This window comes from Enoplosus armatus, chromosome 23 (genome assembly GCF_043641665.1).
Source record: "Enoplosus armatus isolate fEnoArm2 chromosome 23, fEnoArm2.hap1, whole genome shotgun sequence".
Lineage (NCBI taxonomy): Eukaryota > Metazoa > Chordata > Actinopteri > Centrarchiformes > Enoplosidae > Enoplosus > Enoplosus armatus.
The window spans coordinates 14,287,932-14,358,090 of record NC_092202.1 but is presented as its reverse complement, the minus strand read 5'-3'; the positions used below and the strand labels follow the sequence as shown (position 1 = coordinate 14,358,090).

Sequence of the window (70,159 nt, the reverse complement as noted above, 5' to 3'; positions counted from 1 at the left end):
CAAAACGAGGCTACAGTGACCCCCAGTGGCCGTACGCCGGTACACACTTGGAAGTACTTGTGCTTTATTTTCCATTTAAGCCAACATTATATTTCTACTTCATGACGTTAACAAAAGGAACGCGCCGCATTCGTCTGATAGTTATGGTCGCCGGGCACCAGGGGTTTAAAGTGACTGAGGTGATATTACTGGAGGCAACCTTTCAGGCTGGAGGACATGGGAATGTGTGTAAAAGACTAGAGCTGAAACAATTAGTCAAATTTTTTTTTTTTTAATCATTTTTCAAACCCAAAACATCTTCTTAAAACCTTTATTTGTATTTAACAAAGTAAGCCAAACTTCTCGATGCGTCAGTGTTTAACGCTGTCTTGACAAAAGCAGCTGAAGAACAAGAACTTTCCCGAGATAAGAAAGTCTGAAATTGACTAAATTCGGATATATATATATATATATATCTATGAGAAACTATCTCATCAAAAAATAAAGTTTCGACACTTGAGATTCTGGCTCTGGAGCATACTACTCAAAGCATTACATTACACCTTTCTGCGCAACAGTTTGAGTGGCACCATAAAAGGGTTGAGTGGGGGGCACAGTCCCATCACGTCCGCTTCCTCCGATTGGCTGGATGCGTTATTGCTCCCTGGCGACTGTCTCTCGGCCTCGCCTGGCAGCCGTCGGTTCCCTCCACCGTCCGCGTCAGGGGTCCCGGCAGCGCCCTGCCCGCCGCCCGGTGCCTCCGTCCGAGCAGCGAATCCATCCTTCAGGTCTTTAAACATTTCCCTGGCAACCTTGGAGTCAGCGGGGGACGAGAGACATTGGTACGCCTGGGGACACAGGGGGGAGGGGAGGAGGGTTGTCAGGTTGATGCATACCTAATGCTGCAAAGACATGATTTTAGCACCGGCTTTCCGGAAACCGAATGCTTCTTCTTCATTTTACGTGCCATAAGTTCTTGTGTTTTTAAAGGCTTCCGAATCCTCAAACTGTGTGATTATTTCCAGGGTCCACATGACAATATCTGATCCGATCGTCAATGTGGTCTTTTGGACTTTTGGACCCCACTGTATAAACGCTGCATTTTCAGAGGAGGTACGAGAGAGTTTTTTTGAATTTGATGCACAAAACGAGTAACACAGGTCGACCATAAGGGGGCACTGCTGCAAAGGAGATTTGGATCATATGCACATTCATATATATATATATATATATATATATTATACCCACGTGTTTGTCATATCATGCTGCATGTCCTGGCACTATACGCAAATTGGCAAAATCCACTTACCATATGACTTTCTGCTCTCCTGTTGCACAGTGAAATTTTTGTTTTTAAAAACACTATCTCAGCAATGGAGTCTCCAAATTCTGCATATTGAGGGTTAGGGCATGAACCGCACATTCCCTGAGGGAAGTTCTGTCCTGATTTGAACACATTCACCGGGCAGCTAAACCTCTCAGCTCATGAAATCACGGCCCTCATTCCAAAAGGGAAAAAAAAATTGAACATCGTTTTTAATCTCCGTTCTCGGTCTACTGCAGCTACTGTGACTGGTGTGCAGCCAGCTGTACCTGGACCAGGTGTTTGTGCAGCTTGTTGCAGTCCAGCAAGGGAAGCTCCTCTGGGAGAGACATCAACAGGTCCAACACGATAGCGCTCTCTGCAGGACACAAGACAATACGCAGAGAACGGATTCATTTCAGCGCCGTGGCAAGGAAATGTCTCATGGAGCTTTAAGTTGCTTGGACACGTGGACAGGAACAAATACATCAGGGACTCAGCAACATGTCAGAGGCCGATACATTATTGTCCGATAAATATGTAACGTAAAGTATGTGTTTTATTAGAAAAATGAACTTGTCCATCTAAAAACAGCCTCTATTGTCCTCTTTATCAATAATCAATTAATTATATGGGTTACCATATCGGTGTGGGACATAACAACGACAATTATTGGTATCGTTATCGGCCCTGAAATTCCATATTGGCGCAAATCAAATCAAATAAACAGATGGCAGCTGGGATTGTACCGTAGAGGACCAAAAGTCCTTGAATACATTTTCAGAAGTGTTTTTTTAGGGAACGGAGTCACTGATGGGATGTTGTATGTTGAATGTGACTGATGTTAACATACAAATACCCTTTAAGAGGACCCCAGGCTGTGAATATGTGACTCACCCATGGGGGTGAGATGACACTCCTCGGTCGGCTTGTGGATGACACTCAGGTAGCGGTAGATCCTCTCAAAGTCCACTACGCACTTGACACCCAACATCCTGGGACTGTCTTTTGTGGCGTATTTGCTGGTGCGACCGAACCTGGCGTGAAATGCCGCGGCGGGGGTGGAGAGAGGCGGTGTGGAGTGGGTGGAGGAGCTGCTGGAGGTGGCTGAACTGTGGGACGCAGAGGCGGGTGGCGCAGTGGTGGGGACAACAGACACACTTGTGGCAGAGGAGGAGGAGAGGGGCGTGTGAGGACTGGATGAAGTGGACTCTGAAGTAGAGGTGGTGGTGGTGGTGGTGTGTTGCTCTGATGGCTGCTGGGTAGTCTGGATTACAGAGCTGCCAACACTCTGGGTCTTTACCACTACTGCAGAGATAGAACTGGGTGTGACTTGTCCTGTAACCGGGGTCACAGTCTGTGGGGATGTGGAAGGCGCGACGAGTGTTTCTGCTGCACCTGGCTGGCAGGAGGGGGCAGCGGGTGAGGTTCCAGCTGTGGTAGAAAGCTGTTGCTGGGGTGGAGGGATTGTGCTGTTTGGCACTCTAACCACTTGGGATGGTGCAGAGAGTCTTTTGGTTGGGCCCATGGCTGGTGCTGGAGTCTTGAGTACCAGGGGAGGATGGGCTGTGTTGGTGCCACCTAAGGGGGATAAATCTTACATTGTTATAGCTGTAACACTCTTTATTTTATCACAGTTATATGGAGGAAAGTAGAAATACATCTGAGCATGGATCAGAGCCCATGTTTGAAGTGACTAGACTCAAAACAACTACAGAGAGACTCAAAACAACTACAAACAAACATATAACGACCACAAAGAGACAGGAAATGCCATAGAGCATCAAAACAACTACAAAGAGACTCAAAACAACTACAAAGAGATATAATATTACCAGAAAGATACAAAACAACTACAAAGAGACTCAAAACAACTACAAACAAACGTATAACGACCACAAAGAGACAGGAAATGACATAGAGCATCAAAACAACTACAAAGAGACTCAAAACAACTACAAAGAGATATAATATTACCAGAAAGATACAAAACAACGACAAAGAGACTCAAAACAACTACAAACAAACGTATAACGACCACAAAGAGACAGGAAACGACATAGAGCATCAAAACAACTACAAAGAGATATAAAATTACCAGAAAGATACAAAACAACTACCAAAGAGATATCATATTACCAGAAAGATACAAAACAACTACAAAGAGACATAAAATGAGAGATGCAAAAAGACGTTTCTACCCAGGGCCTTGCCCAAACAACTAGCGCACCCTTTTAGCCCCAAATTTGTGATTTGTAATATTGGGTTATATAGATAAAATGAACTTGACATGACTAGCGGTGGTCATTATATCAGTTGGAGATGACGTGGACTCCTCATATCTGATGTTTAATGACCACCACATTTTTGTACATTTAATAACACAGAGGAACCGGAGGTCCATACCTTGGACTGGCAAATGAGGCATCGGCCTCAAAGGGACGGTGCGACCAACGGGCCTATCTTCGTCTGCGGGTGGTCTGTGGAGCTGGGGAGGGTCACAGTTCATCAGGGTGCGAGGCTCTGTGGACGCCACTATCAGCATCTGAGAAAGGAGGATGGTGGGGGGGGGGGGTGGAATCAAAGATTCGAGGACGTTGTATCACTCCTCTTCCATAATGTACTAGAACAAAAATCAGGAACATCATAAGAACAGTTACCTGAGAGAAAGCCGCGGACATGGGTTCCTCGAGGGTTCCAGCTACAGCAGAGGCCATGTGCGTCCACACCTCAATGGGCTTCCGAGCCTTCCTCTCCTCCCACCTCTTCGTCTTCAGCTTGAGGCTGGCACATGCGATCACTTTGTTCTTCAGGGATTCCACCACGGAGTGGATCTACGGAAGAGAGAGACGATGACACATAGATACATGAAGCTCCCCAAAGCAGCGTTGTGACATCACAACCTTACAGGAAGTCCCGACGGCTCGTTTAAAAGGCGCAGTATCAGAATTCTGGGGGGGGTTTTGATCCTTTCACAGTATTTCTACAGCACCCAGGCCTGCTTTATAATCCAACAGGAGCTGGACATCTCACTTCCTACAATATGTGTACCTTTAATGTCTATATCCCTCTAAACCTATGAGAGCCGACCACTGTACCTCTGAAACGGACCGAGTCGGCACGTATTTTCTGAGGAAAGCATAGTCGATGTCTCCGTGGCCTCCAGTGCTCCTGCCGAGTCTCTTCAGGGCACCCAGGAGCTTCCTCTGCTCCCCCCGCTGCCACTTGCAGGCCAGTTTGTCTGAACTCTGCGGTTCAGGTGCCAGGTTGCGATCCGGCACCGTTCGTTTACGAGGCGGCGGCTTCATCGCGACTCGCGCTGCTGACACAAACCAAGGTGACCGAACGACAGACCCCCCCCCCCCCCCTCCTCAGAGAGCTGCGCCTGCTGCTCAAGTGAATTTAAAACGCGGAGGAGACCATGCTCGCCTGCACTCCGCTGCAACGTTAACAACAACAACAACAACTGAACGACTTCTGGTGCAATATTTTCAGAATAAAAGCGCTATCTCGCAAATTCTTACTGATTCAACTACGTTTTTTTTTTACGGGGCTGAAGCATTTACTTAATTTCTCCACCCAATGAAATGTTTAAATAGGGGGTTCCTGGCTTGTGAACTTTTATGTAGTTTTATGTAAAGTTTAAAGGGTTTACTGCAACAAAAAACTTTAATTCTTTTTTTGTACTTTCATTGAAAGACCGAATAAGGAAATGGAACGTAATGGCATATTTAATGGCCCTTTTTTTTGACTTTGAGTCGCTTATTCCTTTTATTAAATATGTAGACAAGAAAGTGTACTGGCCATCGAAGTTATACTTTATCACTTTAATTTGAAGGCTACGTCTCTAACTGCTTCCGGGTTGCCGAATAGCGATTGAAATGACCTGCGCCTCGATCCGATATTCCTCGGTTGGCCGGGCGGATCTCCTAAAATGCTTACACACGTGGTTGTGGCTGGTTAACGATACGGAAGCTCACTAACTGGTGAAAAAGTAATGGCAGCGGTGGGATTCGAACCCACGCCTCCGAAGAGACTGGAGCCTTAATCCAGCGCCTTAGACCGCTCGGCCACGCTACCGTTGTGTACGTCGTGACGTACAATTGACTTAGAATAATACGTATTGCTCCATGTCACTATCTGTTTTTTTTTAAATTTCTTGTCAATTTAGCACTGTGTTGTTGTGGATGTTTGTAGGGGGGGTCTGGCTGTCAGGTGTCATGCCACCTGAGACAACTAACCCTTTTCTACAGAGGGACCTTGACAACCCATAACCTTTCAACACTCATTTATGAGGGGACAACACACACTGATCTACACGTGAATGTGTCAGATTTGGCCAAAAAGGCAAATTCCCACAGAGCTGCTGTATAATCAAACAAGACATGGACATCTCACTTTCCACAACATGGGACCTTTAATTTTCATTTTGAGATCCGATCACAATGTTGGGCAGAATGGAAAGCAACAACAACGCCAATTAACAGCAGGCGTAAATGCAAGTCACATGATCAGAAGTCATTATCCTGATAACATACACAGATACCGACCAGGTGGAGATGGGGTATAATCTGTATATACATTGGCGTGTGTGTGTGTGTGTGTGTGAGAGGGGTGTGTATATATGTAAGCATTGATGTTAATTGTTGCCAGCAGCTACTTTCTGTTTTTTATTAGTATATAAATGTGTTGCGATCGAATGCGTTCGATCAGCTGGTGTGCGTCCATGCGTGCATATGTCTAACGTGTGCACTTTTGTGCGAGTGTGTTTGGGTGCTCTGCAGTTGCTGCATGATGATGTTGGTGGATGAGTCACCCAGTCTTCACGTGACACCATGAATCACCGCACCTCTCAGCGCGGGAGCTGCAGCCATCAAACCGCTCCGTTCCTCCCTCATCTCACCCCCTTGCTCTCCCCCTCCCTCCCTCCCTCCCTCCCTCGGGCCCTGCCTGCCTGCCTGTGCCTAGCCATGTGTTACCCCCCCTCCTCACCCTGTCATCTGGCACGGCTCCCCCTCTCTTTTATTTTCACCCGCACAGCCTTTCATTCCAGTCGATTCTCTTTCTAACACACCTCCACATAGGTTCAGTGCTTCCCAGACCTTGACGGAGACGTGGGCCTGTGGTTGCTGGTCTGTGTGGGTGTCAAAGCACATCCCTGCAGCCCATAATCAGCGTCTCTCCTAATGACTCCTCTAACCTGCAATCACCCCGCTGAGCAGCCCGACGTTATGGAGGCCCGCCAGACCCTTTGCCGTAATCAGATGGACCCTACATTAGATGTATTCATTGTGATGTATTTATCAGAGGGAATGTATTCTGTTCAAATCGGCTCAGCGCTCCCACTGGTGGCCACAAGGCGGCATTTTGCCGTAACGCACCTTCGCGGCTACGAGGCGGCTGTCCAGCGGCCTCGGGCGTCTCGCGAGAATTTCTCTCCGTCCAACAATGAAGCATTTTTCTTATGAAAAATAATTGCCTTTATTCGTTTCTCCACGTGTAGCAAAAGTAGTCATTGACATGCGCATATTTACATCCAGCAAAACGCATGTTTATTGCGATGGTTACAACAAGGTACATCTAGAAAGTGCATGGACAACACTCGCCGCACACATGACTCAAACGATGATTTTTCTTTTTTTTTAAGGTACACTGACGTCATTGTTTCTGTCATCTTGGATTTTTTTTTTTTTTTTTTTAAATACTTTTTTAAATTGATTGCTTGTACGTCAAATTTTTTTTTTTTTGATGCAAGTATACATAAACGTGCAGACACTGTACCCTCACCCCTGGTCTGTCGCTATATATCTCAGCCCCCCCCCCCCCCCCCTTTCTTAATCTGTAGCTCTTAATCTCATAAAAACAACAAATCATTAAAAATGTACAAAATGCCTCCATTGACTTCCCTTCTTTTTTTTTTTTCTTCTTTCTTTTATTTGACTAACGGCCTCATGTTGACATTTTTTTTTCTTTTTTCCCATTATGAGATCGTCGCTGCCATGATTCCGGTTTTTGGCTTGGCAACAAAGACTCTGATGTTTGCTCATCCCTTAGCAACAGACGGCCACAAAGGTCAACAACAACAACAAAACAACAGGCCAGCCAAAGAGCAACATCTGCTCTCGCTCCCAGTGGCGTATTTGAAAAAGAGGGAAAAAGGGAGAAAAGGATGTGTTTATTGATTACTGATTATCAGTAGCCATTTAAGTAAAGAAAGGAAATCTCAGCAGTACAATCCTTTTTTTTTTGTACAATCATTTCTATAGCATCCAATCTGAGCAGCGTTTTGAAAATTAAGCTCAGGTTCACCCTGAATACGAGCAAACCGTTCTCATCTCCAGTGGAGAAGTCGCAGGAGTCATCGATCTCATCGATAATATCAAATGGGACAAAAGAACAGAAAAAAAAAAAAAAAGATGGGGAGGGACGTCACAGCGACATGTAAGGCAGTTACAGTAGCTTGGGAACAACTTCCCACCTACAAATGTATACAATGCATGATCGATGGTCGCGCAACATTTAGATTAAAAACCTTCGAAACAGACGTCGACTTGATAATGTAGACGTGAAAAACAAACGCCCGAGGGGGACTTTGGGACTCAGGGGCACTTTGGGGGTGCTTTTAACGCAACCAAGGAGGGTATCTTTAACGGATAATGTCGGTGATCTTCTATGTCGCTCATGTACGTAATCTCATGTGCAGAGCCAAACTAACCACGAACGCATCCATCTAACAAGGATTGTGCGTGTAACCGAAGCCTGGTGCATTTTCTTCCGGTGACATGTCCCTTCATTAGCGTGAACACACACACACACACACACACACACACACACACACACTGTAGTTTGTCTTGACTCAATCCCACATACAGCGTCCTGCTGCCCCAAATACTCACCAGAGCACTAAATGTGGCTTAACATAACACCACTTATACCTTGGAGGAAACACTGTCTGTTATCCCCATTGGTACAATTTATCGCGCTGAGATTAGACAGGGAGGCATTTACACCCTCAGCAGGAAAACAATGGGCTTGGAGCTGAGCGCTTTACGGACAGGTCAGGGTTGGTCAGAAAGTGCCGAGAGACGGACTAACACATTTGATTTGGTCTCCTCGTGGGATCAGTTGACTGTAAGAACAAAAAACTATAGAATAACACCGGCCTCGTCCTTTAAAATGCGTATGTTTAGTAAACGGCACGTCTGCATCCTCCTCTGAAGGCGTCAACCCGCGAAATAATGCCATATAGAGTTTGGCCAGGCTTTGGCACCATAGCAACAAGGTAATTGAAGTTATGCAAAAGGATGAGTCATCCGAGCCATTACAGCGGCTCCCGCAGCCATTTTATGAGATATGCTTTTTCGGTGCATTCACTTTCACCGTGAGACATGCGCATGTACTGTACTAATGCAAATGATGCTGCTCTGCATGTTTCTGCATAAAAAATAAAAAAAATAAATAAAAAAAAAAGCATTCTTTTGAAAAGTGTAGCAAATGGCTTTGGCGTGAGGCCAGTCCCAGGTTATGCATGGTCTTGATGTCATCTCTAGGAGACGACGGATGTGTCAGCTGATGCACACGCGTGGCCAACTATGCGGACGCCCCGTGGTCCCGGGTGGTTTCTCTGGGTTTTGGACTAGGCCCCTTTGTTCCAATGAGAGGAAACCTTAAACCTCCAGCACACATTGTTTGGTGTGTGTAGTTCGGGAATCACGTGTTCAACTGTTACGTATGGCTGGACTGTTTGGCGTCCCCGCACGTTTGGCCACGTGGTGCATGTCATTTACTGAAAGATGTTCATGGAATATTTTTTTTTCAAATTTTCCCTGCCTGAGATAGTTGCACAAATGTTCTTTTTGTGTTTAGACAATAAAATCCCACCAATCACTGCCTACGATTCATCCGACTCACTCTTTTTGAATATATATATATATATATATATATATATATAATTTTTTTTTTTTACAGGTACAGGTCACAACATATTCAAGCGTCCTCCTTTGTTGGCATCGTAAAAAAATGTCCACATGGAGAATGTTGCCATGCCGGGATGTTTGGATGAAGAGTTCGAGCACGATGCAGATCTTTGCGGCGTCATGCTTTTTCCAACAGGCCACACCGTCCTCCTGTTTCCCCTCCTTTCGCAGAGGAGGGGTGTCGATGTGTGTGTCTTTCCTTTTTTGCTTTCCTACCAAAAGTTCCATTTCATCCAGATTACCACCGGAAAGAAAAAAAAAAAAAAAAGGTCCTCTGTAATGTCCTTGTCCAAATCACAACCAATCAAAATAGGAGAAAGAAACTTGTTGCGTATGTAAAACAAAACCAAATACCACCGAAAGGGAATCATAAAGAAATACACTCTTTTCTGCCCATCTCTCCTCTTTTCCATTTCGCCCTAATCTCGCTCTTCCCTCATCCCCTTTTTAGTCTAACGCTTGCGGCCTCTTCAGGAGTATCTGCTGTATGTATTTCTCCAGATCGTCACGGCTGCTCGTGTTTGGCTGCTTTCCGGCCACGTAATAATCTTCATTTCTCGCCACTGCGGGTGCCGAGGCCGAGTAGTAAAACCGCTGCCTCTGTTGAGGGGGGATCACAGGCATCCGGGGGGAGGAATGCGGTTTGGGGATGGGTACCGGCTGAAAGGTCCAGGGGTACAGCGGGAGGGGGTAGCTGGTGTGGTAAGGCTTCTGCTGAAGGCCCGCGGGGGGTTTTCTCATCCAGGGTTGGACCCAGTTGTGGTAACGGCGTTTGGGAGGTAAAGTGTAGGCGGGGTTTCCCATGAAGTTATCGAGGGCGAGACCGGGTTTGGGGACGAAGTAACGGGGTTTGGGTCTGGGGGGAGGAGGCAAATAAATGGGGTAGTAGTCTGGGTAGGGCTTCCTCTGGTAGTAGGGCGGGTACGTGTAGGGGTAAAAAGGGTACGTTGTCCAAAAAGACTTGCGGGGTTTGAGTTCCTGTTTGACTGACAGAGGCTTCTGAGGTTTGGGCCACAGATTTTGATTCGCTAGCAGAGGCTTCCCAGGTTTTCTCCAGAAATCCTGCGATTTTGTCGGCGACTTCTCCTGGAACCACGTTTTGAGGAGATCGACAGCTGGAGAGGGCTGTTTAGAGACGGGGAGGGTGTTCAGTTGATCAGTTGAAATCTGCGACGCCGGCAAGCCATTGGCGGACGACGACGACGACGACGAAGACGAAGACGACAGCGGGGCCGGGGGCCGCTGCCAACGATATGTCACCTCGGACGGCACGTCTTTCTTCTTCTTCTTCTCCACATCGCTGATGATGTCCACCACGTCGTCGGCCGGGAGGTGGAGCTTGCTGGAGATCTCGATCAGCTTGTCGATGGTCTGGGGATCGATGTCGTCCTCCTCCGTCGCTTCCTGTTCCTCATCTGACCTCTTGTCCTCCGCGGCATTGGACAGCGACGAGCCGTACTTCTTGTTCCCGTTGTTCTGCTTGACCATGTAGCGCAGCAGCATGTCCGAGGCAATGTCGGCCAACTTCTCCTCCTCCATCTTGGCCCTCTGCGCCTCGGCCGCCTGCCTCCTCATCTCTTCCTGCTCTGCCTTAGCCCGAGCCTCCTCCTCCTCGGGGCTCAGCACCTCCTCCTCGTCCTCCTCTGGTTCATCGCCTTCCATCACCTCCTGCTCTGCTGAAAGCTGGGACTGCGCTGCGTTACTGCCAGCGTAATTACCGTCCTCAAAATCATCCATAAAATTGCCTCCCCTGAATACCGGGAAGTTCATGGCTTTCTGCGTCTCCTCCTGCCATTTCAGTTTCTTCTTAGACGCAGCGAGGTCGCCGCCTTTGTTGACTGGTACGATGTCGTTGTAGCTGCCGTAGCCTCTGCTCTCTCTCTGGTTTTGCTCTGAATCGCCCTCCCTTTTAGTGGCTGTGTTCAAACGGGGAAACTCCTTCATCATGGTCTCGAGGTTCTTCAGCTCCTCGGGGCTGAGCTGCTCCTCCTCCTCCTCGTTGCTGCCTTGCTCAGGGTTGTTCGGCCCCTGCTGGGGTTGCCTGCTCTCCCCTCCTCCACCTGGGGTGGCGGGCTGCTGCTCTGTTTGGACCTGGACCGTCTGGCTTGTGGTACGGCTGGTCACCTTCTCCGTCATCCTTTCCTCCTCCTCCTGAGCTTTCTTCCTCTCCTCTTCCGCCTCCCTTTCCTGCTCCTTCCCCTGCGCCGCCATCAGCAGCTCCAGCTCCTCTCGTCCATTTCTGACCCGGTCTGCTCCCTCCATCGTTCTCACTTCTCTGTACGCCTCTTCTTTTTTAACCTCCCCCATCTCCCTCCCTCTCTCCTGTGAGCGATTCAGTGCCTCCAGTAAGACCGCCGCAAGCGTCTTGGGATCCACGTCTTTGAAGAGCTCCTCTTCCTCCTCGGCCTCTTCTTCTTTCTGTGTTGACCGTTTCTCCTCGTCCTTTCTGTGCCCGTCTCCCGACACCGCCAGTCCAGGAGGAGTATCTCTGTCTGGGTTATTGACTTCTCCAGGGGTGTTGATTGGGTTGGGGGCGGAAAGATGGAGGAAGGAAGCCCCTGTTAGGAGGACCAGGAGGGTAAGGGCACTTGAGGCATTGCGGTACCCAATCATGGCCACTCAGAAGAGGGCCCGCTGTGAGCGGCGATGGGGGATCAAAAATGGCTGGAGGAGAGAGAAAAACACAGGAACACATTTCAGTTTCAACGACTCTCTGACTTATTGCCTTGAAGCACAAAATCACAGTATCATAGAAATGTCGACCTTGTTAGACGAATCTGCACCTCAAGACGCTCCTGCTCTAACCACAATCTCCTCTTAACCTTAACCATGCGTTTGAGGTGCCTAACATCGACCATAGCTTGTCACAATAACATCTACATATATATAAATATATATATATATATATTTTTTTCTTACAATAAGGTCTTGAATCGAAGTATAGTGCAGATATCACACATTATTATTATTATTATGTATGTGTCAAATTCTTTCATTTTAGGAGGATGGTGCTTCACACTGATTTTAGTTGTTAGGGTTAGGTGTAGCTCAGCCTGACATAAAGGAGGGGTAGTGTCTCACGCCTCGTCCTGCATTTAGCACATCTGGCACACCGCAACGTTTGCTTTTTGGAAATGCTCGCGCGTGATAAATTGTCATTATTTAGGCATTATGTGATTTTCAGATACTTTCAGCTGCGTGGAAAAAAAACAAAAACAACTTGTATTGTATTAACCTGTCAGATGTCATATATCACATGTATTATGTAATATCATCCGCCATTTAGGGTTCAGTGTCTTGCTCAAGGACACTTCAACATGTGGGGGTGGGGGTGGGGGGGGGGGGGGTCCTACTTTCTCTACATCACTGTCAGAGCAGAGCAGGAGCCCGCACCACTGCAACACAGGAACGCCAGAGCTCTTGATGCTCCTGGCAGGGGGGGAGGAGGGGGGGGGGGGGGGGGGGGGGGGGCGCTGTCCTTGGTGCTGAAATCTTCAACACGGCGTCCTGAGGTGCAACAGGTGCAGTGACGTTGACTGGTGAGTCTCAAAACGTCACGGCAGCCAAATAATGACCGGACATTTCACCCCCCCCCCCCCCCCCTCCAGTCATCACGGGCGTGAAAGGTGCGCCGTGTTGGGTCCAGGTCGCTCACTACTACAGCGTCATAAAAACGTGCTTTTGTCAAGAGAAGTAACACGAAACTCTACCCCCCCCCCCCCACCCCCCCCACCCAGTGCAGAGATGCTTCAAGGAAATCTTTGAAACGAGTCCATTTGTTGATGGAAGACCCAACAACACCGGACCCAAATGGCCGGTTGAGCCGGGCACGTTCTGCAGTGAAGGCACAAGTGGGGGTGGGGGGGGTGGGGGGGGTGATGCATGAGGTGTAAACACGCAGCGCAAGGATTAACAGGATCTACCGTGATCTGATCTCACCTTCCATATAGAAACTAAACAAATCAGCCCCCCCCCGCAGACGGCTACACTACAAAGCAGACTCATAATCCGCATCTGCGGGGCCAGAAACACAGCAACCTCCAGACTTCTGCCAACACGAGCAACCTCCCTGCAGCCTACACACTAAACTGTAAACCCCCCCCCACCACCACCACCACCAACACCAACACCACCACCAACAAACATGGACGTCAGTGTTATGCAGACATTTTAGACACGACAAAAGGGCTGCCACTGTCACGGTGTCTCCAGTGTCATCACCTTGTCCCCGCGCACGTCACCGCACCTTAACGCACGTGAAGGAGGAGTGGGGTGGGGGGGGGGGGGGGCAGCTTCATTTGAGTTCTTTCTGTCTTTCTCTCTCTCTCTCTTTTTTTTTTATTTTTATTAAACTCTGGTTATTTTTGGGCAAAGAGAGTCATGGTGATGATGATGATGATGATGATGGCTGGAATGACGACAATTGTGGTGATGAGGATGAGGATGATGGGGAGGAGGAAGAAGTGGACGAGGAGGACAATACGGCCACCTCTGTGTTGACCATAAACAAAGAAATATGGCCAGTCCAAGTGACAATAAACCCCCCCCCCCCCCCCCCCGTCTTAAGCATCTGTTGCCTGCTGAACTGATATGGCCATTAAAAGTGCCAAAGCTCATGTGTCTGAGGGGAAATTAAATGTCAAACCCCCTCCAACCCGGCAAACACAAGAAGTGTTGCACATTTCTGAAACAGTTTTGCACACTGGAAAAAAACGGGTATATAATAATAATAATAATAATATAATAATATATATAATATAATAATAATAAGAATAATTTCCTCAGTGTTAATCATCAGCCAGCCACAGCAGTTTTGTTTCCCTCGGAATAAAAAGGCATGCTAAAGTAAAGTGAAATAAGTTGACACTTACTTGCAGCTCTGGAGTAGCGGGGGTGTGTGTGTGTGTGTGTGTGTGTGTGTGTGGTGGGGGCGGGGGTGGGTGGGGGGGGGGGATTCCAGCTTCTCCTCCTCGTCACGTCACACTCAAAGCTGCCAGAAATCCTGCTGGACATGCACGGACCCCGCTGCACTGCACTGTGCGTTGTTGTTGTTGTTGTTGTTGTTGTTGCCTGACGTTAAGTGTCACCGTTGTTTGTCTGTTTGTTTGTTTGTTTGTTTGCTTGCTTGTTTGCTGAGCTTGCTGCCTCCTCCTGCGCTCCTCTCCCGCCGGGATTCCTCTGCTTGGCTTTTTAACTCTGTTTTCAGGACCAAGAACAGCGGCTGCGGCTCTCTTATACCGCCCCCCCCCTCTGCCCACGTGACTCATGCGTCAAGCGGTCCCCATTGACGTCACCAGACTGGGTTTCATTCATAAGATTTCTCTGCACCCCCGCCCTGAAAATTGATTAGAAACCACGGCCACTCTCGTTCCTTTCTTCTGTAAAGCACAAATACTCTCACATGATGACATGGCTTCTAATTGTGACAAAAAAAAAAACACATATGTGACTTCAACATGTAATGATGAGCATTCAAGTCCGGATTCAATTGAACATGTTTTGGAGGAATCAGATATAAAAGGTATAAAATCTCAGAATAATTCATTGCTCTTCAGTTATGTTGGGCTGGTGGCCTTAATTATGAATTAAAAACACCCAGTGACCCTCCCATGTAGCAGAGGAGAGGTGTTACACGTATGTGAGGGGGGGGTCCCGTCAAAAGTGGCCCACCTCACGCGTCGCAAAGCCCGCTTTGAACATGCAGTTTGCACACTGAGGCGGGCTCCAGGTAACCGCTGCGTTATGATGAGTTACATGGAAGACTTCCGAGTCAAGTTCTTGGAAGTGCTCAGAAAAGGATGTGGAGTGGTTGCCCATTTGAACCTTGACCCCATCACACACACACACACACACACACACACACACACACACACACACACACACACACACACACACACACACACACACACACACACACTACAACAAAGTTCAAATTTGAATTGGAATACCTTTGTCGACACATACATCTGTTGCTGGAGGAGAGCCGAGCTGCAGCTGCAGCAGCAGCACCACCTGCTGGCCGTTACTGTCACTCTCGAGTCAAAGCGCAGTGAGTCATCCCAGTGAGTTGAGTGCTTGCTGCACTGCCGCATGCTGGGTGTCAGTGCTGGGTGTCTGCCCACTCACTGCACGCAGCTTCAGAGTCCAAGAAACAATGGAGGCTGTGCGCTTTGTGTTGAAGGAGTTTTTGAAACAAATGTTTGAATTCTCATGACTTTGGATTATATACCCATGTTTCACCAATAGGAAGAGTAAATCCCACGTTCTCACACACACACACGCACTGACAGTCACAAAACGCCAGGGACACACCGTTTTGTTCCGTTTAAAATGCTTTATTTCTTTATAAAATGACATTCACACATTGAGTCCCTTTAGCCTGCAGAACACTGCACAGATTCTCTGAGCTGCTGCTTTCCTACAGCTCTCTCGGCCACGCGCCTGCCTTCTGCCTTTTCTCCTCCCTCGAAGGAACCAAACACATTTTCAAACGAAAGATTTAAAAAAAAAAAAAAAAAAAAAATCCCCATTCTCTTTTACATGAATTCGCCCGTGAACAAGACAATCACCACACTTGATTGATTGAGTGACTGCATTGGATGAGCTGATTGACCGAAGGCTAAAGTTCAAGCTGGGTGAAAACGCAATAAAATCTCACCCGATGGAGAAGGAAACGATTCAAACAATGTCCCTGTGTGAAGGAAAAAAAGGGCCGGGGAGGGGGGGGGGGGGGGGGGGGGGCAGAGGAGGTCAGGGTTAATGAGTGCATGCAAGCAAAACCAGGAGGCTATGTTTTAAGTTCTGTAACTTCCTGAAACAGGTGTGTGGAGGTATGAAGGTTACCTCCGTCATTGCACAACAAAGTGACACACACACACACACACGCGCACGCACACACACACACACACACACACACACACACACACACACACACACACACACACACACACACACACACACACACACACACACAGAGAGGCGGCAATCCGGCGTCTTTGCGGATCGTACCTGAACATATCTTCAGCCCGCGCGGCGCACCGTTCCATCTCTTAACCACTGTAGGAAACATTCAGATCGCACAGTGAGCCCTTACTCCGAGGGCGTGCACTGACATTCAGAGTTCACCGAGTTGAGCCGACTCTGCGGCGTCATGCCCCCCCCCCCTCCTTTAGACAGTCTCAGGCTGAAATGTCTTGCAGTCTGGACCCCGCCAATGACCTGTATGTTTTCTTAGTTTCCCCAGGAAGTACACACTCGCTTAAAAGGGCATTGGAGGGTGTGGTACCTTCTTCAAGAACATCGCGTCGCAGTAACAGTCCAACATTCACTCAGAGGTTCTGTATGTGCACAAATGAGAAAAGTCCATTCATTTCTAACGGGTGACACGTTTTAGAAGCAACAACTATCACACTTCCGTTCCCATGAACACCTGCTCTGCCAATGCATACAGACGGTGGGTCAAATCCCCCCCCAGATCCCATCCCCAGATCCCCTTCAACTGTTATTCTGGAGACTGCAGAAACGTTTGGATTTCTGTTCAGTGCTTCCTGGACTGGTGTTTCTAAACTGGGCGAGTTCACGCACTTCTTCGCCTGTGTGCTTTGTCGTTCCCGGGAGGTTTTAAGAAGTACGTCACAACAGGGTGCAGATCAGGAGAAAATGATCCCTGGACGACCAAAAGATCCTCCATCGCAAAAACCTCCCGGGTAACTGACCAGGGGACTGAACATGGCAACAGTTGAGAAGGTTCCTGTACTGCTCAAGTTCAAATCTCTTCTGTTGTGGTTTGCTGACCTTCACATCCTGGCATACTGCCCCCCCCCCCCTCCCCCCTCTGGTCATGGGTATAACTGCATATCTTGCCTCTTGCCTCAACTATCTTCATTTTAATGTTGTCACACGGTCGGACTCCATCTTTGGGTCCGACCTCGACCCTCTCCGTCTTGGTTCTTGGGTGTCAGGATTGCCTAGACCCACCAGCAGCCGGCCCAAACCCCCGACTGTCTTTGCTTGGACGCCTAACTCCGACCAGGTTCACCTTGGACAACCTTTCTTTTTTTGGGGGGGGGGGGGATTTCCCATGGCTGCTCCCTCCTGGGCCCCCACACGTCGGGAGCCAGTGACATGTGCTAGCCCATGCGCAGCCTTTGGCTCACTACTCAACCTACCATGCCACTGAAAATGACATAACGTAACCCTCTGAATGTAACCCCTTCTAAAGACGCGCACAACCATGCTGGGCAGCCATCGTCTACGCACGTACAAGCACATCACCAGCACGATGAACAGCATTACTGCGGCAGTAATTATTCAAACATTTGTTTTTTGCAGGCGGAGACACAGATCACAGTTCAGTCAGTCAGTCAGAACAGAAACCCGTCAGCCAAGCTGCTCACACAGTGCGCCAGCCTGAGGCGTACTCTCAACAACAATTTCCACCTCATCTTCGCTACGGTTGCCCTGAAGCAACTTTTTGAGCAAGACGGCAAGGCCCCGGATAGATGGAAAAACTACAACCCCCCCACCCACATCTACTACCATCCACCATTTTCCAACAACCACATCCCCGTCTTCCTCGGGATCGAGGAATGTGACGAGAGCGCGAAAAACAAATGAAAATGAATTCAAGAGTCAAGGATTCCTGAGAGGACACGGTACAAATGATATCCCTGTCTAGTGAAAAACATGCACACATGCCGAGGGGTTCCATAGGATCGGGGAGATGTAACAAAACAAAAACATCCGACCGCTTCAGCCGCGTGAAATGCAAAGCAATTCATTCACATCACTAGGATGATGAGGCAGGATGAGAGAACATGGATAAGACTGCTAGTAGACGCCTGCAGGGGAACAATGTGAGTAGTTAAACTCTGGCGTTGATGGGGAGCTCTGTCATGCCATCAGGAAGCAAGCTACGTAGCTGATCAGGCCACATCAGTTTCAGGAGTTGGAACCTCCCAGCTAACCTTCATTCACGTCAGATCAATAGTTTCAGTTTGTTAACTTAATTACAAAGTTACTCAATTCTGGATGAGGACTGCTCGGAACAAATAGATAATTTTAAGAAAAGGGGGAAAAAAAAAAGAAGCAAAAAGTAGACTACACTTGTCATTTTAATTTGGGTTTTTGATTCGTTTTAACTTTTGTTACAAATGTTGGACGGATACTAAGGGATACAGAGTCCATTCTGGATTCAGATTTAAAGGAAACGCTATCAAACACCGACCCCCGCGTGTGCTCATATAAACACAAGAGGCTCTGTGGGGCCACGCGTACATTTGCCAGAAACCTTAATTTACACCGGACCCGCTCAATGACCCTAAGCCATTTGTCCGATTACAGTCAGCTGATAGAAAAAAAAAACACCCACATCTTTCCGCTTCATTAAGGAAACCTACCCATCTGAGGGAACAAACCAAACCCTGACCTAAAGCCTGAGGTATGGACCCACGGTTAGCTCTCGCGCCCCCCCCCCCCTTACAGAATACATTCAAAAGTGAAAAAAACTGTTTTAAGAAATGCACTTCGCTTCAACTAAATGACAAGTTTAACCAACTTGAACGACGCGGACCGCCACTTACGGGAAGAGCACGCCTTCCATTGCTTGATGGCATTTCGCGCACAGATCAAATTCAAGCTCACCAACATCGGTAACGAGCACACATTCGAAAAACAATAAATGATAAAAACACTCTATAAAACATGTATTAAGACCGTAAGACATTGCCTGTCTAAAATTCAGTTTCGTATCAGTTTGTAGTACCAGCAGAGCGACGTCAGCTCCAACACTAAACTCTAAAAAGGTTTGCTTCCTGCTGGCTGGAGGAAAACATATACAGGTGGGACGTGTTTCTCAGTTGCACCTTGTTAAATTGCACAAGACTCGGCGTTTCCGTCCCGTCCCGGTGGCATCAGTCCACTTGTACGGTACACATGAATGGCTCGCATGTAAAACAACCTCTTTCAAACTGTCTTTGGTTCATTATTCACAATCCACGACGGCGTTTTGTTTTTGTTTTTTCTAGGCAAGATGGGTCACAGACAGAGGAATTCTTAAAGCATGAAGCGTAGTTCAAATAATTGCAATAATACACTGACAGAGGCGTTTTTGACAGCATCCCAGGATTAAGTAGCATGGGAACTTCTAGAGAGCGGAGTCGGAAAACAAAGGAAATCTGCTGTCTTACGTCCTCTGTATTATGCCTGGGTTATGGCTGCTGAGGTCTAGGCACACAACGCCTCAACGCGGCCGCCATATTATCTAAATCCTAGCCGGAAGTGAGAGTGAAGGCTGTGAATATGCACTGAGCTACTTTCCTGCTTAATGTTTAACCGGTAGTACCCAACAGTGGCTGTGTGCTCGCGCAGCTTTTACGGCAATAAACGCTAGAGCAGCAAGGGTGGATTAATCCGCCGCTGAAAATAGTCCCCAACAAATGCACCATTTCCTCCTGTTTGGGTAACGCTTGATAAAAACTGAAGTGGCCAGCTGTTTTAGGAAATAACTGAGCCTGTTTTGTTTGTTTAAATGGAAACTACATATTTGTGGGCTGTTTAAATATTCATGTTTTCAGTGGGCAGATAGCCACAGAAAGTATTCAGAGACGGACTAGCACATTGTTAAGTTTTGTTTTTTTTCATGAGAATTGTTGAAAACACAATAAAAAAAAAATAAAAATAACATCAGACTTGTAATTTGAGTGATTTTTTCTTCTTTCTGTCTAATTATCCAAATCCCTGACCGAGACTCAGTCTACATTCAGTACCTGACAAACCCTCACGGCAAGGTGTGACTGCTCAACCAGCTCTTTGCATCGAAGCATCAGTCAAGCTGCGGCGCTAACGTCAGTATCCACCGTCGGTTCTTATCTTAACGCTCAAGATAATCAAAGCTGGACTCTATCTCACCCCTTTAGAAATCAGAACACACAACCCCCCTCCCACTCCCACCCCCACTTGTAGCCACACACAAACTTAAATATATCCCATTTCCTCTAACCCACGCTCACACACACACACACACACACACACACACACGCACGCACGCACGCACAGCTAAAGGGCCTGTCAATGCAAGAGTCTTCCGTTCTTCACTGAGTCTCTTGCCCAGTCAAACACTGTACATCAGTCCCCAGAGCCACAGATACACAGAACCAACACCGTCCGAGCATGTCCAAATCCCAGATTCTGTCCCGCCCCTCTCATCCAGCCCTCTGCCTTAGTATCTACAGTCTCTCGTAGTGCCGCCGTGTACTACGCCAAGCCCATCTCCTCCAGCACACTCCTGGGCGACTCGTCCTCCTGTAAAAAGGGAAACGACAGAGATGTTAGAGTGGAGGTCCCAGTTACGCTTACAAAACTATTACTACCTTTTTCCAGTCACATTATTAACTGATAGATATGGAAACAGGACAGAAGCCCTAACCCCTCCTTGTGGAGGTGGTGGTTGAGACCCTTAAGGCCCAGATTACCTCCTGCAGCAGGTCAGCTTGTTCAATGGCTTTGAGGACACTCTTCTTGGATGTGTCCTGGATCTCTCCTCCCATCAGGAACTCGTCTAGAATGAAGTAGGCCTTCTCGAAGTTGAAGATGATGTCCAGCTCACACACCTGCACAAAACAGACGCCAAGTCACCAATGCTTTCTACAGCAGGTCGGGGAGGGGGGGCGGGCATATCAGGATCAGATCTATGACTTACACTGCCGAAGTACTTATCCAGCAGCTCTACGAAGCGGTGGATGACCTCCAGCGTGATCAGCTCATTGTCCTGTTCCTCGATTGCACAACAGAAATACAAGCTGGCGTACCTGCATGAATCCACACAGAAAAAAACACACACAGACACATCGATATAAGGACATCTGACATAATCGAGAGGTGTAAACAAGACTAAAGCCACCGTGTCAACGTGACACCAAAGTTAAAAAAAAAACGTAAAGATGCAGTTCCTTTAATTGCCACTAGATGCCGCCTCCAAGGAAACACCAGCAAATGGATTTTACTGTTGGGACGCTGCTGGGTGACTGTTACGCCGGGAGCTGTTCCCTCCCCAGCTAACCATTACTATATTACCCAGACGGCATCTCTTTTGTTGACACTGTCTGCAGAGGAGCATGTTTACTGAGCCTACAGCTCTACCTACTAAATCATCTGAGTTACCGCTAGCATAGCCTTCATGTTGAGCAGTAGTTTGTTATCAATCTGCTGAACACTTAATCGATTAATCGTTTGGTCTATAAAAAGAGGGAAAAATCACAATATCCTAAAGCCAAAAGTGACTTGTGTCTTGTTTTGTCTGATCAAGACAACAGTCCAAAACCCAATAATGTTCAATGCACTACAATGTAAGACAAAACAAATGCAGCATGCGCTCCGGGCCTTTTTTGCTTAAAAAATAACAATGAATTAATGATCAAAATATATTTCGATAAAATATATAATAGGTTCATTTTCTGTTGACTGGTTAATGGACTCATCATTGCAGCTATTCTCTCACAGTGGATGCCAGAGTCCACATTTGCCATATATAAAATCCAGCCAGGCACAAAGAAATTAAATTCAATAAGCAAACAGACGTTTGTGATGAACAGCAGAGCTTCTATTACAAGTGCAGTGTTCCCTCGATCCGTCTCCACGGCAGGAAATCCCTCTGAGCTCACTTCATCACCCGCCCACCTGCCCACACACACACACACAGGCTAATTTGGTTCTCCTTTGTTTTGTTTTTTTGTTTTTTTTTTCCACCTCTGCATTCTGCTCACAGTAATGAGCCACACACTGATCTGCGAGAGTGTGTGTGTGTGTGTGTGTGTGTGTGTGTGTGTGCGCGTGTGTGCGCGCACGCGTGCAGTTAGATTAATGAGAGCAGAATGCTGGGTCTCACCCTTTCCACCCACGTAGCGCTCTGTCTTTTTTGTGCGGGCGCTTTGAGTTGAAAATCTCTGAACTTTTCAGAAAGGCAAAGGGGGGGGGGGTTTGTTGTTAGCTGTGTAGTAAACCCCTTGACATAGCGTTAAGATATTGTTGTCATAGAAACAAAACCGACGCATTAAAACTGAGCGGCCTTTGAGATGAAAGTTTTCCCTAAACACCCTAAACGTTTGGCGACCCAAGACATCAGTTGTAAGGCCCTGAAGTCAAGTCTCATTTTGCAACGCACACAGGACGCAGGACAGCAGCACGCCGGGCTGGTCTCGCCTCGTAACCGTAACGCAGGGCCGCTCCCGTGCCGTGTGCAGGTGACGCTGGCGCCGCCTGCTCCGCCCCAAAAACCCACAACCTAATTGTCAAATATAATTTGTTGGTTCGGCCTGTTTGAGTATCCATCCTATGCCTACCCGCTGAATAACACACCTTGAGCACAGTGGTTGAACTTGTTACGTGTTAACGTATACCAGCTAGCCAATCAGAGAGTGTTTTCTGTTTGCATTAGGGTAAAACAAATGATGGTGTCAGACAGTCCCACTGATATACACATATACATACATATAACTATTAAATAATTCAATCAACAATCGAATTGAACGCTATTGCCTAAAACATGTTCCCATGGTTACAGTAGCTGCCACTGACATTTTTCCACCTTTACACAGAACCAATAGGACTGCCAGGTCAGGTCTAGGTCTGCACTATTATTACTAAAGTCCAGCATTTGCTATGATCTTCTCCCTTTTTTTATTTTTGCAGTTGGTCTACACCCAACACACATGCAGGTGTCATGGATGGACATTAGTCAGTCGACAGAAAATGAACCGCCAACTATTTTCACAATCGATTACTCGTTCCTCAAACTTTTCAAGCTAAAGCGCCAAACATTTACTGATTGTCACGTCTACAATAAGAGGGTCCGTTACTTCTAGCAAACAAACAATTTGAATATGTCACCTTGGAAATGTACAATGGGCATTTTCCCTTATTTCATAGACAAAACGATTAATCGAGAAAACAACTGGCGCTTTAATTAGTAATGAAAACAATTAGCTGCAGCCCTGAATATACAAGCTATTAGCCAATATCATCCTCTCTTCCTGCTGCCACAGCAGTGCAAAATCTCTTTGAGTTTTATCGCATGTATTTTGGTACAAGTACAAACGCAAAATACATGCAGTTAGAAAAAGCTATTTTTGTTTCACGGTTCTTTTGTCACCCGTGACTAAATATAGACTCTTAGAAGAGATGCCATGTTGTATTTCCAACACACGAGGTTACAAGGAACACTTGAATGCAACAGCACACTCGGATATACGGAATGAGCGCACGGCACCGATACCGATATGACACTTGCTCCTGTAAGCTCACTTGTGACGTGTGTCCTAATGAATTACACGGGCCGCGGGTTGTTTGGTTAAATTACCGGTAGGCTGTGTTAGTTATTAACTGTTGAATTATTTGGGACTCAAACAAGTTTGCTTTCTGTTAGGCTTAGTGGTGATTACAACCATTCAATAATCGATAAATATGTTGTGTATTTTATGGATATTTATTTATTTAGATATATTGAAAGGAATATGCACCGATATTTGAATAAAAAAGGACCTCTTGGCTGTTGTCTGGTTAATGCGCTCTCTGCCAGTGATGAAAAGAAAGTGAAAATGGTGTAAAGCCATAGACACTTCCGGCCCGGCAGAAAATAGTGCGACGTTGTGATCTAGCGTTTTTTACCTTTTATAGACAATCTTGAGGTCCCGCCATTCTAGGAAGCTGCACATCTTTGGTTTGCGGGCGAGCACGATCTGCATCAGCTCCCTGACCATCTTCTTCTTGTCGCGCTCGGCCGTGGCTGTGTACCACTTCTGCAGTCGCAGCTTCCCCTGCCGGCTGAAGAGCAGCATGAAACGCATCTACACACGTGCAGGGACGGACACAATCCAAAACAAGGGAGCGAACAGAGACAGGAGAGCATTAATTACTGGCTTGAATCAATATTCCATGTTGATGTATCGCACGTAGGCCTTGCCAATAACAAAGTATTATTATTATTGGTCCAACAAAGGAATTTCAAACAATGCCTACCACTGATTGTAAGGATGTAGTTTAGATATAGTAGATATATCCGGTCGCTCTTGGCTTGTAAATCAAGCATTCGTTATAGACTAGGGTTGGGGGATATGTTACATTTTTACAACCCGCAGTCGGCCCAACAATCAGCAATTGCCGACATGTTTGTGCATATCGGCAAGCAACATGAGTTTCAACTGGGAGATGTGTGCCAGCTAAATAATCAGATTTCTACACACAGTTTGGTGTGATATTCTCTCCAAACAGCCAGCTATTTCAATCACGGGCAAATACTTGATGCAACCATGAATATCAAGACACTGGAGGAACTCTAACATGATTGCAACATTAGTAAAACTTTACACGATCATAACACAAACCTACAGTACCTCCTACCAGTCACCGTTACGGACACCTGCCTGCTGCCCCTCCTGCACTCCCTACGGTCTATATGTGGCATGGGAGGTGTGGTGCGGACTGTTTGTTTTGCAGCACTTACATGGAGGATATCTGTTGACCGAGGAGCCTATTTTACAACATGTCTTATTTGTTTAGTGCGAAGAAAACTTTAGCGCGTTACAACCGATCGACCAAAGCTGTCGTTCAGCAATCTGCCCCACTGTTTTCAACCTGGACGAGAAAGGCCACTGCACCGCACATTACGCGGCCAAACACATCCAGTCATATGAGATAAGTGAACATGTGATTCTGACACCGCGGGCATGGATGCAACAACAGCCTCCACTATTCTGGTATCAGGCTCTCAACCACATGTTCTGACCCCGGCTGCGTCACCTGTGGTGCTTCAACAGCAATGAAGTTTAGCCACACCAGAGTATGTTTGTCATTACAGCTGGTGACATTAAAAGAGCATTAGTGGCCATTTACACACACACACACACACACACACACACACACACACACACTACCTGTATGGCCACATACTTTTGGCCATGTAGTGCATTCTAATCTGATAATAAATGAATTACTGTGTCATAAAGGTGTCGGTTGGCAGGCAGTTACAAACAGGCACCTCCATTGTTGACACTCACTAAAACCTGGTGGTGAACTCTTTCCCTGCGACGAGGGCGCTCGGCGACGACTGGTTCGGGTCTTGAATTGTCCCCGTTTGTCACGCTCGGGTTTAACGTTCCTAAAATGTCATCACGACACAGCTAGCGTTACATGGGCCCGCGACGGTTACGCCGACTGAAAGCCCCGCAGTGTGGCAGAGAGACAGCACTATTCCCACACCTTCCGCTGTCGCACGGCCTTGTTAGCTTGCGGGCTATGCTCTGACAGAAGCCAGGTGAAGGTAAGCGCAGGTGTGGACACTTCCTGAAACCCTACACCATGCTAGTTTAACGTTAGCAGTAGCTTAGCGCCTAGGTCCTGCCTTTTTTTTTGTTTTTGTTTAAGCGACAGAGAAGCAGTGACTTACCATTGTTGTCGGGGTTTTTTTTTTGTTTGTTTTGTTTTTAAGCTACTGCGACGTTACAAGCGAATTCTACGTCTACACTGGCCGGTCCAACGTGAACGAATACACCGCGGCTAACGTTGACAGTCCATGTCTGTGTCAGACACTGTGCAGCCGAAACTCGCCTGAACCCATTCCCTGCCACACCGAGCAGTTCCGCCTCTGGTGAGCATGCGCACTCACCTGGGTCGTCCCCCTTTCCCTGAGTTCCGTCTCTCAGGTAACACCTCGTCTTGACGCCAATAGGGTTTTTTTTTGTCAAGTTAAGTCTGGCATGCCCAGTTACACATTTAATTACAATCTATCAAATTGGCTTATTTACATTTTACTGTTTCTCTTGTCTTGACCGTATAGGCCTTTATAGAAATAACTTCCAGGATTCCTAAAAAAAAAAAAAAAAAAAAACAGTCAAAACACTTGAAGGACATAAAACTAGAATCTCTTTTCACTGACTCAAAACTCCTGTTTATAATTGCCTTTGCATTTATTTTTTTATTCTATCTCTATTGTGTTGATTGCATTTCATATTGTGTCTCTACGTTATATCTTGCTTTTTGCTTTTATTGTGAAGCACTTTGTGATGTCTGATCTAGAGAGGTGCTATATAAAAAAAAACAACAACACAGCAATGATTTATTGCGAATATGTATGTGTAAATAGTGAAACACAGTGAAATATATACGTTCGTTGCAAAGTTTTTGGTAAGTATTGTGGCCCCTATTGTGCCCTACATCACTGTTACCTGTGGGAGTTAAATGTTTAGTGTACCATTTGGCCTCACAGATCCATACAGACACATTCATAACTTTTTCGACACGCAATTATATTTGTTTCAGGGGTCTAACAGCTGGTTTTGTGCATGGGCGTTTAGGTTTCCACGTCACACTTGTGAGTTTCCTATTGGCTTCCGGACATGAGCACAGAGAAACCTCTGGTGTGAAACTCTGCACACACATCATTCTGCACGGTGAAGGTGAAACGTCCAAGGGGGAGCAACAAGAAGCAAAACACATTTTGAGTGGAGAGGAGGAGGGGTGGGGGGGGGGGGGCTTTAATGTTGCGGGTCCAACCTACAGATGATCCTATAAACGACCTAGTAAAAAAACGTAGCTTGTACTGAAAGCTTATGCTTGCATTGTATTTAATCAGGCCTTCATTAAGTGTGTGTGAAGCAGGACCAAATCCACACGCCGTTTTAGATCAGGGAAGTCATGACTTTTTCCTCTGTTTGGACACAAGAGGTCAGTGTGGACCTTCCACAGTAATCACAGACACGGCAGCTTTGTAAAAACATAGTTTTTTTTTTTAATAAATATAAATACTGAAAAATACAGCTGTAACTTCCCAACAACAAGGCGATTACAAAAATAGACATTACAATGGACGTTGCAAAAATAGATCATTTGTACTCGTGCAGCCGTCAGCTCTCTCCACGCCAAGTGCATCGGTGAACGACTTAATCAGTCGACTCTCCTTCATATTTCTCCCTGTCTTGTCGAGCCGCGAACATTCAGGTAAATAAATTAACAGCAAAACATATCAAAGACTCTTCTCAAAGAATATCTCCATCCCGTATCAAACAAAAGTGATATGAACCACGCGGGCCTTGTGTGGTCATCGTGTGGAGTACGAGCAGCAGTAGTCAGACGCAGTGGAATGAAGGCAGGTCCTCGGAGTGGATTATTGCTGTTGAGGCTGGTTGAGCTGACCCATGAACAGCACAGCACCTGGACACAGGAAGGAAAGCGTCAGACACGGCACGCGCACGCTGACTGTTCAGCAGCGGGCGGCGTTGTGGAGCGTGAAGGGTGTTTACCTGTGTGCTCGTGCTGGATGAGGAAGAGGAAGGGCCGGTCCAGAGTGATCTCCTCCACCGCCATTCGAGAAAACATCACAGCGGCTGACGGGAGGGAGGAAATTAAAGACGTCAGTGTCCGTAAGGTACTCAAACAGTACCTCTGAATGCAATCTGGCCTCAAATTAGGTCATTATCGCCGCTTTAAAATCCTCATCATTACACGCCGTGGTGTGCGTTCTCTGACCAATTTGCACCAACCAATTATCGTTCACCCTTCCGTCAAAAGAATGCGAAAGAAAATGACATGACTTCTGTTACGGAGTCTGTTAAAATTGTGACTCAGTGTTTGCCGCTGTTTTGTGTGTTCGCTGTGTTTGACCCACGAGTGTAACGATGACTTGTGTGTGTGTGTGTGTGTGTGTGTGTGTGTGTGTGTAGAGATTCAGTATTGAAGTATTGAGCCTACCTGTGGCTGCTGCTCCCTTGGTCCCTCGCTCATTGACCTCGATCTTCACCCTCTGCAGAATCTTCGACACGCACAGCCTCTCGTCAGCTGCAGGGCAGAGAAGGGGCGCGGGGGGGTTAGACGCATGGTTCGCCTGAGTGCTCCATACTTATTTCATAGTAAGTCCACGTGTGTGTGGAAACTTGAATATTAGAGATTAGAATGAGAAGCCCCCAGATGACTATGGAAATATGAATACAAGATCGATTTGAATGCAAAAAAAGCGAATCTTTTCAGACTGTGGGTGATTCTCCCCGTCACGTTTAATCCCCAGGGAGGCGCTACAGACAAGTTTGATAACTGCATCAATATCTAACTAACTAACTAGTCTTCCGAAGGAGGTTAACTTACTGGAGATGCGTGTGAAGTCAGCAGTAGCCAGGTTGAACATGTCTCCCAGACCCATGTTAATCAGAGTGGCCTTCAAATCCACCTCAGAGTCCAGAGTAAACCTGCGAAAAACACGCGCAAAAACCCTCAGTTTCCTTCCTGGTTGCTTAACGCCGGCAGCCACGTCAGAGCCAGCGTGACACAAACGACTGTAAGTCATTGAATGCTGGCGGGCCACGTGCTTGTCTGACCCTCTCTCACCCCCTCACCTGGGCATGGCCAGCTGCCTCTTGACGTTCCTCAGCTCCGCTCTCCACTGCTGAATCCTCTGGCTGCTCAGGTCGGCGCTGAGCGTGCTCAGTGGAACTTCGGGCTCAAAGGGTGACACCAGGAACATGCTCAGCGAGTCACCCTCGTATGGGACCTCGATGACATCATAGTCCACCCCGTCGGCAGTCACGAACTCGCCTGTTGACAAAGGAGAAGGTGTTTTTTTTCTACGTAGTACACGGAACGTCTGTAAATCTTTGGTTTCTAAAGAAAGGTGAGTAAGTGCACTGGGTCAGTGTGCTGAACCTACCATAGTTGAAGCGGTTGGTGAGTCTCATCATGTGCACTGGCACAGTGCTGCCGTTGGCGCAGTGGAACATCCTCTCCTGTGTCAGCTTGGGGTCGAAGGGAACCTTCCAGAGGCCCTGGAAATGGAGGGCGTTCAGGAGGACCAGGCGCGTCTCGTCAGTCAGAGATCCAGGCGCCAAGAAATCGGGGATGGCGCCTGCAGAAGACAAGACAAACAAAGGGGTCAAAACAAAGGAGGAGCTCTCTGGAGAATCCCGCAGGTGACGCGCTGTCAGCTCGGTGGCGTGGGGCTACCTGCGGTGTGGTCTGAGACCCACGCGTTGATGATGCCGACCGCCTGGTCGAGTTTGGTGAAGTCCATCTGGTGAGGATGGGTCTGGAAGGCCTTGGCCAGGGCCCGGCGGTATCCCTTCTCCAGGCTCATCTTCCTCTCCACCATCACCCCGCTGGCTGTCTCCACCCCCTCCTCACTGGACAGGTCCCGCTGCAGGAGCCGCTGCTGCCGGGACATCCCCCGCTCTGCAGGACGGGCGAGGGGGTATTTAGTGCCGCATTGCATTTGATACAGAGGGGACTTTTTTTTCTTTTTTTTTTTGAATCCGTGTGCGTCACTCACCTTGCAGAGAAAAGCCCATAGCAGCCGTCAAGGCCCTGCGGGTGTTTCCGGCGGCACCGAGGTGAGCCATGGCCAGGACGGAGGCCACGCCGTACGGGGATAAGGCCACGTTCTCGTCCACGTAGCTCTGGGCCAGCCGCGAGAAGACCCTCAGGCCGAAGTCAGTCTGTTTGTCCTGCAGAGAGCTCAGCCCCACTCTGCTCATGGCCAGCAACAGGAAAATACACATGCAAAGCATCCTGGGAAAGGAAGAGAAGAGGATAGGCGTACGTTTGATTTTGGTGCGCTTGAATCTGACACCTACCAGTGAAACCACCGCACAAAGTGACACCTCCTTCTCAAAGCGTATGTTGCTGCCCTGAACGCACACCAGGCAGCAGCTCATCCAAATAGGAGGGCAAAATGCGTCGGAAGGATCTCATCAGGACAAAACGTTGCCTAATATGTTCCTGCCCCGCTGCTTCTTGTTAAGAAGGAACAGTTAGTGTGCCGAACATTGCTCAACAACTGCAGAGAAACTCCCAACAGCTCTCAGATGTTTTGAATCAAAACTTTGGGAGTTGGGAAAGAAGCTCCTAGAAAAGCGAGTAAACAAATGGACATTGCTCGTGGACGCAACTGTAAAAAACAAATGACTCCACATAACTAGACTTCTTCTGCATTACAGGACAAGGAGCGTGTCATCACGAACACGCTTCAGGCAAAAGATAAAGAAAAAATGAAAAATGACAAAGAAAAGACTCGTTTTAAGTCAGAAAGGTCTCTCGCGTCCAAAACCATTTACTCCATCCTCCATTTTGTGAGGGCCCAAAGGAAGTTGGTGACCTTGCAACTACACCCTATCACAAGTGTGTGTATATATATGACTCATGTTGGACGCGTATGTCAGTGTGTTAACTGGAAAATCTGTGTGTGTGTGTGTGTGTGTGTGTGCAGCATCACAGGGTCGCTACCGGGTCGCGGGTCAACGCCGGGGACCTCGGGGCCTCCGTTTGCAATAAGCGATCGGGAACAAACACAGGGGGGGGGCTGAATGTTAATGAATCACATATCGGTACTAGGACGTCTATATATTTGATGAGCACAAGCAGAAATAACGGTATCCTCCAGTGTCCATTCCTGCATGCTCTGTCACATCCATATTGAACAGAAAGTCATTGAATGAAGCGGCCCTGCTGCTCTAGACGGAGCGTTAGATGGACACCGGTTACGCGCTGATGGTTTTGCGAGATGCTACGATATGAAAAGCCATTTGGAGGCCAGATCTCACGGCGAACCCTCCCGACCGACGGGGCAAATACGCTCAGAAAGCCCCTCATTCGGATCCCTCATCAGCTGTCCAACTGCTACTCCCTGTACGGCCACGCTGGTCTGACTTTCTGACTTGTGTCCTGTATTTTGTTGTTACTTGAGCCACTTTCTACTCTGCTGTTGTGCACTTCCGCAACTGTAGTATAGTACCTCAAATTGTTCATGTATTTAGTTCCTTTCCATCACTGCTGGTATTCAATCTAGCATGAAATACATGAACCCATTCATCATTTATGGCTACAATAATGACTAGAAGTCCACCACCTCAGTAGAAATAATGTCAGGCTGGACGTGACCTGACAACAATATATATATATATATATATATTAATACTGTAAGCCAATACTCAAAGTCTTGCCTTACTGCTTTACAACCTCTATTTGTTTAGACCACCACGTTATTACTTACGTCTACTTAGACTCTGTTGCTCTAAGTGGAAGGCCGTCAGCGACTCTAACCCCCCCCCCCCCGTGGCTTTGTGCCCTGATGCCACACAGTTCTGCCTGTATTTTCCGTCCAGTTCCAGTTCTCACCTTTTTGGTTGAAGTGCGTCTCTTTGCTTCCAGCTTCAGTCCGCTTCGCTGCTGCTGCTGCTGCTGCTGCTGCTTGTGTCTGAATGACTGGAGGAGCTTCATGCTTTTTTATAGTGTAGAGCTGCATGGTCTGAAGCCCTGCCCCCCTCCCACACACCCACACACACACACACACACACACACACACAGAGAAAAGTTATTAGAGACGATGATGTCATCTTACACTGTCTGGACAAGCTTCCTTTTCATGAACACACACACACACACCCCCCCCTCCCTCACTCTCTACTCTGACTGTCTGTGTGTTTTGCCCAAAGCATGACAGAGCATATGGAAAGTCACTTAACTGTTTTCTCTGTCTCATTCAAACACACACACACACACACACACACATCCCTCTGGCATGTGGAGGACGGACAGTATCCTCCGAGGAGAAGGTGTAGTCATGTTTTCTCCGTGTTTCCCTTGAAAAAAAACTATCTAGAATCCCGTGGAGGACATGAAGTATGAAGTATTTTGGGATCTTGACAGAGGCCAACCTCCTGTGATCATCTGTTAAAAATGGGTGAGATTCCCATAAGGCCTACAAGGTTCAATAAACACAAAGATTTCTAAAGGGCTTTTTCTTATTTTACATGTAATGTTCTGTCATATGTATGTATATATATATATATATATATATATATAATCTGACGCCAGACAGGCACGGATTTCCTTATATGGCCGCGTGCTCCAGGAACAGCAGTGAAGGGTCCCCGTTTGAACCATTTCTTAACTGACCACATACAATGAGAGGTGAAAGTTAAAAACAAATGGCCGCCAAACAATAAAAATGGAACGGCGACGGCGAACATGTACCACCCCCTTCCCAGTCACCATCAACAGGGCCGTCGCGTTTTGCACACTTGATGCGCGGAAAACGTTTGAATCCAATTTTGCAATCAGACTCCTACGCCTTTAAGTTAGCTTGCACTGCCACCCTGACTTTCACCGAGTCAGTCCACTCTTGACCTCGAAAACACGACCTGACAGAGCAAACCCCCGCTTCAAGGTCTGTCCAGGGCCTGTCCCGGAGCTTTGAATCACACCGGCTGATCTTCATCAGCAGAGGGAGTTCGCCCCGGTTGTCGAAGTTAGAAGTTCAGCTCCACGTCTTGGGGCGACGTGCTCCAACCAGAAAGCTCCGGAATAGCTGCGGAATGGACCTTGAGGTTGTTTCGTCAAAAGTCATTTGTGGGCTTCTTCTCTCGGCTGGTTTGGTTTTTATGGACAGAAACCAGTTGCTCAGTCCCCAGTGGGTACCATGCGCTGTACCCACCAGTCCTGGGGGCACAGCCACACCACCCAGGCATCACGCAATTTATCATGACTGATCGGTATTAAGGCGAATGATCTAAAACCAGCTCCCAAAAGGTTTCAGGATACTCCATACACAATCTGATCTCACTACTTTTTATTATTCATATTTGATTTCAGCTACGGGGGGGGGGGGGGGGGGGCTGAAAATCTGGGTCCTGGCACCTGGCATAAGACTTGATGTGGGCAGTCGCAGTCCCCATAGGATGATTCCGTGCCGCAGTCGGGCTGAAACACCCGTTTGACCAACACTTTGGCACCCAGTAGATGAGCCCCAGCAGGGCTTTAACATTAGCTTATCTTTTCATACAGTCACTCTCTTGACTCTCACTTTGGGGGTGACACAATAAAACACCAAATTTGGTTGTGGCTTCCAGCATTCCTTATCCCACTACTCACCAAGCATCTGGTAGACAGGACAGGGAGCTGGAATTAACTCACACTTTTTTTTCCGAGTCACCCGAAAGGAGCAGGCCTCTGGTAGACCCACAAAACTCAACTAATTGAAGCCAATTTCTCTCTTAAGAAGTTGAGAGGCAAAACAACTTTAGCTGCCTCCGCTGTGGGGTGTTTGATGTCTCGGTCTTGGTTTGCTTTGAGCGGGGGGAAAAAACGGGACCGACTCCTGCGTCGAGAAGGTGCTCTGGGCCTGACAAACACTAAGCCAATAAAGGGAGGGGTCACCCACATTACAAACAAACATGTTTTCTCCCTTCCCTCCAGTGCTACAGTATATATATATATATATATATATATATATCTAACAGGTTCTGAGATATCGGCCTCGGAGATTTCTCCCTTGGAACCAAGGAACTAGACCGCCCTGATGTCATTGTCTTCTCCCTTCTTCTTTTTTTTTTGTCTTTCCTCATGTCAAGACAACTGTGTCTGTGAGGGACATTTATAGGGCTCTTTACACTTGCCTTGTGCTTTGTACTTGCTGTGTTTCTTGAAGTCTAATGGCTTTGCTTCGGTGTCTCGGCGGCTGCGTTTTGAGCGTCGTTGCACTTTAATGGCCTTGTTAAGTCGCGCAACGCAGCTACTTTATTATCAGGCTGAAGAAGCTGCGGTCGCCGCGAGCAACGGCGAGTGAGTAATGGGCCAGTGACCCCGTGAGTTATTTAGGGAGGACGCTCGTTTCGTCACTGCTGTTGCTGCACGTCGCTCTGCCCTTTGTTTAGACAACGTTGCCCAGAACGCATCTTTTTTTTACTGTGACCCCCCCCCCCCCCCCTCCCTTCAACCCCCGGAGGATTTGGTACATTCCACATAAGGCCGTGAATGGAAATTTGGTTTGTACCACCCACCCAGTTCTCTGTGGGGGCTTCGGTGACTTGGGAATCAACAGTTGCCAAGACAACACGCATCATCATCATCATCACACACACACACACACACACACACACAGATAGTCCCATTAAAGGGGTAGAAGTAGCTGTTTTCTGACTGACAGCACTGTTTTTGTGTGTGATTATTGTTCATAGTTTTTCTTGCTTGTGTTCCATTTGGTCAACTGTGTGTGTGTGTGTGTGTGTGTGTGTATGTGTGTGTGTGTGTGTGTGTGCCCGGTACATAGTACGCACCATTAATTACGCAGTTCAGACACCTTTTCTGTTTCGGGTGTGTTTTTTTTTTTTAGGTATGTTTCAGTGGTTGGAAATGCACACTCGGATCTACGTTGCCAAACGTCAAGGCCAAAAGTTCAGCCAGTGAAAAGAGGGAATTCCCTCTTCTCTTACTCACAGTGCATCATGTGCTCACTGCCCTTTAGATGCTTCTTCAACTGTCTTTGCACCCCCCCCACCCCCACACACACACACACACACACAACATATGTGGGTAGACATGGTATTTATACTGTAGTACACCTAAAGGAATACGTAAACATTCTTCTTATTCAAGAAGCCATTACATTATTTTTTCCTGTTTCAATGTATATATGATTATATGTATGTAATATATGATATTTATGATTATATATATATATATATATATATATATATATATAGGGTCATATTTTCTCTACAACGGTGCTTGAAAAGAAAGAGATCCAGTTGAAAATGGAAAATCGTGAAAAACACATTGAAGTGAATGTAGATGCTGATTAAAGTTATAACAAAAAACGAAATTTTAAACCCATTAAAAGAGTCTTTCGTAAATCCAAATAAAAGGATTATTAAGATTCATTATGCAAAGGCCACCATCCCTCCTGCCTGAGGAGCTGACTGGAAACACTGAACACGGCCCGCATCAGCACACTTCCCTGGGGTTAGTCAGCGCGGCAGACTGTTCTGAACGCGTTCCCATGGCAAGGTGCTGGTTCGTGTCGGAGAACTGTTCGTGCAGCTCTGTGGCACAAACGGAGAAGCTCCCTGTGTGTGTACAAGGGGGGGGGGGGGACAAACAGGAAGAGCCCCGGGGTTTTGTCAGGTTTTGTCACGGCACATCAGACAACAGAGACTGAAAACAGGAGGTGAATCAAGGGGCAGAGATAGTCACACTTCCTGACCTCCCCCAGCACAGACTGAGAATACAGGTCGTCTTATTTGTCTTGGACATTTTCAGGACTGTGGTATGTTGGGCAAAAAAACAACAAAACAAAACAAAACAAAACACTGACTGAATAGAATTTAACGCCGAGACGGACGCCAAGGGAGTTCCAGTCGAGCAGCGCAACCTCCGTGTTCCGACAGGTCGACTTGGCCTGCTTGCTTTGTTTCATACCGTCGTTCACTTTCCTCAAAACATACTGCCCGATGTTTCCAGCCGGCGGCCCAGCTGTAATTTGGCTTCTGGGTGGGGTGTTGAGAGCACCTGATGTGAGGTACAGCAGCAGGGATGGACAGATTAGAAAGGAGTGAGATGAAGAGGCTCCTGGTCAGAACAACATCCAAAAAACTCACAAATTATAATCCAATTAGGGGGCCAAGCTGTCTTTGGTGGCTGGCTAGAGCAGGCATGTTCCCCGGTTAGCGGTTAGCTAACCAACTGGCCCCGCGAGTAGTCACTTCCAGCTCGCCATAAATCAAAATATTGCTAATGTGATGTTAGTTTCAGTGGCGACGCAACACAAACCGGAGAATGCACGGACTTGAGGTCACACCGACCTTTGACCTTTGACCACCAAATTCGAATCGGTTCATCCTTGAGTCCAAGTGGACATTTGCAAGTAAATAACTGTGATTTGGCATCTTTTTTTCTGCTTTTTTTTTGTAAAACAGTAAATTTGAGAATTCATGGATAACAACAATAATTATATTTTAGCATTAAAGATATCATTTTGATTAAAGAGCTCGGCTTGCACATACTGGTGGATTCACCATTACAGAAACATCAAATATGTTGGTCATCAGCAACGCTGTTCATTTAGGGCAGCGGGGGCAAACACCTTACACTGGGTGGTGGGCTAATACATTTGTTAAGCACTGTATATATATATATATATATATATAGTTAAATATTCCAAGCCTACAATAGGCCGGCTTTGTTACATAATCCTCCCATTGCTCCGGGCAGAATCATGCTGAAAGCATGATACAGTGTACGGTACGATCTGTGATGCTAAACCACAGAGCAGGAGTTCAAAGGGAGAAAACTGCAGTGTTTGCCTGCGTGTGGTTAGAGCGAGTGAGTAAGTGGGTGAGGTTAGCGGCGAGCCAGACGCATTGTGCAGACGGGCGATTGGTGAACACACTTGCATTAATCACGCGCCCAGACACGCACCGCGTTACATAACCTGGCCGGCTTCCTGCTGACCAGATAACGGGCACAAACGATACTTTGGTTATAACCAAATACCTGCAAAAACTGCTGTACTTTGTAACATGCTACATCACGACATACCCAGCACGTTAGCGCGCTGTCTCAAAGCGCAGCACAGTACTTTCCAGTTGCTGTTGCTACTTTTATCATCAACCTCTGACTTACCTCCACCCCACCCCTTTTTCCTTCCTACCTGCAGAGGAGAGTGACTCACTGTCTCTTCTGACCACTTTTGCACCACCTATGGTGGCCTGTGAGTCAGTGTTTATGAGCGTGTGCAGTCGGGAGCCCTCATCTCCCAGAACGGCGATAACAGTTTTTGCTGATTCCTGTCAGTGTTGCTCGGAAATAAAACAAACAAATCTGCGTCTGAGCAGGAAGACAAAACAAATGGATACAAGTCTGGTGCCCTTCTAACACCGTGGGCTGAAACCATAGCAACCACACCGACTCAACGAGGACATTTAGGGGCCTTCATCACACGGTGAGATTCACTTGTCAGCCAGACAACTTTGGTCTACATTTTAACCAGGGGGAGGGGGGGGTATGTCACTGTATGTGATGAAGGGCAAAGAGCAGCATGTTCACAGTGTTACATCACTATAGTTGAAAGTCCCCCTCCACTCAAAAAGGTTTTTCTTCTTGTTCCTGATGTCTGAGCAAAGTTCCTCTGTGCTCTCACTGAAAATCTGTTTTTAAGGGGTGGTCAGGCCCTCCTGACATCAGACATCGAAATCATTCTGAAGGAAATGCCTTTTGATCGGGCAAACAGCCATCGCGCACTCCTGCCAGGACTTGCGCCGGGGAATCTTCCTCACACATGGCACATGCCCAGATTGCTATGTACATGCATGCATGCATGCATCCATCCGCACATCCGTTTCTTCCCGTACAGTCAGATTCGTGGCAGGGCTCCACACACTTCCAGTAAAGGGAGAAAAGAAAGAGAAAGGGAAACAGAGAGCTGCTTCTAATAAATGGAGCACAGATCCTGCTGGTTGCAGGGCATGTTTTTAACCCAGCCCCGGCCCACGCCACCGTCGGGCCAACTGTGCTGCGCTTGTTTCCCCCCCCTCGCCCCCCCCGCGCAACATGGAAAAACTGTGTGTAGCGGGTGTCAGAGAGTTCCGTTTATTTCTAAAATCGTGGTCATTTTTTCCCCATGCAGCACTTTCCTTGGGGAGTACCCCTCTGCGACTTGCGCTGACTTTCTCGGCCCCCCCTGCTCCTGTATGAGAAAGACGGAGAGCGAGAGAGAGAGAGAGACAATAGCTGTGTCCCAATTACACACTAGTCTTTACATTATCTTATAATATAATAATAACATCTTCATATAATACTCATTACCCTGGATTTATGTTGAATATAGTTGGGGGGTTTTTTTTTCCAGTGACCATCAAAAAAGCAGCTACGGGACAGGAGTACCACCCCCCCCTCAGGCCAAAACGGCAACTTTGGCATCTCATTATCTGATGGACACGCTGCCGTGACATTTCGCCGAGCGCTTAGCGGGCACCCTCGGGAAAACACTTGACATGTTTAGCTCCTCCGGGTAGTGGAAATAGCTGACCGGAGAAGGAGAAGGAGAAGGAATGACCCAGAAGGATGACGGATGACGACGATGTCGGTCACAGCGGGAGTCAGAAACTCTCCATGTCTGAGTGTCTGACTCACCAGCTACAGTATGAATGACTATCCATCATTTAGAAATGCTGAGGTCCCGGTACCCCCAGCACCCAGCCCGGAGCAGATGACCTGCTGGGCCGACTGTATAGTTAGTGACATCACAACCTTGCGGAAGTCCTGACGGCTCGTTTGAAGGCGCAAGCGTCCGAGTACGGGCCGTGTTTCATTGCTGCATTTTCGATCCTTTCCCAGTATTTACACAGCACCCAGAGCTGCTTTCTAATCAAACAAGACACGGACAGCTCACGCTCTACAACATGGGACCTTTAAGGCCGTGGCCACGTGCCACAAACGCACGTATGCAGCCAATGTGAAGTAAACCCAATGATACACGCTAATAGATACACGTACAGCTACTAGATTTCTTACTGAGGAAGTCAGCATTGGAAGCGTCATCGATGACTCGCAGTCCTACTCTGAGGTCGGGAGTGTTTTTAGCTCTGGCTCAACTTTGGGCCTGATTTAGCACATAACATTCTGTGCTGCTTTAGTTCATTTTTTACAAATGTAATTGTAGGGTGCAACTCCCCCCCCCCCCCCCCCCCCAACCCTGGTTGAATTTCCTCAAACCGTGACGAGTCATAATTTCCCCGTCATGATCCATCATTAGCACAATAGATGCATGCCAACTGGCAGGTTGAGTCAGCATGTCCTCCAACATCGCGAAGGCTACACAGGAGACTGGAATAAGTGTTGCTTTGATGCTTGTGGGATTCTCACTTTTGACATCAACGAGAGCTTACTAACGACAGCTCCGCCGCCCCCCAATGCCTTATCTTTGCCCGCCACAGCATGTGTGGCTGTTATCCAGCTTCCTGTTGCCCCTCTGCTTCATTCATTCCAAACAGCATTCCACATCTGGAATGAGCCACCGCTGCCCCCCTTCCCAGGAGCGAATTCCTTTCACTTTCAAACGGTGGAAATTCCCAGACTGACATTGTCCACCTAGAATGAACCGATCACCATCACCGACAGTACAGTTATATTCATTTACCAGCTTCAGTACAACACTGGAGTTAATATTCTGATGACGGCGTCCGAAACACAGCGTTTCTCCTGCATGTTTCGCTGTGATTAACACTCAGAAATATGCTGCGGGATGTTGTCATGCCAATGCTTGGGGAAGTTGTTGTTGTTGTGATAAGTGAACCCCCGCTGGGCTGATGGCATTCAATACATTTTGTTCACTTGGCTGACGGCTGGGGGTGATTAGTAACAGGAAGTAACTCATGGAAAAATGAAAGCAACGCACTGGAGAAAATGTGTGTGTTCTATTTATAGAGAGTGAGATGTCCTGAAGTTCGTGTATTTTGATCACTCCTAACTTAATGTGGTCACTGACGGCCTGAAGTATGATAGCTCAGATCATAAATAGTTTGCCCTTTTATGTTTTATTTTCATTTCCATCATGTGGATTGCGTAAGGATGGTCTTTTTTTTTTTTTTTTTTTTTTTTTTTTGCGGTTACGTAACTCTGTGATTAATACCATATTTAAAGAAAACATGCCAGGGAGGCAGACACAGGCACACAAGAAATCTTTACTCAATTCACGTAAACACATTCCAGATCATTTTTTAGATTGAAAGATTTAAAAAAAAAAAGGAAAAAAAAAAAAGGAAAAAAAGAAAGAAGACATGAAATCGATGGTTAGGTAAACACCAATAAAATAAATAAACTAAATGGTCGGATGAATCAGTGATTTCACAGTCTTGACTAATAGTGCTCATACCGTGAGCTCTTGTGAGGTAGTTGACAAACAAAACAATTTATCCCACGTGAAAGACCAAAGCTAGACAAATGTAGTCATAGTAATCGAACCTGCGCCCTTGCATGGGTGTATACTGTGCGGCCATGTTTATCACGCTTATTTCCTGTGTTTATGTTTGTGAGTAGCGCCGCCCTGTGGCTCCATAAAGTTACTACAGAACCGTTCAAGCTAAATCGAGACAGCATCCACGGTGAATATATAAATGATTATGCCGATTTCGGGCACAGGGTGGCGCCGTGGCTTAGTTGGTTAAAGCGCCTGTCTAGTAAACAGGAGATCCTGGGTTCGAATCCCAGCGGTGCCTTTTGTGATTGCATAGACGTGGTGCGTTTTGCGTTTTGGATGTATGACATGGTGTTAGTTAGTTAGTTAGTGGACAATGTGCTCTTAACTGTTCCTTTTTGTAAAACCTACTGTTTAAACGCAACTTAATTAACTTCACCAGAGGTTAAAGCAAATCACCTTGCGCGTGCTTATTTCCATTGGTCTCAGAGCTGTCTTTCGCGGCCGTGAGCTCCGTCGCGTCTTTTCCAAATGAAAACGCGGCACAAATATGAATCATAAAAATACGCTGCGAGCAGGGTTCGAACCTGCGCGGGAAGATCCCATTGGATTTCAAGTCCAACGCCTTAACCACTCGGCCATCGCAGCCACGATGCACGTTCTGAGGAACGTTGTTTACTTAAAAGAGAGACAGACACCACGATGTATGGTTTACAAAATGTGACTATCGATAAATAAATGCAGGAATAAATAAATGAATACAGAAATGAATAAATACAACAATAAATGCACAAATAAACAATTACACGCATAAATAAAACAAAAGTTGGTAATTAAACAGGACATGAATAAATAAATGTCTTAAATCTATTTCTACATGTATTTATTTCGTGGGTAAGAGATCCTAACCTCAGCCTAAACCATAACTGGTCCACTGTCAGGGTTATCACTCTTATCTCTGTTTGTTGGATGCTGTTACATGACTTAGAACCAAAAAAAAACAAAAAAACAACCAAATAAATTACTTGTCCTTTTTCTTTTTCTTTTTTTTTCTTTTTTTAAACTTGTCCTTGAATGAAATGAGCTGAGAAAAATGGATGCAATCTTTTATCTTTATTCAATTCACATAAACACATTCCAGATCATTTTTAGATTAAAAGATTTTTAAAAAAAAAGGAAAAAAGAAAGAAGAAATGAAATCGATGGTTAGGTAAACACCAATAAAATGAATAAACTAAATGCTCGATTGAGAAAAAAAAATCATTAAATTGAACTATAAAGGATGAATCAGTGATTTCACAGTCTTGACTAATAATGCTCATACCGTGAGCTCTTTGTGACACCAGAAAATATAAACACATCAGGTTCAGTATTTTTTCTTTTTTTTACAGCTCTTAGTTAAGTAGTAAAAAAGTGGAAACAGGAAGTGGACCACATCTAAAAGTCAACATGTCTTTTTCCTTGGTCCCGATCAAAGGAGCCAAATTAAAAAGAAAGAAAAGAAAAGAAAGAAATTAATTTTCACATGCACTTGCACGTTGCTTAAACACTGAGCCGCACCCCGGTTTGTTGCTGAGGTGACGTTGAGGTGAAGTGTGTTGTATGCTGGTACAAAGATCAGAGATTCATCACCTGATTGGCATTCCTTTGGGGTGTTTCCATAGATGCAGTACAGTCGGCTAATCACACTTCCTCTATGTAAAGGATGTCGACATATGAATCTATATCTATATCCAGTCTTTCTGAATGACACAAGTCAAGTGTACAGAGGAGGATTGAAAACATAATTAAACAGGTACAAATGAAATGGAAAACTGGCGACCTGTCCAGGGCGTAGCCCGCCTCTCTCGCCTAATGTCAGCTGAGATTGGCTCCAGCCCACCGCGACCCTGCAAAGGATGGGCGTTTATAGAAAATGGATGGACGGATGGAGATGAGATGGAGCTCTGTTCTATTCAAAACGACCACTAGAGGCAAGGCGGTCCAGTATCAATATCAATAAACTGCACTAAGAGTCAAATCCTGACGTGGAAACTTGATCATATGTATGTGCAAGCATGTGCAAGCTTTCCTGCCCGCTGAACTTCCATTAGCGTCCACCTCTGAGGTCAGTTTTATGACCCACATGCTATCTTCAGACAGGGTGCTTGGGGAAAGTTCACCTTTGAGTCATAACAGAACCTGTTTTTATGACCTGGGAGGCCGTGTGGACAACACCCAGGGAAGGTCTGAACGAAAGTGATGTAAAATGATTCATCGTCGGTTGTCCTTGTCACGCTGCGCATATATATATATGTCTGTCTTACAGTTTCACTGTAAGATTCACTATAAGAAGAAATTCCAGCATAATCAAAAGCACTTCAAACATAAGAGAGGACACGAGTGTGACTGTTTGCCTTTCATTACACCCGTGTGACTCAAAGAAAGGCGATACCTCCAGAGAAGCTCTCAGGATCAGAACATTCTTGCAGTGGGGCAGACGGAGAAAGCTCTTCATACACGCCCTTATGTTCAAATAATGGCTGCACTCCAGTCTGGATTACCAACTGGGCCCTCAGGGTCCCAGGTTTAATGGCTGGTGTGCGGTAATTTGATTCATCTCAATTCAGTGCGATCACACAACTTTCTTACCCAACCATGAGTTAATAAAGTTCTCAATGGCCACGGTCAGTCAGAGATCATTGAAAGATCAACCACTTGTCCATGTTGCTCCGCTCCACTATTTATCCATGCCATGTCACCACTTAGCAGAGATGGTGGAGAAGGGGCGGGGCCCAGGTAAAGTTAGAAAGGACTGGACCAAAAGTAACTGTAACAACAAGTAACTTTGTTGCCTTTATTTAAGCGGGGGGCTGGGGTTATTCAAAAATATGCAGCCACTGGATCGGCCCCAATTGTCAAGCTGAATATGTATATATATATATGTATCTATATAAGCCTTTTTTTCCACACACATGCCAATATACAGTACATGCCGAAGAAAGGTGCGTCCATGTGATCAAAGTATTGCGTTTATTACACAATAAGCTCCATAATGTCGCGCAGTACAGGTTCATATTTGTAATATGGCGTGTGATGGACATCCCCACCCACCACTTGAACTGCTGGGAGGTCAAAAGGCGCACATACATGCACACCTACAGACTCACGGCCAACGAGAGAGAGAACACGCCCTGTCCCTATCGCTCACGGTTACTCATTTACACAAGTAATGTAGCACCCCCCCCCCCCCCCCCCCCAATCCCTCCCACCCAGCCACCCACCACCCCCTGACCATCCTAGCCCTCTGTATAAAGCCCTCTGCTCTGTCCCTCTGTCTTATTCTGCTGCTAACTAACAGTTAGCCATGGATACATTAAAGTTCGTAATTCTGCTCCTATGGATGTGTGGCTGCGGAGCAGGAGGACAGGCACAGCACAGGTGAGCCACCCCCCCCCCCCCCCCCCCCCCAAAAAAATGACAACATCCATCCATTTTACTGTATTGTCTATACGTTGGGAGGTAGGGCATTGGGGCTCACTCGGACTCGTGGCCTCAGTGTTTCAGAAATCCTGGCTACGGCCCTGCATTATTCCGCTAATTGGCGAATGTCAGCATGAGTGTTGCTGCCTGATTGATTCATGTGGATGATTTGCAAAGTCACAAGGAGGCTTTTTTTTTTGTGGTATCAATGTGATTTCTTATGAAATCCTTATAGAGATTGCCTTAAGTAATTGTGAGTTTATGGGGACTGTTGTACCAGGCCATATCATACTTAATCTAATACTCCTATCATTATATATCGTGTGTATAATGTCATTACTGTCGTTAACGCAGACCTGGCTTACATATAACCGTGGAGGCGTTTCTTGATATCAATGTTTTTTAAGGGAAACAAGCTGATGGAACCTTTTACCCAAACTTCAACCTGAATCTATCCCTGTGTCTTTCTCTGTTTTGCAGCCTGCGGAAAGCACAAAGACAAGATGGTAGGTTGGTTTTAATCATCCGCTCAATTCTTCAGCACAAATGCATACACTTCATACACAGCGGGCCGGCGGTTCGATCCCCGGCTCCCCCCCCAGTCGACATGTCGACCAATGTAAGCGCGGACGGGCTGAGACAGCGCAGCATGTGACCCGCTGCTCCCACCGCGCCGTCCTTGGGGTGGATGTGGACTTTCACCTCCTTTACAGCTCCTTATCTTCACCATCCATGACAGACACGTTCACGATGCACCAATGTGTTGCACACGCAGCGAACACACTCGCAGCGATCAGCATTGCCTCCGTCGGCCCACTTGGCCTCTACAGTATCCACGTGTCTAACGTGTTGTGTTCGTGTGTCTCCAGCGGCGGTGCTGACCTCCTGTGACTTTAACCGGGACAGCGAACCGTTCTGCCGGTTCAGTCAGGACAACACAGACAACAGTGACTGGACGAGACACAAAGGTCCAACCCCAACACCTGGCACTGGCCCCAGCGGAGACTACCCCAATGGAAGTCAGTATATTGCATTTCTGTACAATCACCTAATTGGCAACCGAGTTATGACCGAGGTTCATTTAGAATCCGAGGATGGAAACACTGAATTCCACATGTCTTCCTTCTGTCTCAATCTGTCTGCAGACGGCTTCTACATCTACCATGAGTGTGACAACGTGTCTAACGGACAGAGGGCCCGTCTGCTGAGCCCGGCTCTCTCCTCAGCATCCTCTCAGATCTGCGTCCAGTTTCGCTACTACATGTACGGCTCGGACAGTGGGAACGTGCTGAGGGTCCTGGCCAAGAGGCCCGGCGCTGAGGAGGAGGTCTGGAAGAAGACCGGAATCCAGAGTCCGTCCTGGCTGAAGGGCTCCGTCACCGTGTCCAAGCCCGGCAGTCAGAGCGTCACTGTGAGTGTTGGCAGGTCACTGTGGATGAAAGTGAGGACTTAAAAGCCGAGAGCAGCAAAACGGCACCTGGGATCCAGTCTGGCAATTTGGCAAAAGTGGTTTGTTCAGAATTCACCATGAGTTAAATCTCGGCCAAGTTCTTACACCCGATGGCGTCTACTGACAGTAGTGTGCGCAATCGCCCATTCACGTTTTATTACACGATGACCTTTTACAAAGATTGGACACGTTGCATGAGATATGAGGGAGAATGTTTACGGCAGCATTTGCAGCATCCAAGCGTTCAGATTTGGATGAATTTCATCTCAAATAAGACGGACCAGACTGCCAAATATCTTTAGCTCGTGTAGTGTTGTACGGGTTCTGATTCAATATGAATACAATAGCTGTAACTGTAACTGTAGGTCATTAAAAAGACACAGACGTACTGTACAGATTCTTTTACAACAGCTCTCATCTCCTCACACCCTCGCAGTAAACAGATTGTTTCCGTAAGAGCTGTAAAACAATCTGAGCGTCAAGAGGGGAAACGCAAAAGTGTAGAAATGATGCTGAGGTCGAGACAAACGTGAGGACAGATCCTCGGTAACGCTCTTTCATGAAGTCTCCGGCAGCCGAAGACACACCGAGTCCCACCCTGATCGATAAATCGGAGCTGTTATTTTCTATCTACATGCAGTTAGTGTTGGTTGATTTTGATCCTTTGCACGTACTGTATTCCATCGATACACCAACTTTTCCACCACAGCCAAGTGACTTCTTTGGATTTCCTGCATCCCCCCCCCCCCCCCCCCCTCAGGTTATTTTATACACAATCTGCGCATAAAAACAAGTGGATGGGAACGCACTTATGACACCGTGAAAGAAAAACTACGAGGTTGAGCTAAATGAGCTACAGAACTGCTTTCTTCAGATTATCACGTAGGGTGATCCACGTTTCCTCTACGTGTCTATAGGTTGCGTTTGAGGCTCAGAGAGGCACGACTGCTTCTTGTGACTCAGCTCTGGACAACATTGTCATCACTGAAGGGGCATGCCCATGTGAGTTTACACACACACACACACACACACACAAAGACATATTGCAGTATCATTGATTGTCTAAATATTTGGTCCACAGCGTGTGTTTCTGGCTGTGATTTCGACGTTCTTGGTGACCTGTGTGGGTGGACGACTCAAACTGAAAACCCGGATGTGTTCGGCTTTGATCAGTGGCTCGGGGCAACGAACACTGAAGGCACCGGACCTGATGATGACTTCTCCAAACCCGGATGTAAGTGGTGTTAAATGTATGCACATTATTTTTAGAGCAGCGAAAGGGACTGCAGCCGATCCCAGCTGGCACTGGGCGAGAGGCCGGGCACGCCCCTGGACTGGTTTATCGTTTGTTTTGACTCTTTCACACGCAGTGGGGGCCTACATGCTGTTGGATTCTTTAGAGGCTGTCCCTGGAGTCAAGGCTCAGATCAGAAGTCCTCTAATAACCCCCTCCTCTGGGTGTCTGGACCTCACCTTCCACTACTACCTGTACGGCACCAGCACCACCATGGAGCTCAGCGTCCACACCGTCGCCACAGGTAAAAGACTAAATTTACCAGAATGTTGGCGCAGACAGCGTGGACGTTTTCGTTTGGCTTGAATTTGTTTTTCTGTACGCCAGGTGGAGGACTTGGGCCTGCTCTCTTCGCTGTCAGGGGGAACCAGGGTCAAAGCTGGAAGCCTGCAGAGGTCCGCTACCTGGGAACTGCTGCCATTCAGGTAAACACTAGAACTCTGTGTGTCTCTGTATGTGTGTGCGTATAGGTTTACATGAACTTCTTTTGCCCCGTTTCTATGTGTTTCAGTTTGTGATTGTGGGTACCTTTGGAGAAACTCCTCAGACGGATATCGCTGTTGATGCTGTGTGTGTCATGGCCTGCAAAGGTGAGCATCTGACCGAGGAAATTCAAGTTACTTATGTGCATGCTGTGTCAATGACAGACCTTTTCATGAGAAACGAGGTGACACTTTCTATGAAGAAGGTTATAGTGCGTTATGGGGGCATTCATAGTAAATTATAGTCCCTTCATAATGATTTATGACTACACTCAATGATGAAGCATAATATAATTCATTAGGAATGCCCCCATAACGCACTATAGATGTCTTCATGAAAACAAAACTATTTATCGTTTGTTTATAGCTCAGCCAACAACTCCTCTACCACCGGTAACAACTCCAAGACCAACAACTGTTGGACCAACTACGCCTAAACCAACCACTCCCAGACCAACCACGCCTAAACCAACAACTGCTGGACCAACTACACCAAAACCAACAACACCAGGCCCCTCTACGCCTAAACCAACAACTCCCAGACCAACCACACCTAAACCTATAACTCCTGGATCAACTACACCCAAACCAACAACTCCTGGACCAACTAAACCAATACCAACAACTGCTGGTCCGACTACACCCACACCAGCAACACCAGGGCCCTCTACGCCTAAACCTACAACTCCTGGACCAGCTACACCCAAACCAACAACTCTTGGACCAACTACACCAAAACCAACAACTCCCAATCCATCTACATCTAAACCTACAACCCCTGGACCAGCTACACCCAAACCAACAACTCCCAGACCAACTACACCAAAACCAACAACTCCCAATCCATCTACACCTAAAACAACAACTCCTGGACCAAATACACCCAAACCAACAACTCCTGGACCAACTACACCAAAACCAACAACACCAGGCCCCCCTACGCCTAAACCAACAACTCCCAGACCAACCACACCTAAACCATCAACTCTAGTCCCGACTACACCTAAACCAACAACTCCCAGTCCATCAACACCTAAACCTACAACTCCTGGATCAACTACACCCAAACCAACAACTCCCGGACCAACTACACCAATACCAACAACTGCTGGTCCGACTACACCAACACCAGCAACACCAGGCCCCTCTACGCCTAAACCAACATATCCCGGACCAACCACACCTAAACCAACAACTCCCAGTCCATCAACACCTAAACCTACAACCCCTGGACCAGCTACACCCAAACCAACAACTCCCAGACCAACTACACCAAAACCAACAACTCCCAATCCATCTACACCTAAAACAACAACTCCTGGACCAAATACACCCAAACCAACAACTCCTGGACCAGCTACACCTAAACCAACAAGTCCTGGATCAACTACACCAAAGCCATCAACTCCTAGACCAACTACACCTAAACCACTAACTCCTGGACCAACAACACCCAAGCCACCAAGTATGACATGTCCTTTGGGTTTGTTTTCCAATTTCTTTCTCATATTTCTTTTCTCAATTTTTCACCAACCAATTGCTTTGCTTTCTGCTGCACAGAACCATGTCCTCCTGATGCAGAGTATATAGACTGTGGTCCAGCTTGTATCCCCACCTGTATGAAACCCTCCACCAACTGTTCTGGCTCCTGTATCAGTGGCTGCTTCTGCAAACCAGGGTTTGTCTTCAAGGGAAGCCGCTGTGTGCCACTGGAGAAATGTGGCTGTCTGGATGACCAGAATAACTATTATGAGGTCAGATATCCTAGTAAATATTCAGATGGGAATAAATTCCTGCTTAGTGCAGAGATGTAATGGCAAGACAATAACAGAAAAGAAGGTTGTACAATGTAATTCTAGTGACATACAGTACACCCTGCCACTATTGATCCTTTGTTCAACTTTGTTTCAGCCTGGCGAGATCGTATTTGGAGACGGCTGCTCAAAGCTGTGTCGTTGTGCAGGGAACTATACTCTGGAATGTGTTGATAACTCCTGTGACCCCACTGAAGAGTGTCGCGAGGTTAATGGTGTTGCAGGCTGCTATCCTAAAGGTAATATTGTCTGGTAAATTCTCAAGGATTTGGTACAAGAACTGGTACTAGCAGCTCAAAACGATCTAGTTCAAACAATGTGTCATATCCAACCCCATCGGATGGCAAACGTTTTTAGAACAGCCACACTCAAAGCCTGTATTCAGAGAGAGTGGTGAGTCAACTAGAGTGGTAAATGCGAACTAGTGAGGTAGCTATTGCTTGCTCGTTCGCTTCTAGTGGTGAGATACATTAATTGCAGCACCTTGCAAAAATAATTTGCTACAGCCATATTTAGCTTGGTGTAACCAGGAGCTATAGGTGGCTAGTGTTAGCTAATGTTGTTAGATAAATAGAATCTTTAAATTACTGGTCAGACCAACAAAATAACTGCTAACATACAGTTTCTCATTTGTTATTCCCTTAGGTACATCCACATGCATAGCGTCGGGTGATCCCCACTACACCACCTTTGACAAACGCAAGTACAATTTCATGGGCAACTGCAGCTATTTGATGTCTGCACCCTGCAATGAAACATCTCTGCCATACTTTGAGGTCCATGCCGACAATGAACATCGCTACAACAGGCCCACCATCTCCTATGTGAAGGCCGTGCATGTATATGTACGCATGGTGAAGATCTCCATCCTCAAAGGGGGCACTGTGCAGGTAAGAAATGAAGGGAGGAACAAAAACGGTGGCCGCAGGGTGACAACAATCATACTATTGTGAGATCTACGACATATCTACAAGAGCTGTTGTTCGGGAATCACTTACACTCTCTGCAGAAAATGCACCTTTTCAGATACTAATGCCATTGTAACTTTTACACATAGAGAGCTTTTAATAATTGACTCAGTCATCACTCACTCTGTTATTTGCATTTCTGCTTTCCCCATACAGGTGAATGGGACCAATGTAAACCTGCCAGTTTCTCCAGTCCCTGGAGTCTCTGTGTTCAAGTCAGGAAAGCACTACACGGTGTCCATGGACTTTGGCGTGACTGTTCGCTATGATGGAAACCACTTCATGGACATCAAAGTGATCAAAGAGTGAGACAGAATCCTACTTCTAATGGAAAGTTTTGGAATGATGTTGAACTTCAGCTCAGATAATCAGTAAAAACACTGGTACTTGGTTGGAACGAAACCAAGTCACGAACTCGCAGACAATTGTTGTTCTCACCTCCGCAAATCGCCAATTTACAGATTTTCTTGTAATCTGCAGCTATCAGGAGACGCTGTGCGGACTGTGTGGAGATTACGATGAAGATGCCAGAGATGACTTTCGTAAACCGGATGGATCGTTGACCAGCAGCGCTAATGACTTTGGACACAGCTGGAACACTGATCCAGAGTGAGCGAGCATACATCCATGTTTCTGCAGACACCCACGTACACACTTTGAGGACTTCTGACTCCACCAATCAAATTTATTTATAATTATTTTACAATGTATATTTGATTTATTTAATATTGAACACTTAGGTCTCCATACTAAAGAAAAAGATCAATTATCCTTTCATTGTAATTACTGAGGACAAAAAAACTAACCAACCAACACACACAAAGCTTCTCTAACTGACTGTCTGTGTTGACAGGTGTAATACGAAACCCAACACCACCGTACCTGGGTGTGATGAAGAAAACCAGGAACTGTATGAGAGCTCTGGATACTGCGGTATCCTGCTGGACAAGAAGGGTCCCTTTGCTGTCTGCCACCCCAGAGTCAACCCCAATGTAAGTTATTGAGTTAATGTTAGCGCTGGTCTTGTCTTCCTCGCCAGATAAGAGTCTGAAGCAGCGAAGAAGCCAAAACAGAGGGAGAAAGAAATCAAAATTTTAGATTTAAGATGAAGAGACAGAATTGAAAAAGCTTTGTGATTCAACGAACGGTGTGTGTGCGTCTATAGAACTACTTCAGGGACTGTGTCTTTGACCTGTGTGAGTTGGACGGAGCCAAGCCCATTCTGTGTGAAGCCATCGAAGCCTACGTCAACGAGTGCCAGGACCGCGGGGTCAACATCGGGCCCTGGAGGAATGACACCTTCTGCCGTGAGTGTTGGGTGAACGAATGGATGGAGAAACGATGAGTGCATGAAGGAATATAGGGAGTGTAAGGCGGAAGCAACTAGGGAGCTGATTTCCAAGGGCCAGTAAGGTTTCTTATTTGATCTGGTCCGATCACTCCCAAAAATTCTCAGTGATACAAATGTGGCATTACTTTTAGGACTACAAGTACAGATGATCAACTTCAACTTTAAACATGACTCCTATCTCAGCCAAAATGTAGGAGAGCTCCACAGGTGTCCTGAATTATTGGGGGTCACCAGGATATGGCGTTCAAGCAGAGCGATTCCGTGAGAGAGATGGACCTTTCTCCTGGAGATCTGGCTATGCGAGACCTGTCCTAGGATGACTTTCAGCACGATTCCTCGGAGTGATTCTGAGATGCTTGAGTATCACTAACCTCAGCCTCCCATCCTCCCCTTAGCTCTGACCTGCCCCCCCAACAGCCACTATGAGCCCTGTGCAGCCCCCTGTCAGGAGACGTGTTCTGGGAAACCCCCCAACTGCGGTGGGCCCTGCTCTGAGTCCTGCGTGTGTGATCCCGGCTACGTCCTGAGTGCCGGCAAGTGTGTCAAGAAGAGTTTGTGTGGATGCAAACACACCAACGGCCAGTATTATGAGGTACTGTATACTTGGTCTGATCAGCCACCGGGGGATAGTAGTAGTAGTAGTGGGGGCTTTTAGGGGTTTTTATGTCAATAAGAGTCCTCACTAGGATCAAGACAACCTTTGATTTAAGCTCCCTCCAGCTAACGCAGTTCAAATGTGTATGTGTGTGTGTGTCAGCCTGGAGAGGAGTTTTATGTGGAGGACTGTAAGCTGAAGTGCACGTGCGACGCTCCCTTCATTACCTGTGTGGCCTCTGAATGCCCCCCAATGCACGAGTGTAAACTCCAGGATGGAGAGCTGGGCTGCTATCCCACAGGTAAGTTTACACCCCCCCCCCCCCCCCCTCCCCTGCAATACTTGCCAAGCGGTAACTGAGCTGGAGATGAATTATTCTGCACTCCCTTTTGATTGCATGGACGATTCCGTTTAAATTTCAAACAACCAAAATCCCAACCAGGGAGCAACAGTGTTACTGCTATTGCTATTTTTACATGGCGCCAAAGTCCAGAAGCTAATGGCACAGCCTGAAAGTGGCATCAGTCTCCCGCATTGAGGGTTTCTTTGATCAGTTTTTGTGAAACACTGAAATGTGTTCCAAGGGTTTACTATCCCTTTTCCAAGTATCTTCTAAACCATGAGTCAGGCCTCCCTCTCCTGCCATCGTTATAGCCATGTCTGAACTAGCAGTGGCCACTCAGCCGACCTTGGTCTGTCAAGTTGGTGATGTTTAACCTGCAAAGGTCTTGGGCTTATGGGAAACCTGTCTGTTAGGCCACACACATAGAAAAAAGATAGAACAAATGAGGTTTTTGTACTTCTAACCAGTCTTCTTTTTCTTTCTTAAAATATGCTTGTAGCTTAGATTTTGGACAGACATGAGAAATTTGATTTAGCAATGGAAGCTGGTGGACCTGCTTTCACTAACAGTAATATTCATCAACATGATGAAGCCTATTGATCTCCCTAACATATCTTTGAATCTTCCTGAGACTTTGTTTGTCTTCCACAGCATTCGTTTTGCTGTAATCTTATGGAATGAACCAACGGTTCTGTCAACGTGAAATATCAGTCTGAAGTCACTGCGTTATTGAGAGTTTAGGAAAGCATTCTGCCCGCAGCCAGTGTTTAAACAAAAAGCTGAGGCTCTCCTCTCTCTCTCAGGCTCCCAGGACTGTGTGGTGTCTGGAGATCCGCACTACAACACGTTTGACAAGAAGTTCTTCAGCTTCATGGGCACGTGCACCTACACGCTGGCCAGAACCTGCAAGAACAACACAGGTTTGGACATTTAGAGGCGTCTTTCATTTTTAATTGCACCCCAACAGATTTCCAACAATCTGCCACAACTGCATTGCCATTGTCCTGTCGCAACCACAGTTTGTTGCCTTTACACCAGGAGGGGGCACTACAACGACACAATAAGTTAAAATAATCACAGTAGTCTTTTGTCCAAAGTATTTCTGATAACTCATCAGACTTTTTACACATTTCCAACAGAGACACAATTCTCTCACGTAGGCACATGTGGTTTTTGGACATTTTACGCGTGATAAACGTATGATTTGAATTGACACGATGTTTAAGAAACATGGTTGCTGCAAAAAGCAGACAATGGACTGTTTTGCGTAATGAATGCTGATTGCGACAGAAGTCGGCTTACTGGCCAACTGACTTATGCAAAACATTTTTTTTTTTTGCCTGAAAGCATTAGCCCACACCCGCTAAAGTAGGACAACCTGGTATCGGCCAAGCCATGCTGGACTTTTGAGATCTGATAACAATATATCCCCTGCGCAGGTCCTTGGTTCTCAGTGGAGGGGAAGAATGAGGAGAGGGGAGTGTCAGGTGTGTCTTACCTGAGGAAGCTCTACGTCACCGTGAACGGAGTCACCGTGACTCTGATGAAGGCCAGGAAGACGCTGGTCAGTACGGACCAACCATTCGTTGGTCGCGTGTCTACAAATGCAGATACATTTACAAGCTTTTAGTGTCACAAGGGGATGACCGGGCAAAACATGTGCATATACATGTGCCACACACACACACACACACACACACACACACACACACACACTGACGTACCAGCTGTATCACTCTCTCTATATCAATCTTAATCTTCTGGTTTAGTGAAATTGCAACTCAAAGCCTGTTCCTTGTTCTCTCAGCCTTTTTATTTGATATCCTTGACTTTTATCTCTTTTTAATACCTTAATCCCAGAAATCTATGCACACACACACACCCCCAATCTTCTCCTGTACTCATCTGTTTGATCCATCCAGAGATCAAACAGGTTTCCTCCATGTCTTACCCTACAAAGATCTAAATCCCTGTGTGCTGGGTTTTTATCCGTGTGTCTTATGATCTGTGTTTGGGTTTTTTTTTACACTTAGTTAATGCCAGATGAATAATAAATAAATAAAAGGTACTACAATAGTGATACATATTGTAATGCTACCTATTGTTAATGTTAGTGGGTTTTTTTTTTAAGGTCATTGTGTAAAGAGTGACAAAGTGTTGATGTTAGGAGCTAAATGTTGTCTAACGCTGTTTTTATGCCGTCTTTTCTTCCTCCCCCCCCCCCGGCAGGTGAATGGACTGCGGGTGGCCCTCCCTCACTCCCCCTCTCCTCTCATGTCCCTCAGTCTCGCCGGTCAGTACATCACCCTGCAGACGCCTTTCGGCCTCCAGGTGCGCTGGGATGGAAACCATTACGCCCAGATCTCAGTCCCCAGGTAGGTACAGAGGTTTGTTCAGGTCGACACGCCTCTCCAGGTGTTTTGATAATGTTTGCTGCTGATGTGACGGTGCGTTTTTCTTTTTCTTTTTTTAGAAATGTTTTTGTTTGGAAGATTGTTACACATATACATAAATGTGATAAAGGTAAATGTGTCCATCATTTTCCATTTTTTTCATTGGAAAAAGTTTTGAAAAAAAAAAATACAAAGCAACATAGAAATATGAGAGAATGTTGGAATTAAACACTAAAGTGGGATCAAGTTGAATTGATGGGAGGCCTAACTCATTTAGTCTATCCAACGTGGTGTCACGAACTCAGTCAATGCATCCAGCAGATTTCAAATTGTGGCATTTGGGGGGAAAAAAAGCTTCTAAATCGGACTTATCTGGGAACTGAATTGAACTGATAATCTGTCAGTTTTTGGAATCACACAACATGTGGAAATGTATGAAAGCGATCGTGCCCCTGATGAGATATATACATCATTTTGCATTTCATGTAGCTGTGGATCCTTTCCTTTTTTGTTGAAATGATGAATACTAAAAGTGTATTTAGACTGGACAGCTAATAAAAATTTTTTTTTGAGTAACCGAGGCCTTTTTTCACGGACTGCACCTCAGTTCGCACCACCCAGAGTAAATAAATTTCTTTGAATTTACACAGTCGCGCTGCCTCTACAATCCACTCTGCACTCAGTCGAAACACACCTTAAAAGAAGAAATGACATTGGCCGGGTGCCTTCGCAAATACTTCTAAAGAAATGACGAATTTCTTCAAATGCAGCCAAGATATAGTGGTCTGGAGGAAATCTAAATCTGAATCTAACTGCTTCAATCTCTGCATAGGTTGACTCAACAGAGGTACATTTGATGGGAACTGCTTAAGAAAGCAGATGGGCATCTGTGCAAGCTATAGTTTAAAGGTCATACAGATTTGCTATTTATGATAAATCCTCTCAAGGTTCTTAATACTTTGGTTTTATATCTTCCATTGATGGTGCCCTAATGGTATTAGATGAAGACATTTCTGCATTTCGTCGCTTTGTCTCTAGAGTTCCATGAAAGGGACAAGCAGCATTTGGCCTTTTAAGTCTTCTTACGACATTCCTCTTCATCTCTTAATCCCGTGCTCCCTTCGTCTTTGTCCCTCCAGCTCCTACTACGACCAGATGTGTGGTCTCTGTGGTGACTACGATGGGAACCCAGACAATGACTTCACCAAACCAGATGGCGCTCTGGTAGGGAATGTCAACGACTTCGGGAACAGCTGGCAGACAGAAGAGGACGAGGATGACTTGTGAGTCTGCGCGCGGTCATCTTTGTGCTTCCTTGGAAATTCAATCATGATTCTAAGCTACATGTGGCTAGGCTCATGTGTGTTCAATTCAGTTTTATTTATATAGCGCCAAGTCATAACAGAAGTTATCTCAGGGCGCTTTTCATGTAGAGCAGGTCTAGACCGAACTCTTTATAACGTTATTTACAGATATCCAACAATTCCCTCCATGAGCACACACTTGGTGCTCATAAGTGAAACACAGATATAATGCCATGGATGTCTTCGATTACATACCTACCGTCTAAATTCTTCCTGCCATAATTCTTGAGGAGAAATGAGATTGAATGGACTGTTGATTTAAGGAATGGACTGTGACCTTGTTGTATTGATCAGTTGCACCCCAGGCACCAAGCCTGACCCAGACTGCGACCCCAAAGTTGAGGCTGAGGTGGTGAAACCAGACAAATGTGGCAAAATCAAAGACCCTGCTGGACCTTTCAGGTGAGCTTTATTCCCCCCCTCTAATTATTGAAGTGTTGAACCACAGTGTGTTCTACTGTTTACAGGGACCTGCGCTAAAAGTTGTTTTTGCCATGTGACAACAATCGCTATTAATATAGAGGTAGTTCATTTAACCATATGTTGGTTAAAAAAAATATGAGGGCTTGAAACGTACTGAACATAAGGATGGACAGCAAAGAAGTGAATTATTAAGTAGTCTTAGAATCCTTTATGTACATGTATACCTTAACCTGAAAAGTCACTATTGGAATCCATTGTAGCCAGCATGAATTCAAGCTGATCACAAACTTTGTTCATAATGTAAAATGACTGACTTAGTTTTATGTTCTTCATTTGCTAAAACTAGAAAGCACTGACAGAGCACATACCTCCAATCCCTTTTTTTCCATGTTAACCCTCTTAGTGAATTATCAAGTGAATTATTCTTGTAAATTTCATCAACATATCTATTTACATACCCTTTACTATATTAACCTTTAACTGTTCATCTTAAATTGACATCGTAAGAAAGCCAACTCCCTTTCTGTGCAATGTCAGCACTTATTTATCTGGAGGGGTGGGGGTGTGTCAGATTACATACTGTGGACAAAGGGTAGTTTGAGGGTGTGATTGTAGATACTAACATCAGGCTGAATATTTTCAAATGATGGTTTACGCATATTGTGGTATCTTTACAAAGATACAAAGATTATCTAACTAATTTATCTTATTTCAGATTACAATTATAGCTTGTTCTTGGAATATCATATGAACGGCATTGGACTCAACACACGCGCGCACACACAGTAACAGTAGTTAGCTTACAACTGTCCAAAACACAACATGACTTCTCTATAATATTAGCCTATCTCAAACAAACCAGTTGATGGTGGAATATAATTTGACACTAGAACACTAGAGCTAATTGTAGCTATCTATAAGCAGTTAACACTAGCAATAGGCTTCATCAAGTTAGCATCTCTAATTTTATCTTAATCCACCCACAATTCAACTTTTATTAAAATTTTTCTATTTTTATTTTTCTTAAGCTTAACATCTCAACTTTTAGGTTTAAGAATATTTTATAATATTTAAAAAGTATATTTCGAAAAAAGAAATGTGTTACCTTAGTTATTTTGTAACATCTGAAAGGCAAGAAAACCCGCTATTTCACTGGCTTAAATATACACACTGCAATACCAGTTGAATCCTGGTGGGGGAAAATCAACACACACACACATTCACAAACTAGACTGTTTTTTCTGTCTTTGTGGGGATTTTAAATGAGACCTACCAGGCACATCCAGGGAGTCCCGAGAACTAGAACTAAATGGTTAACTATGGGGTCTAGCATTTTGGTCCCCACAAAGTCGTTGGACCCCACACCGTGAGTGTAAACACAAGAACACACACACATACCTGAGTGGCTTAATATATATTTTACTTAAATGATTCTACATTTGGCTTGTTTCTTTAAATCCCATGAAAAGACCATGTGTTTGGGTCTTTTCTGTGTGTTGGACCATCTGCCTTCTCCTCACCCAAACCGAGTGAGTGTTTTTCTCTGTTCCAGGGAGTGTGTCAGTGTGGTGAATCCCACTCCGTTCTTCCAGAGCTGTGTGTATGACATGTGTCAGTTCGTTGGCCAACAGCATGTGCTGTGTGACCAGCTCCAGGCCTACACTGATGCCTGCCAAAGCGCTGGAGCCAAAGTCCACCAGTGGAGGACTCCAGACTTCTGCCGTAAGTCTTCAGTATTTTATTTTCCAAAGAGGATCATTCCCTCCTCTGCTTTTGGTCAGGGCACAAGACACATTAGTGGTATGGACGCAGGGATGGCTACGGTCTGTTGGTCAGTCACTTAGTCCAGAGTGAAATATCTCATACAGCTATTAGATGGATTGCCATGAAATCTGGTGCAGACATTCATGTTCCCCACAAGAACCTCTGTGATCCCCAAAGTGGACTTCTCATGTCAAGTTAAATTTTGGCCATCATCATGTCAGTATTAAAATTTTGGCATTTGACATCTTTGTAACTAAGATGGTGAACTTGATAAACATTAGCACAACATGAATCCTTTTATCTATCTTCGTCTCTACCCTACCCTCCTTCCTCCTACCCCTCCTTGATCCATCCGTCCACCCCTCCCTCAATCTGTCATCCCTCTGGTCTTGCAGCCCTGGCCTGTCCTCCCAACAGCTCCTACTCTCTGTGTGTGAGCTCGTGTCCAGAGACGTGTCTGGGTGTGGTCGGATCGCCCGGCTGTGAGGATGTGTGTGTGGAGGGTTGTGCGTGTAACCCAGGCTTCATCCTCAGCAACGACAAGTGTGTGGCACTGAAAGACTGTGGCTGCGTGGACACCAGTGGATCCTATCACCCGGTAAGTGGGAACAACCTCGAAGTTGACTTTAATCACATTCCACTGATTGGAATTGCACTTTGCGATGAGGTTTAAATCGGGATATAAAATGAAACCTGACGTTTAAGCCGAATGGACTTCACTTACATAGCGCCCATTCACACACACCGATGGCGACGTAGCTGCCACGCCAGGTGCTAGAGGACGACCTGCTCTACCTCCTGACATAGTAAATATAATAATATGACCGAAATCTGACACGAAGTTGGGATATAAAATGAAACCTGACTGATTTACATAACAGGACCAGAAGAGTGGCACGTTACACCATATTTACTGATGTTGTCTAAGTGAAGGAGAGGGCTGTCAATCATTGGATTGTGCAGCTTACTTGAAATGACATCATTTGAAGCTAAAGGCCTGTCTAGCCTTCATCCAGCGCCTTCTCACACACACATCAGGGTCCTGACGTTCACTGCTCAGAAAAAAATGTAACAAAAGAGTGTTGGAAATACAAACATCGCAGTGTTGAGCAGAAAAAAAAAACGTTGAATGCAAGAAGAAAGCAACTTATCTGCCAAACTCCATTCAAATAAATGTTTATTGAAGGGACGCTGGTAACTTCGCCTTTGTTTAATTACCAAATGATGGAAGTGTGTCTGTGTTATTGCTTTAGGTTCATTTAGGCACACACATGAACATGTGTTTTAAGTATGAATCCCTGCTAAAAAAAAAAGCCTAAATATCCCCAAAAAGTTTTTCTGCTTGGAATGATCTGGACATTTGTGCAAAAACAGAATATGTGATAAAGGCTGGCAGAGACACATTTGTCACAATGACATTTTATTGTCAGATCTTTGTGCAGACCAGAATGAACTGTATTGTATCTGCTGGTACAATGTATAATTTGTATTTTGTGTGTGTGTGTGTGTTTGTCAGGTGGGCGATGACTGGTACTTGGAGGGTTGTGAGCAGAAGTGTGTGTGTCACAGTGGAGGCTTGATCCAGTGTCACAACAGCAGCTGCAAACCAACCACTGAGAGCTGCCAGCTACAAGATGGAGAATATGAATGTCGCCCTCTGGGTATGTTAAACACACACACACACACACAGTCAGGCCCACCACTAAAACACAAGGAAAGTGGGTCCTGCTTCATTACTTGATCTTGAGGTCCTGTTGTAGAGGGGTCTGCCTTTAAAGCCTTTGCTGTCTCAGCTGATATTGTGCTTACGTGGTGCATGTGCAACAGTGTGAATCTAGACGGTTCAGCTAAATTCTTCCCTCTGTTGTTCAGGAAATGGTCTCTGCTCAGTATCTGGTGATCCACACTACACCACCTTTGACAAACGCACCCACCATTATATGGGAGCCTGCTCTTACACCCTGACCAAACCCTGCAACGTCTCCTCGGACCTGCCCTACTTCACCGTGGACACCCAGAATGAGCACAGAGGAAGTAATAAGAAGGTTTCCTACGTCAGGGCCGTGGCGATCCACGTGAGCGGCGTGACTGTCGTCCTCGGCAAGGGCCGCACAGTCCAGGTATGTCACCTGACCTGTTGGTTCGTTCACAGCAACTGAGGCACTAAAGGTTGAGCTCTGCCTGCTAGATCCAGTCATTTCTACCGTCCCCTTCGCTGTTCTTCAGGTCAATGGGACGGTGGTTGTCCCGCCCGTCACCTCCATCAGTGGACTTCAGATCTACTTGAGCGGCAAGTTTGTTGTCCTGGAAACATCCTTCGGCCTGAGGGTGCGTTTCGATGGCAACCACCACGCTGACGTCTCCGTGCCAACCTCCTACAATGGCCAGCTCTGTGGCATGTGTGGTAAGAACCAAGTATGATTGATTAGTTTTACTCTTGAAGTAAAAGTGCTTGTGCCGACAACTGATTAATAATCCTACAGTTACTAGAACTGACCAGAAAAGAGGACAAAACTCAAAAAATTAAACAAAAATGGCCGACAATAAGTAAAAAGTCTATGGACAATACAACGGGTGCAACATGAATTCAATTAAATAGCCTGACACCTCTTCTAGAGTCAACAGTAGAATAAAACATCACCATAGCAGACAGCACAGAGATGTATGATATAACAATATAGACTCCCACAATCACACACAGTATATAACCAAAGTAGAAACTGCACAGTTTTTACACAATCCAGGTTCAACTTGCTTGTCCAATCTCAAAGCATCATATATAATAATCCTCTTTTTTTTTTTAATGTCGCACACCTCACTGAAGGAAATCGCAGCTGGAGAAATCCCACCATGAGCATTTTAGCATTTAGCATTTAGCCATAGCTAGCATGCACCTGCCATGCAACATCGTGGGTGTGTCTGATTACGCCCGTTGGTGCATTAAATCAGTGATTCATTGAGGTAAATGCAACCTTTTTTTAAATATGCCGAAACCCATAACGACATCACCCTTAATTTAATTGCATTGTTGCCTTTCATACTATAACAACTCCATAACATGACGAAAGTGACTTCCCCTTTGTTTGCCTCACTGTACATTAGTTCTCCAAACCCAAAACTACCAGGCCAACCAAAGTCAGCCGAATCAGCATGTTGGCTGATCGCTCGGTGGCAAGTAACTAACGTTTGTTGCCCCCGGCAGGAAATTTCAATGGAAACCCCAAAGACGACAACTTGAAACCAGACAAAACGACAGCTGCTAACACCAACGACCTGGGGGACAGCTGGCAGGTTCCTGACCCGCGGCCGGAGTGAGTCACACCACAGAACACATAAACTGCGCTGATATCAATCAAACATACTGGTGAATAGTGGTAAATTATTTACGCCAACGGCAAAGGGCGCCAGGCCTTTATTAGAGACACACTCAACAGCTCCTTCATGTTTACGGATAACGTCCATTTCTGCTGCACTTGTTCAACAGTGCCGATATGTTTAGAGATACAGTATGACAAAAACCGTCACTTTATTGCCTCCTCCACCCCTTCTCCAGCTGTGTCAATGGTGGAGGACAGGAAGACTGTGATAAAGAGGTGGAGGAGGAGGCCAAGAAGCCCACCAGCTGCGGCATGATCACTGACCCCAATGGTATGACACACACACACACACACACATATTCACACTAACAGTGCATCATGTTGAGAGCCGCACTTTCCAGAGCTGACACCTGCTGTGTCCCGATTCATTGGCCAGTAGCCAACAGGCTACTATGCCCAAGCAATTTACAGATCATTGAGTAAAACGAGCTCACCTCCGCCACACCTCTGTGCCTTTGACCTCGACCCCAGGTATCTTCAAGCCCTGTCACTCCGTCGTGCCCCCCGAGCCATACTTTGGCAACTGCGTGTACGACATGTGTGCCACTGGAGGCCAGACTGTGGCCCTGTGCCAGGCCATAGAGAGCTACGCGGACATGTGTGCTGCTGCAGGAGCCCCCATTGCATGGAGAAACAGCACCTTCTGCCGTAAGTCTGTGTGTGTGTGTGTGTGGAAAATAAAGAGCATCCTTAGCGATGTGTCATGTCATTACCACCAAGTTCATTACTAAAACCGTAGTTACAGTATTTGATTGTTTTCCTGACAAACTGGAACTATGCAGCAGGATGGAGGGCGTAGCTCCGTCCAGTCTGGAAGGGTTTAAGGTGTGTGAGGATGTATCTTACGGAGTCAGTGGCAGCCGCGACGAGTTTGACATTATGCTACATACATGGATGCATTGCGTCTCAGTATGTAGTATGTAGTATTTTCACACACGGACACAGGACACAGGAGAGCCGTAATGTTGTATTGTATGTATTTTTTGCAAATCACCCTTTCCCAAATGTCCTCCTCCCTCCAGCTCTGAAATGCCCCCCAGGCAGTCATTACAACCCGTGCGGCCCCGCCTGTCCCCAGCCCAGCTGTCAGGACCCTGCGGGCCCAAGTGGCTCTTGCAACCAGCCCTGTGTAGAGGGATGCGTCTGTAACCCGGGCCTCGTCCTCAGTGGCGACAAATGCGTCCCACTCGGCGAGTGCGGGTGTACCGATGAAGACGGAAAGTACAGGCCGGTAAGTGTGCTCAGTGGAACGCTCGAGGGGAATGATTTTCATCTTTCCCTGGCATTCTTCGCAAGGAAATATGTATATGTGTGTGTGTGTGTGTGTGTGTGTAGGTGGGAGACACTTGGTTCACGGAAATGGACTGCTCGGAGCGCTGCAGGTGCAACAGCAACCGCAACGTCACCTGCGAGCCCTGGCAGTGCAGCCCTGCACAGGAGTGTAAAGTTGCGGAGGGAGTGCTGGACTGCCACTCTACAGGTAAACCTCAGCTTAGCTCAGCTTGTTGTCATTTGAGTCTAATTGTTGTGGTTCTGCTCGTCAACTCCCTTTCAGTCAGTCACTGATTATATCATCGCCCCCTCCTCAGGTAAAGGAGTGTGTCACGTGGCTGGAGATCCTCACTACTACACCTTTGACGGTGTGATGCACACGTTCATGGGCACCTGCACTTACACGCTGGTGGAGGTATGGGATGGATTCGACCTGTTTTTTCGCAGTCTGTCGTGTTTGAAACCAAATGAAACCATGTCTTTTTTTTCCCGGAATCCTTTTAGGTGTGCAACGCCACCAAGGTAACTCCCTTCAAGATAGTGGCTAAAAACGAGGAGCGCGGCCAACCAGAGGCCTCCTACGTTCGCTCCGTCAAAGTCTACCTGCCTCGCGACACTGTGGTTGAACTGCAAAAGAGCCGCAGAGTTCTGGTGAGGAAATGTTTGGAAGTTTGTTTAAGGGGTATTGGGTCATAACTGCAGAAAACAGCGACGGGATACAGCAACTGTTAGACGGAGACGGGTGAAGGCCACCACTCGACACAGGGTGTTGCCTAGAATCGAGTTAAACCTCTGTATTTCGTACTTTGTATTTTCACTTGAGCCTTTTGCACGTCTTGTCTCAGCTGAACGGACGGCGGGTGCGAACCCCGGTTTCCATTGACGCGGCCGGAGCCAAAGTGATATCCAGCGGATCTTACAATCTGCTGGACACAAACTTTGGTCTGCAGGTGAAGTTTGACGGAGTCCATCACCTGGAGATCACTGTTCCTGGAGAATACTTCAACAAGGTATGACGGTATATCGTCCATCCACCAAATATCTCAGGGTCAGGTCAAAGGTTTCCCCTTTTTGTATCATTCAGTTGTCGTTGCTTGCTGTTGTTTACTGGATTATGTAATGTGATGACCCTGCTCCACCTCCCTCCTCCCCAGCTATGTGGCATGTGTGGCAACTACAACCACAACTCCTCCGATGACAACCTGATGCCCAACAAGAAACCAGCCAAGGATGTGATTGTCCTGGGCAACAGCTGGAAGTCAGATGGAGACAGTGATCCTGGGTCAGTGGTTTACAGCCATTACACTCTGGTTTACTATGATTATCTGCAATGTCTGAGGGCTATCTCATAGTTGTCAGTTCTCCTGCAACTGCAACATCCCAGAGCCTGACGTTAACCATGCATCCGAACCTTCTCCCCTCTAGCTGTCAGCCAGACACTCGTCCGGACGTCCACCCCAACTGCACCGCAGAGGAGGAGAAGCTGTATGAGGCCCAGTGTGCGCAGGTCATCCTATCCGACCGCTTCAAGCCCTGCCACTCTCTGGTGCCCCCGGAGGCGTTCCTTGGTAACTGCATCTATGACATGTGCGAGTATGACGGCATGCAGGCGACCCTCTGTGACAATGTGGAGGCGTACGCCCAGGCCTGTCAAAGCGCCGGAGTCACCGTCAGCTGGAGGAACAACACCTTCTGTCGTAAGTTGCCGTGACACACCGATCTGCAGTTTAAATCAAGAAAACACCCCAGCTCCGCTCTTCTCACGCTTCTTCCCTCCCCGCAGCCCTGCCCTGCCCTCCTAACAGCTACTACTCAGACTGCACCGCCCCCTGCCCCCCCACCTGCTCCGACCTCTTCCCCATCTTCTGCCACCTCCCTCCAACCACCTGTGTGGAGGGCTGCCAGTGTGCCGCAGGCTACGTCCTCAGTGACAACAAGTGTGTTCCTCTGAGCAAGTGTGGCTGTGTGGACTCCGATGGAGAGTACCATGATGTGAGTGAGTGCTGCTGCTGCTGCTGCTGCTGCTGGCTGACGGGCCTGAACAGGATGTGGCAGCCGCAGAACATCCTGGCTGCTGAAATCAGAAACGCATGCAGATTCGAAGCATTAAAGCTGACTTTTCTTAGTGGAGCTACCAAGCGTCCGAAGATACACCTGAGGGTTCAAAACATACTTAAAGGAATAAGAAAGAAAAAAACAATAACAAGATAACGCTGAAAAAAGAAGTATGAAATTCGGGGGCCAATTAAATATGAAATATGAATTCATTTTTCAAGTAAACTACTACTACTTTATGCTTTTTCTTGTAAAATGTTGGATACTTTCAGCTCTTCTGGGTTTTTAAAAATCCCTCAGATTTATGGGTTCGTTTTTTTGTTTTTTTACACTCAGGCGCTAACCTGCGATGAGGGCTTCGTTCGTGGGGTCTCAAACCAAATTTGCTCTTAAATAGAGGAAACGAATAAAGGCACGTCGGCAATATAAGCCTGCTTCATGTAAAGGCGTCATGTAATTTCCGGCGTATATATGTCATGCACTCACAATATGCTTCTATTGCGCTTACACTGAGTTCGAATTGTCTGTTGTCTGTTTCTTGGGTTGATGCAGGTGGGAGACTCGTGGCTGACAGATAAATGTGCCGACTCGTGTACCTGTGCCCTTGGCGGCAAAATCACGTGTAAGGACCACAGCTGTGATTCCAACTCAGTGTGTGCCCTGGACAAATATGGAGACCTCTACTGCAAACCCACCAGTGAGTCCACCACTGCCTTTAACTGCCTTAAAATGAAGTGCTTAATTTTAGAATTACTTCAGCGATCATGGGTGTATAACAACTAATGTTTTGACCGCTCCATTTATGTTATCGTCCTCTCTAGAGTTCAACAAGTGCAGCATCTCTGGGGATCCTCACCACCGAACATTCGACGGCTTCACCCATCACTTCCAGGGTCCCTACACCTACGTCCTCACCCAGGGCCACAACCTGCAGGGCTCCCTGTCGCCCCTGGTGGTGAGGGGGAAGAACATCAGACGTGGGGGGAACAGGAGGGTGTCATTCCTGGACCAGATGTACATCGACGTGTACGGCGTCAATGTTCGCTTTTTGCAGAAGAAGACTGTCCTGGTCAGTAGTTTGTCTTTGTCTGATGAAAGCGCCGTTTGTTTTTCTTTCGAGTGAAAGGTGCACACTGCAATCACATCGTGTCTTCTCTAGGTGAATGGGGAGCGTGTTGCACCCCCCCTCAGTCCAGTCAGCGGTTTGACCATCACGATGAACTCCAGGCAGGTCCAGCTCACCACTGACTTTGGACTCACTGTACGCTTTGATGGCAACATTCGCGGAGGTAAAAGAAGGGAAAGAAACCTCCACCCTCACTAACTGAGCCCTCCTCTGGCTTGTTTGTGAATCCATCCATTTCCCTCCTCTGTCTCTCTGTTTGTGTCTCAGAGATCATACTGCCCAGCACCTATAAGAACTCTGTCCGAGGGTTATGTGGAAACTACGACGGCATCACCAGAAATGAGTACATGAAGCCAGATGGGACGGTGGTCAGAGACCTGAACGCGTTCGGAGAAAGCTGGAGGGTCAGTGACCGACAGGCTGGTGGACTGCAGATGTCCGACCTTCCTCACACAGTCCATGCGCACAGGTAGGACCACAACCAGGGCCAATGCCTCAGCTGTAAATACGGTTTGTGTAGATTTTGATATTGGTTGAAAGGTGAGTTTGATGCGTGGGTATTCACGCTTGACCTCGGAAATACTAAATTCAAGGTTTTACTTACTACCTTTTTTCGGCACCTTTCGACCATGTCCCACAGCCTTCCTCACCCATGACCCATGGAACACATCATGGTCGCATGATAACAAGAGTTACGGGGGAAGATATCATAACTCTTGAGGTTCCATTCACCGAAGAAGGCTCTAGGATATGTTTGAAAGCTTTGGAAAAAAACGAATAAGTGAACTTTGATATTCAAATATTTCACCACAGGTTAAGGTCTTCATGTTGGAGGCCGTGAATATCCACAGCAATTTGTCAGAGAGAAGTGTCAGAGACGCCTTGTTATGGACTTAAATGGAAGGACATTTGGTGGTAGAGGAAAGGTCCGAAGGTTCCCACAGTCACTGGCAATCATAATCTCGGAACCTTGGCTTTTCTCCGCAAATTTCATTGCAACCTGGTGTGCAGTTATTAAGCATTCTTGCGCTGGACCGTAGACGTTATGTAGACGTTACGTTTCCCCCTCAGTGCTGCTGCAGCGCGAGGCAGCCATCATGCGACCACTCCGGACCAATACAAGAAAAGTGTCTGGGTCCTTGCAATTTTACATTGGGCCGTTCGTTCGTCCCTCTGGAATTCTCGACAAACAAATATAATTCATCATAAGTTGTGTTTTTTTTTTTACAATCTGAATCCAGGCGAGAGGTGGAGACTGATCCAGATTCAGGATTTGAGACATCGGACTGCTCTCAGCCTCAGCTCGATGACTACAACAGCGTGGCCCAGTGTGGAGCGCTGTCTGAGTCAAAGGGACTGTTTGCCGCCTGCCATGCCACCCTGCCGCCTAAATCCTACCAGGAGTGAGTAGGCTGAGTGTGTGTGTATGTGGTGGTGGGGGGGGCTAATCCTCCTCACATTTAAGAAGCTGGAACCAGCAAACGATTCATCGGTTATCAAAATAGTTGGCAACTAATCGAGTAATTGTTGCAGCTCTACGCGATTCACTCCACACCCCTGTTCCAAATTGTCCCTGCATGAAATAACGGACTTTGCTCACGCTCGGTGTGTCTGTGTGTGTGTCTGTGTGTGTGTGTGTGTGTGTGTGTGTGTGTGTGCTTTAGTGACTGCGTGTTTGACCTGTGTGCTGAGCGGGGCAGTGCAGCGCTGCGTTGTGCCAGTTATGAGGCCTATGCTGCAGCCTGTCAGGAGGCTGGAGTCAACCTGGGGCCCTGGAGAAAGCAGCTGGACTGTGGTAAGATGCTGAACACACACACACACACACACACACACACACACAAAAGGTCTATGGGTGTGACGAAAATGGAGAGATTCTCAGCAGTTTTGCAATGGATGCTTTTGATGTATTGTCTTCCCAGTTGTTCCGGACATGCATTCATTTCTGTCCTGTATCAAAGATCAATTCAAATCCATGTCGGACAGGGTTGAGACATTCCCTCTTTCTCTCCCAGTCCTCTCCTGCGATGCCAACAGCACCTACTCCTCCTGCATGTCACCCTGCCCGGCCTCCTGCGCTGACCTGGCAGCACCCTCCGAGTGCGACACCACTTTCTGCGCGGAAGGGTGCCAGTGCGCCGCGGGCTTCGTCATGAGCGAGGGAATCTGCGTGCCGTACCCACAGTGCGGCTGCACCTTCCTCAACCGATACTACCCCGTAAGGGCCGGAGCATGTTAACAGCATCGAGCGCGTGCCGCTGTGTGATGGCGTGATCTAATTTCGTCCTCCCTCTCACCGTCCTGCAGCTGAAGGAGACCTTCGTGACTGACGACTGCTCCCAGTCCTGCGAATGCACCAGCACCGGCGCCGTGTGCCAACCCAAGACCTGCCAGGACGGTTACGTCTGCACCGTCTACGACCTCAAACGGGACTGCTACAGAGGTGTGTGTGTGTGTGTGTGTGTGTTTGTATGGGAAGAGCTCTCCAAGATGAAATCCATTCATCCACCGTCTACTCCGCCATGTTAGCCTCCTCATAACCAGTCAAATCAACATCAACAAAGGAATGCTGGCAAAATCTGTGCCATCTCTTGGAACTCATATAGAAGTACACATTTTTGCAAATCTGGAGGTTGAAATATTTCCCTATAGCACACATTTAAAAGTATAAATGGTCATAATTATAGATACTGAGTTTGTAGGCCTGTCTGTGTGAAAGACGCTACCTGCACCTGGTCTTCAAGCTTCTTGTAAGGTTGCCTTGTGCTGTAAAGTCTTGACTGTTTTGTGTTGCAGCAAGTCCCTGCCTCAGTTACCCCTGCGCGAACGGAGGAACGTGCGGGGAGGCCGGCGGCGACGCGTACACCTGCCAGTGTGCGGAGGGCTTCGAGGGCACAAACTGCGAGGTGGAGGTGACGCAGGCCGGAGGACTGGGTATGATCTGTGACTGCCACTCTTCTGGGAATTACAAACAAAAAAAAACAACTAACACAGACGAGTGATTAGAGTCAAACGATGACACTTTCTTATCAGAGCCGTAGAAGCCCTTATGGCCTTTTTCTTTCTTTCCTTTCCCTGATAGAAATGAGCTTGTTGTTCTTGTTTGTCACAGAAACCAAGTGGATCATCCTGATCGCCGTCCTGGTCTCGGTCGCCGCCATCGCCATCGTGACCACCGTCGCGTGCGTCTGCCGACGCAAAGCCAGGTGAGTCTCGACCCACTTGAGTGCAGAAGGATGCGCATGAATGCGTGTGTGTGTGTGTGTGTGTGTGTGTGTGTGTGTCCTGACTGACATTCCCCAGCCTAAGGACACGGCTGCTGTCCAGACAAAACACACTCTCACAAAGGCCCAAATGCATGTATCATATTTGTAATGATATGGATTTGTGTGTTGCAATTCTTCTCTCCTGTGCTGGACTGCAGGGATACGACCAGTTAAGTTTCATTTTCATTGCAGGTCACAAGTTTATGTAATTCAGAGGCAGCAGTCATCTCACAGTGGGTGAGAGAAAAATTACAGACTCATCACCTTATTGGGGGTTTCTGGGAGGCTTTTATTCTGACAGCCTTCACTACTAGATATTTAAACATCCCATCTGTACTCTCACATGCACGCAGCAATGCCATCGCGTTGCCTAAACCTCTCACCTCGGCTCTCTCTCTCCCTCTCCGCAGGAAATACAAGTGTGAAGAGAAGAAACTCAGCATGAAGTCAACAAGTAAGAGCCGCCATTACTGTTAATGAAGAAACAAGGGGACTACATAGGACGTGGACGTCCGATCTCAGGACTAAGACTAGAGTAGTGCACATTTAGTCATGCGGGGGGGTTGTGGCCAGGTTTTTGCAGCTCACAGCACATGTATATATTGCGCATATTTTCAGTGAAGCGTACTGTGCGGAACATAATGTTATTCTACACTTACTGCTACTTACAGGGAAAACACAAAGAGAGGAATTTCCCTGAAAGTCAACTTCACTGTACAATTCTCCCCGATGGTGATTAGTGCAGCTCTAATATCCATACTTTTTTCCTGTTTTTTTTTTTTTTTCTCTTTTAGGTGTTCCATATACAAACATAGACGACCGAAGAAATGATAAAGTGACTACTATGTGATGGGAAACTGTTCACCTGAATGTAATAAAGGCCACCATGCACAACCTGTTCTGACTAAAGCCAAGACATGAAGGGCGTCGTTTCTGAGTAGAGTTGGGAATATTATAGATATTGTTCATATATGCCCGTGTTTTGCTTTCTTAACTTATGCTTTTGAAGATGTAATTTCCGTTAGATGTGTATGTTTAATTAGCAAAAAAGTGAAAATCTGTGTGTGTGTGTGTGTATATATATATATATATATATATGTGTGGATTTGCAATGAAATTCTTTGCAGAAAAAAAAAGAAAAGAAAATGTGTGTTTGTCTCAGGTTTTTTTGTTTAAAAAAACAAAACAAAACACTGACACATCCTAAACACCATTATACACATTTTTACAAATACCGGGGGTGGGGGGGGGGGGGGTGGCTCTGAATAAATACACTGTGACTGATTTCAAAATCGCCGTATACTACCAACACTGGAGGGTTACTGTTGGGTGCGTACATCACGTTTTTACTTGGGAACAAACAGGAACATAGACAATTTTGCAA

At 46.6% G+C, this 70,159-nt stretch overlaps 5 protein-coding genes and 3 non-coding genes across 10 annotated transcripts; 2 read left to right on the top strand and 6 right to left on the bottom strand.

Annotated features, from left to right (window-relative positions):
* Positions 1-294: 294 nt before the first annotated feature.
* On the bottom strand, positions 295-4,590 carry snapc2 (small nuclear RNA activating complex, polypeptide 2). The gene is made up of 6 exons (XM_070930067.1): positions 4,381-4,590; positions 3,943-4,116; positions 3,689-3,827; positions 2,180-2,863; positions 1,573-1,661; positions 295-827 (listed from the first exon to the last, which is right to left on the bottom strand). Exons 1-6 carry the CDS (start codon positions 4,588-4,590, stop codon positions 537-539), a joined length of 1,587 nt encoding a protein of 528 aa, XP_070786168.1. The 3' UTR covers positions 295-536.
* A 690-nt stretch (positions 4,591-5,280) lies between these two features.
* Positions 5,281-5,362, bottom strand: trnal-aag (transfer RNA leucine (anticodon AAG)). Its single transcript has one exon. It is a non-coding gene; the product is annotated as a tRNA-Leu (tRNA).
* A 4,343-nt stretch (positions 5,363-9,705) lies between these two features.
* Positions 9,706-11,871, bottom strand: vgf (VGF nerve growth factor inducible). Its single transcript, XM_070930281.1, has one exon. It carries the CDS (start codon positions 11,869-11,871, stop codon positions 9,706-9,708), a length of 2,166 nt encoding a protein of 721 aa, XP_070786382.1.
* Positions 11,872-20,215: 8,344 nt separating this feature from the next.
* Positions 20,216-25,818, bottom strand: ap1s1 (adaptor related protein complex 1 subunit sigma 1). 3 transcript variants are annotated; one of them, XM_070929702.1, is made up of 5 exons: positions 25,697-25,818; positions 23,920-24,098; positions 20,957-21,065; positions 20,730-20,867; positions 20,216-20,559 (listed from the first exon to the last, which is right to left on the bottom strand). In XM_070929702.1, exons 1-5 carry the CDS (start codon positions 25,697-25,699, stop codon positions 20,512-20,514), a joined length of 477 nt encoding a protein of 158 aa, XP_070785803.1. In that variant the 5' UTR covers positions 25,700-25,818; the 3' UTR covers positions 20,216-20,511. The 3 variants fall into 3 exon arrangements, with proteins under 3 accessions (XP_070785803.1, XP_070785804.1, XP_070785805.1); XM_070929703.1 differs by having other exon boundaries at positions 20,216-20,556; XM_070929704.1 differs by lacking the exon at positions 25,697-25,818 and having other exon boundaries at positions 20,957-20,980; positions 23,988-24,098.
* A 1,195-nt stretch (positions 25,819-27,013) lies between these two features.
* Positions 27,014-31,477, bottom strand: serpine1 (serpin peptidase inhibitor, clade E (nexin, plasminogen activator inhibitor type 1), member 1). The gene is made up of 9 exons (XM_070929723.1): positions 31,405-31,477; positions 29,561-29,799; positions 29,239-29,463; positions 28,946-29,140; positions 28,635-28,833; positions 28,387-28,487; positions 27,997-28,083; positions 27,549-27,632; positions 27,014-27,459 (listed from the first exon to the last, which is right to left on the bottom strand). Exons 2-9 carry the CDS (start codon positions 29,796-29,798, stop codon positions 27,413-27,415), a joined length of 1,176 nt encoding a protein of 391 aa, XP_070785824.1. The 5' UTR covers position 29,799; positions 31,405-31,477; the 3' UTR covers positions 27,014-27,412.
* An 8,729-nt stretch (positions 31,478-40,206) lies between these two features.
* Positions 40,207-40,280, top strand: trnat-agu (transfer RNA threonine (anticodon AGU)). Its single transcript has one exon. It is a non-coding gene; the product is annotated as a tRNA-Thr (tRNA).
* Positions 40,281-40,545: 265 nt separating this feature from the next.
* On the bottom strand, positions 40,546-40,627 carry trnas-uga (transfer RNA serine (anticodon UGA)). The gene has a single exon. It is a non-coding gene; the product is annotated as a tRNA-Ser (tRNA).
* A 2,698-nt stretch (positions 40,628-43,325) lies between these two features.
* Positions 43,326-69,625, top strand: zanl (zonadhesin, like). Its single transcript, XM_070929875.1, has 53 exons — positions 43,326-43,399; positions 43,922-43,947; positions 44,311-44,460; positions 44,587-44,852; positions 45,809-45,893; positions 45,973-46,125; positions 46,262-46,429; positions 46,513-46,610; positions 46,697-46,775; positions 47,035-47,778; positions 47,809-48,042; positions 48,228-48,421; positions 48,579-48,720; positions 49,127-49,371; positions 49,606-49,754; positions 49,930-50,058; positions 50,303-50,441; positions 50,615-50,756; positions 51,196-51,392; positions 51,558-51,696; positions 52,542-52,658; positions 53,178-53,302; positions 53,968-54,113; positions 55,271-55,414; positions 55,790-55,897; positions 57,471-57,640; positions 58,078-58,280; positions 59,199-59,343; positions 59,555-59,802; positions 59,909-60,086; positions 60,885-60,993; positions 61,236-61,330; positions 61,531-61,707; positions 62,082-62,290; positions 62,395-62,539; positions 62,649-62,746; positions 62,836-62,982; positions 63,177-63,341; positions 63,486-63,613; positions 63,757-64,028; positions 64,115-64,323; positions 64,939-65,083; positions 65,208-65,455; positions 65,546-65,675; positions 65,780-65,981; positions 66,754-66,915; positions 67,177-67,307; positions 67,525-67,727; positions 67,817-67,952; positions 68,306-68,443; positions 68,622-68,715; positions 69,186-69,229; positions 69,570-69,625. The coding sequence occupies exons 1-53, from the start codon at positions 43,326-43,328 to the stop codon at positions 69,623-69,625; spliced, it is 8,580 nt and encodes a 2,859-aa protein (XP_070785976.1).
* The last annotated feature ends 534 nt before the right edge of the window (positions 69,626-70,159 follow it).

Coding starts and splice junctions, on each gene's coding strand:
- snapc2 (XM_070930067.1), bottom strand. CDS start 4,590: ATGAAGCCGCCGCCTCGTAAACGAACGGTGCCGGATCGCAACCTGGCA. Junction 4,117..4,380: donor CGACTCGGTCCGTTTCAGAG/GTACAGTGGTCG, acceptor TCTCTTCCGTAG/ATCCACTCCGTGGTGGAATC. Junction 2,864..3,688: donor GCCTCATTTGCCAGTCCAAG/GTATGGACCTCC, acceptor TATCCCCCTTAG/GTGGCACCAACACAGCCCAT.
- vgf (XM_070930281.1), bottom strand. CDS start 11,871: ATGATTGGGTACCGCAATGCCTCAAGTGCCCTTACCCTCCTGGTCCTC.
- ap1s1 (XM_070929702.1), bottom strand. Junction 20,868..20,956: donor TGGATAAGTACTTCGGCAGT/GTAAGTCATAGA, acceptor TGTTTTGTGCAG/GTGTGTGAGCTGGACATCAT. Junction 20,560..20,729: donor AAGCTGACCTGCTGCAGGAG/GTAATCTGGGCC, acceptor CCCTTTTTACAG/GAGGACGAGTCGCCCAGGAG.
- serpine1 (XM_070929723.1), bottom strand. CDS start 29,798: ATGCTTTGCATGTGTATTTTCCTGTTGCTGGCCATGAGCAGAGTGGGG. Junction 29,464..29,560: donor TATGGGCTTTTCTCTGCAAG/GTGAGTGACGCA, acceptor CCCGTCCTGCAG/AGCGGGGGATGTCCCGGCAG. Junction 27,460..27,548: donor CATCCAGCACGAGCACACAG/GTAAACACCCTT, acceptor TCCTGTGTCCAG/GTGCTGTGCTGTTCATGGGT.
- zanl (XM_070929875.1), top strand. CDS start 43,326: ATGGATACATTAAAGTTCGTAATTCTGCTCCTATGGATGTGTGGCTGC. Junction 46,776..47,034: donor GTGTGTCATGGCCTGCAAAG/GTGAGCATCTGA, acceptor GTTTGTTTATAG/CTCAGCCAACAACTCCTCTA. Junction 48,422..48,578: donor ACCAGAATAACTATTATGAG/GTCAGATATCCT, acceptor ACTTTGTTTCAG/CCTGGCGAGATCGTATTTGG.